This window comes from Martes martes (genome assembly GCF_963455335.1).
Source record: "Martes martes genome assembly, chromosome: 10".
Classification (NCBI taxonomy): Eukaryota; Metazoa; Chordata; class Mammalia; order Carnivora; family Mustelidae; genus Martes; species Martes martes.
The window spans coordinates 100,276,985-100,347,152 of NC_137898.1; the positions used below are offsets into that span (position 1 = coordinate 100,276,985).

General features: G+C 53.9%; 1 protein-coding gene across 2 annotated transcripts; it reads left to right on the forward strand.

Annotated features, from left to right (window-relative positions):
* The first annotated feature begins 20,174 nt into the window (after positions 1-20,174).
* TRIM29 (tripartite motif containing 29) lies at positions 20,175-45,699 on the forward strand. Of its 2 annotated transcripts, XM_080817613.1 has the most exons (10): positions 20,349-21,237; positions 29,232-29,327; positions 30,125-30,358; positions 31,467-31,665; positions 34,299-34,400; positions 36,747-36,839; positions 38,600-38,695; positions 40,056-40,154; positions 41,530-41,606; positions 44,531-45,693. In XM_080817613.1, the coding sequence occupies exons 1-10, from the start codon at positions 20,434-20,436 to the stop codon at positions 44,591-44,593; spliced, it is 1,863 nt and encodes a 620-aa protein (XP_080673739.1). In that variant the 5' UTR covers positions 20,349-20,433; the 3' UTR covers positions 44,594-45,693. The 2 variants fall into 2 exon arrangements, with proteins under 2 accessions (XP_080673740.1, XP_080673739.1); XM_080817614.1 differs by lacking the exon at positions 40,056-40,154 and having other exon boundaries at positions 20,175-21,237; positions 44,531-45,699.
* The last annotated feature ends 24,469 nt before the right edge of the window (positions 45,700-70,168 follow it).

Sequence of the window (70,168 nt, forward strand, 5' to 3'; positions counted from 1 at the left end):
TGAAGCGAAACTTACAGACATCTCAGTTTATTTCCTGGATGCAGCCTCCAGATTACAGAACAGGGAGTGAGAGGCCGAATAGAGCCTTGTGTCCTCACTGAATTGAGGAGAAAGCGACTGGTGTTTAGGGGAGTCAAGGTGGTGGACTTGGAGGCGGGGTGCTGAGGGGGAGGAAGCTACAGAGAGAGAGCTCTGGAGATCAGCGGAAGGGTCCCTTCAGTGTTTGGCTACTGATCTACAATATGTGAAAGGAAATGGCCTCAAACTAGGGAAAGAGTCATCAGAAAGGAGTGAGCAGAACAATTTCTGGAGCCCACACAGAACTTGGAACTCATGCTCCCTCTGGTCAGAGTGGAGAGACATTATAATGGGACATTGGCTAGAATGCTCAGGGTATTGCCTTAGGAGTGGGGCTAAATTAGCCCTGGTCTAAAGGCTGCTGTGGGTCCACTTTAATGAAGCTTAAACACAAGGCTTAAAAGGCTCCAACTGCTTACAAGTCACTTAACTGTGCACCAGGATAAAGTGCAACACTACTTAAAAGCGAGCAACAAAAACCACCACCCAACACATAAAATTAACAATGCCTAGCACTTAATAAAAATCTCTAAGCATAAAATGAATTAGGAAAATACAACCCATAATCAGGAGATAAATCAACTAACAGAAAAACATATACAATAAAATTAGCAAATAAGAATGTTCAAAGAGGTATTATAAAGATGCTGCCCAGGTTCCAGAAGGTAGAGGAAGACATAAACATGATGTGAGAGAAAGAGATAATATAAAAAGACCCGAATGGAACTTCCAGAGATGAAAATGTAAAATCTGAAATAAAAAAATACACTGGAAGGGATCACTAGCAGGTTAGGTACTGCAGAAAAAAGGATCAATGAACTTGAAGACCCAGCAGTATCAATTATTCAAAATGAAGCCCAGCAAGAAAAACACTGGGAAAGGGGCGCCTGGGTGGCTCAGAGTGTTAAAGCCGCTGCCTTCAGCTCAGGTCATGATCCCAGCGTCCTGGGATCGAGCCCCGCATCGGGCTCTCTGCTCAGCGGGGAGCCTGCTTCCTCCCTTCTCTCTCTGCTTACCTCTCTGCCTACTTGTGATCTGTCAAATAAATAAATAAAATCTTTAAAAAAAAAAAAACACTGGGAAAATACGAATAGCGCATCAGCGATCTATGCAACAATGGCGAGCAATCTAATGAGCATGTAATTTGAGTCTCATAAGGGGACAGGAAAAAGGTGTTTGAAAAATTCATGACTGAAATATTTCCAGATTTGATGAAAAGCATGAGACCACAGATAAAAAACACCCCAATGAATCCAAATAGAATAAAAATAAGAAAAATGACACCAAGGTATATTAGCAAACTACAAATAGAAGACAATTTACACAATCTGAGTAAAGGAAGTCCACAAAAAACCTACAGCTAACATCATACTTGGTGAGAGATTGTTTTCCCTCTCAGATCAGGAAGAGGCAAGGATATCTGTTGTAACTATTCCTCCCACTCCCATTTTATTGAGCTACAAGTGACATATAACATTGTATTAGTTTAAGGTATACAAAATAATGATTTAATATAAATATTGCAAAATGATTACCACAATAAGTCTAGTTGACATCCATCACTTCACATAGTTATAATTTTTTTTTCCTGGGATGAGAGCTTTTAAGATCTACTCTCTTAGCAATTTTCAAATATGTAATATGGTATTATTAACTATGGTCACCATGCTGTGCATTACTTTTCCAGAACTTATTCATACTATAACTGGAAGTTTGTACATTTAGACCACTTTCACCCATCCCCACTGCCCCCTACCATTATAACTTTTCCATTCAACAGTGTACTAGAAGTCCTAGCTAACGTAATCACTTAAGAAAAAGAAATAAAGGATATGTTGTTTTGAAGGGAAGATCCCAAATGGTCTTTATTTATAGCCAACAGGATTTTTTGTTGTTGTTGTTTAGAAAATCTTAAGGAGTCCATAAAAAAGCTAGGTACCAGAACTAATAAGTGAGTTCAGAAAGGTTGCAGTACCCAAATTCAATTTAGAAAAATTAGTTGTATTTCTTTATATTAGAAATTAACAACTGGAAAACTTAAATTGAAAATAACATTTAAAATAGCATAAAAATGTGAAGTACTTAGGGACAAATTAGCAAAATGTATACAGCCTGCTGAAAACTACAGACTACTGGTTGCAGAAATTAAAGAAGATCTAAATAGAGAGATATGCCATGTATGTGGATGGAATACTTGATATTGGTAAGATGTCCATTCTCCCAAACTGACCTACAGATTTAATGTACTCCTAGCCAAACTCCCAGCAGGTGTTTTGAGAAACTAACAAGCCGATTCTAAAATTCATATGGAAATGCAAAGGATTATAATAGTTAAAAATATTTATAAAAAGCAAAGAACAAGTTTGGAGGAATTACTACCTGGTTTCAAAACTTACAGTGAAATTATAGTAATTAAGATAGTGTAGTATGGTAGAGAGGAGACATTTAGATCAGTGGAACAGAATAGAGAGTTCAGAAACAGACTTACACATAAATGGTTAATTGATTTTTCACAAAGGTAATTCAGTGGGGGAAATGACCATCTTTTCAACAAATAGTGCTGCAGGAATAGCTAAATGTCCAAAAAAACAACAACAACAACAACAAAAACAACAACCCCAAACAAACAAAGAAACAAAAAAACCCCACCTTGTCTTATACCATAAACAACAATTAACTTGAAATGGAGGGTCAAAGACCTAAAATCTTTGTGATTTAGATAGGACACAGAAAGCCCAAACCTTACAAGAAGAAACCCCCCAATATATTGGATTTGTCAAAATGAAAACCTTTTGCTTTTTAAAAGACACATTTAAAAAATCGTAAGGAGTCGGGGAGAAGCAAGATGGCGGGGGAGAAGCAGGATGGCAGAGGAGCAGGAGACGTAAATATCAGGTCCCAGGAGTTCAGCTAGATAGTTATCAAACCATTCTAAACACCGACAAACTCAACAGGAGATCGAAGAGAAGAGCAGCAATTCTAGGAACAGAAAAGCGACCACTTTCTGGAAGGTAGAACATGTGGAGTAATGAATCCAAGGTGATATATGGGAAGATAGAACATGGGGGGAGGGGCCAGCTCCCGGCAAGCAGTAGAGCCATGGAGCACAAAATCGGAACTTTTAGAACTCTGCTCCTATGAGGGACATCGCTCCAGAGGCTAAGCGGGGGTGGAGTCGTTGCAGGGACAGTGTGGTCTCAGGACCTGCGGGGTCACAGAAAGATTGGGGGTGTCTGAGTGCAGCTGAGCTGCCAGGTATCAGAGCGGGGAAGCCGACTACAGAGATGGAGCTGAGGAGGGGCTCTCAGCTCAGGGTTACCTTAAACTATGATCCGAGTCACAGTCAGACCACTGTTCTTCAAGCAGGGACACCACAAGTGGCAGATCCGGGAAAACCCCCTCCTTCCCCCTCTGGGAAGAGTGGCGTGGGAGTGCGTGGTGGGAATCTTCTGGGTTTCCAGACTCCAAACAGGACCGTATACCAGAGATAGAAACGCTTGGTCACCGGCCGGGTGAGCTCGGAGTGCGTAGGGAGACCAGGGAGATGGGAAGGATTGACTGTTTTTCTCTGAGGGCACACTGAGGAGTGGGGCCTGAGCTCTTGGCACCTCTGGGGCAGAAGACTGGGAGGCCACCATCTTCATTCCCATCCCTGGAACTCTACAGAAAGCGTTCAGGGAATAAAAGCTCCTGAGAGCGAACCCCAGCAGATTACTTAGCCCGGCCCCTGGCAAGGGCGGTGCAATTCTGCCTCCCGCAAAGACATTTGAGAATCACTGCAACAGGCCCCTCTCCCAGAAGATCAGCAAGAACATCCAGCCAAGAGCAAGTTCAATGAGATCAATGAGAACTGCCAAACTCCTGAGATAGGGGAAAGCAACACATAGAATTCATGGTTTTTTCCCCCCATGATTCATTAGTCTTTCAAAGTTAGATTTTATAAATTTTATTTTTTTTCTTATTCTATTTTTAAAAATTTTTCCTCTTTCCTATTTTAACCTTTTTAAACTATTTTATCTTATCAATACCTTTTTAAAACATCTTTTTAAATTTTCATTGTTACAGTCATACTGTATCCCTTCATTGTATTTAACTTTATTTCTTGTGTACACATAGGTTTTTCTTTCTTTAAAATTTTGGGATACAGTTTCTTCTAACAGATCAAAATATACCCTAAATCTGGTGCATGGCTTTGTTCTAGTCTCCAGCCTGATCACATTCTTTCCTCTTTTTTCCCCTTTTTTTTTCAACCAACTTCTTACCAATTCCCTTTTTAGAATCTTTTAAAATTTTCATCTTTACAGTCATATTCCATCCCTTCATCGTGTTTACCCTTATTTTTGTATATATATGTTTTTCTTTCATTAACATTTTGGGAGGCAGTTTCTTCTAACGACCAAAATACACCCCATATCAAGTGTGGCTCTGTTCTACTCACCAGTCTAATATACATATATGTTTTTATTTCTCCTTTTTTCTCTCTCCAGTTTCAGGTTTGGGTCTCTTCCAATTTGGTTAGTGTATATTTTTCTGGGCTCATTGCTACCCTTTTAGTATTTCTCTCATTCATCTCATTTAGTATTTCTATCATTCATCTATGTTCTGTTTTATAGAACATACTAAATATTCATTTAGTATGTTCTCTCATTCATCTATTCTTATCTGGATAAAATGACGAGGCACAAAAACTCACCTCAAAAAAAGAAAAAGAGGCAATACTGACAGCTAGGAACCTAATCAATATGGACATTAATAAGATGTCAGAACTAGAATTCAGAATGACAGTTATCAAGGTGCTAGCTGGGCTTGAAAAAAGCATAGAAGATATTAGAGAATCCCTTTCTGGAAAAACAAAATCTCTTTCTGGAGAAATAACTAAAATCTAACCAAGTTGAAATAAAAAAAGCTATTAATGAGGTGCAATTAAAAAAAAACGGAGGCTCTTACTGCTAGGATAAATGAGGCAGAAGAGAGAATTAGTGATATAGAAGACCAAAGGATGGAGAATAAGGAAGCTGAGAAAAAGAGAGATAAACAACTACTGGACCATGAAGGGAGAATTTGAGAGATAAGTGATACCATAAGATGAAACAATATTAGAATAATTGGGATCCCAGAAGAAGAAGAAAGAGAGGGGCAGAAGGTATATTGGAGCAAATTATAGCACAGAATTTCCCTAATTTGGTGAAGGGAACAAAAACCAAAATCCGGGAGGCACAGAGAACCCTCTCAAAATCAATAAAAATAGGTCAACACCCCATCATCTAATAGTAGAACTTACAAGTCTCCGTGACAAAGAGAAAATCCTGAAGGTAGCTCAGGATAAGAGGTGTGTAACATACAACAGTAGAAATATTAGAGTGGCAGCAGACCTATCCACAGAGACCTGGCAGGCCAGAAAGGACTGGCATGTTATATTCAGAGCACTAAATGAGAAAAATATGTAGCCTATGAAAATGACAGAAAAAAATGACAGCCTAGCTGGATGTAGAATGTTACATCCAGCTAGGCTGTCATTGAAAATAGAAAGAAAGATAAACAGCTTCCAGGACAAACAAAAACTAAAAGAATTTGCAAACACCAAACCAGCCCTACAGGAAATATTGAAAGGGATCCTCTAAGTAAAGAGAGAGCCTAAAAGTAACAGACCAGAAAGGAACAGAGACAATATACAGTAATGGCCACCTTACAGGCAATACAATGACACTAAATTTATATCTTTTAACAGTTACTCTGAATGTAAATGGGCTAAATGCCCTAATCAAAAGACACAGGGTATCGAAATGGATGAAAAAAACAAGACCCATCGATAGACTGCCTGCAAGAAGCTCGTTTTAGACCCAAAGATGCCTCCAGATTTAAAGTGAGGGGGTGGAAAACAATTTACCATGCTAATGGACATCAAAAGAAAGCTGGGGTGGCAATCCTTATATCAGATAAATTAGATTTTAAGCCAAAACTATAATAAGAGATGAGGAAGGACACTATGTCATACTTAAAGGGTCTGTCCAGCAATAAGATCTAGAAGTCCTAACCTCAGCAATCAGACAACAAAAAGAAATAAAAGGCATCCAAGTTGGCAAAGAAGTCAAACTCTCACCCTTTGCAGATGATATGATACTTTATGTGGAAAACCCAAAAGCCTCCATTCCAAAACATACAGGAATTCAGTAAAGTGTTGGGATATAAAATCAATGCACAGAAATCAGTTGTATTTCTATACACCAACAGCAAGACAGAAGAAAGAGAAATTAAGGAGTCAATTATATTTACAATTGCACCCAAAACCATAAGATACCTAGGAATAAACCAAACCAAAGAGGCAAAGAATCTGTACTCAGAAAACTATAAAGTACTCATGAAAGAAATTAAGGAAGACACAAAGAAAGGGAAAAATGTTCCATGCTCATGAATTGGAAGAGAAAATATTGTGAAAATGTCTGTGCTACCTAAAGCAATCTACCTACACATTTAGTGCAATCCCTATCAAAAAACGATCAATTTTTTTTCAAAGAAATGGAACAAATAATCCTAAAATTTATATAGAACCAGAAAATACCCATATAGTCAGAGGAATGTTGAAAATGTTGAAAAAGAAAACCAAAGTTGGCGGCATCACAATTCCAGACTTCAGGCTCTATTACCAAGCTGTAATGATCAAGACAGTAAGGTACCAGCACAAAAACAGACACATAGATCAATGGAAGAGAATAGAGAACCCAGAAATGGACCCTCAACCCTATGGTCAACTAATCTTCGACAAAGCAGGTAAGAATGTTCAACGGAAAAAAGACAGTATGTTCAGTAAATGGTGTTGGGAAAATTGGACAGCCACACGCAGAAGAATGAAAGTGGGCCATTTCCTTACACCACACACAAAAACAGACTCAAAACGGATGAAAGACCTCAATGTGAGACAGGAATCCATCAAAATCCTTGAGGAGAACACAGGCAGCAACCTCTTCGACCTCAGCCACAGCAATTTCTTCCTAGAAATATTGCCAAAGGCAAGGGAAGCAAGGGCAAAAAGGAACTATTGGGACTTCATCAAGATCAAAAGCTTTTGCACAGCCAAGGAAACAGTCAGCCAAATCAAAAGACAACTGACAGAATGGGAGAAGATATTCGCAAATGACATACCAGATAAAGGGCTAGTATCCAAAATCTAGAAAGAACGTATCAAACTCAACACCCAAAGAAGAAATAATCCAATACAGAAATGGGCAGAAGACATGAACAGACATTTCTACAAAGAAGACATGCAAATGGCTAACAGACACAGGAAAAAGTGCTCAACATCACTCAGCATCAGGGAAATACAAATCAAAACCACAGTGAGATACCACCTCACACCAGTCAAAATGGCTAAAATTAACAAGTCAGGAAACAACAGATGCTGGTGAAGTTGCAGAGAAAGGGGAACCCTTTTACACTGTTGGTGGGAATGCAAGCTGGTGCAGCCACTCTGGAAAACAGGATGGAGCTTCCTCAAAAAGTTGAAAATAGAGCTACCCTACGACCCAGCAATCACGCTACTGGGTTTTTACCCTAAAGATACAAATGCAGTGATCCGAAGGGACACATGTACCCCAATGTTTATAGCAGCAATGTCCACAATAGCCAAACTATTGTGGAAAGAACTTAGATGTCCATCAACAGATGAATGGATAAAGATGTGGTGTATATCTACAATGGAATACTATGCAGCCATCTAAACCCCCCAAATCTTGCCATTTGCAACGTCATGGATGGAACTAGAGGGTATTATGCTAAGCAAAATAAATCGATCAGAGAAGACAATTATCATATGATCTCTCTGATATGAGGAATTTGAGAGGCAGGATGGGGGTTCATGGGGAGTAGGGAGGGAAAAAATGAAACAAGATGGGACTGGGGAGAGAGAGAAACTGTAAGAGACTCTTAATCTCAGGAGACAAACTGTGGGTTGCTGGAGGTGGTGGGGGAAGGATAGGGTGGCTGGGTTATGGACATTGGGGAGGGTATGTCCTATGGTGAGTGCTGTGAATTATGTAAGGCTGATGGTTCATAGACCTGTACCCCTGAAGCAAATAATACATTATGTGTTAATAAAATTTTTAAAAAGGGTAAGGCAAGGGGCAGTGGGGTAATAACTATTTGCAACATGTACCTGATAAAGGACGTGGCTCCAGAGTATTTAAAAAAAAATTCTCTCCACTTAATAAGAAGATAAATCACCTGATTAAAAACCGGGCAAAAGATTTAGAAAAACATTTCATCGATAGATATAAACAAATGACAAATCAGCACATGAAAAGACATTCAATGTCACTCATCCCCGGATAGACATATATCAAAATTAAACTGAGATATCACTACACCACCACTAGAATAGCTAAGATTTAAAAAGACTGATTCTACCATGTGTTGGCAGGATGAGGAGCAACTGGAAGTTGTATGAGTTTATGGGGATGCAAAATGGCATAGTCACTTTGGAAACCAGTTTGCTAGTAACTTATAAAGTTAAATAGACTCTTCTCTCTCACAACCCTGAGATTAAGACCTGAGCTGAGATCAAGAGTCAGGGGCTTAACCAACTAAGCCACCCAGGGGCTCCTGAAGTTAAACATATTCTTATTATATGACCCAAAGAACCCACTCCTAGGTATTTCCCCAGGGGAAATAAAAATAAACATGCAAAGGAATTTGTGTAAATATTCACAGAAGCTTTATCTATATTAGCTGCAAATGCAAATATCTAGATGTCCATCAGGTGGTGAGGGATAAATAAATTGTGGGTTATCCATGCAATGGCATACTATTCATGAATAAAAAGGACCTTCTTATATAGGCAACATGAATGAATCTCAAAAACATTATACTGAATGAAAGAATCACACCTAAATGCTTATATACTGCAAGGTTCTGTTTATTCGACATTCTAGAAAAGTTAAGACTATAGTGTCGCAAAGCAGATTGATGTATCGCAGGGGCTGGGTTGTGGGATTCACTGCAAAGGAATACAAGGGAGATTTTTGGAGTTCTACATCTTGCTTTTTATGGTGGTTCCAGAACTTCACACTTTTGTTAAAAACTCATTGAATTAAAAAAAAAAACTCATTGAATTGTTCCCTTAAAATCAGTGAATCTTATGTGAACTATGCCTTAATAAATCTGATAAGAGGATGCCATTGAGAAAATTAATAGGCAAGCCGCAGATTTGGAGAAAATAGCCAGAAAACACACATCTGATAAAGGACTTATTGCCAGAATATATGAAGAACTTCTATAATTCAATAATAAAAAGGCAAGCAACTCTATTAAAAATAGACAACAAACTTGAACAGATCCTTCGGAAAAGAAGATGTGTGAATGCCAATAAGCACACGAACCATGGCTTGACATCCTTTATCATCAGAGGGACGCACATTACGACCTCTGCACGTGTTCCTCCAACTGAGCCAGTTGTGTGCCCCTAGAACGGCTTAATTTTAAAAGCCTGACAATACCAAATGTTGACAAAGCTGTAGAGCCACTAGAATGCACACATATTGCTGGTGGGAGTGCAAAACAGTGCAACGACTCTGGAAAAAAGTTTGACAGCTCCTTATGAAGTTCAACTACTCTTTGGGTAATTCTACTCTTAAAAATTCATCTGCTTGTCTGATCCCTCCTGAGGCTGAACAGGGCAGGCTGAGTCAATGCTGGCCTCTGGTTGATACCATCATTAGGTTCATCAAATAAGAGGAAATGAACATCAACTTCCAGCAGTAAGAAATGTACGAGGTTGGACCTGAAGACCTCAAGTTGCGTACTATTTCCCCATTGTCTGGATAACTGGAACTATCTGGGATGTCTGTGCAGCTTGGGGTTTTTATTATGTTTATCTAAAGATGTCTCTTTTTAGTAATTAACAAGTGTGTGTGTATGTGCGTGTTTAAAGTCTGTTTTTTCTCAATACATCTTTAAAGGTTTTTAAAAAAATCATTTTCTATCTGGTCAAGTTGAGATTTTTTTTAAAGAACCTCATTTCTAATTTGTAATAAAAGTTACAGTTGATTAAAAAAAAGTCAAGCACCTGTTAATAAAGGTCTTAAGTAATAATAATAATGATTAAAATAAGAGATTCTTTTGGGCTGGAGGTGGGTAGTGGGATTGACCGGGAAGGAACACGAGAGAATTTTCCAGTGAGTTGGTAATGTACATATTATGACAGGGATGTGGGTTACTTGGATGAAAGATTTATCAACATTTTGCAGCTAATATTTGTACATTTTAATGTATGCAAGTTTTTCTAAAAAATAGCAATGTCAATAATAAAAACCGAGTGGGTGAAAACGTAGTGGAAATGCAGAGAATGGCACAGCTTGATCATTGTTGAAGTAGGGTGATGGGTACCTAGGGATCTCAATTAGACTATTATGTTTACATTGTGCATTTTTGAAGTTTTCCATAATAAAAAGTGAAATAAAAGGAAAGGAAAGGATAATTGTGCCTTTTGGGGCTGTTGCGCGTTCACGGGAGACAATGCTGGGGGAAGGGTTTTGTAGGCTGCGAAGTGAGTTTTCACGTGAGTTTTCGTGAGCTTTCTCCCATTGATCTGCCCCCCCTCTCCCTCTCATTTCCGCCCTGGGGTTCTTGCTCTCTGCTGCGTTCCTGTTCTGCTTCATCCTTCCGGCTACCCTCCGTCCCTCCTCCCTCTATTTCCCTTTCCCACCTGCCTGGCTAACCCCCCTCACCCCCACTGCCCTTTCTCCGCCCCTGGCTCCCGTTGGCTGCGGTCTGGGTCAGGGCGTTGTCCTGATGTGGGCAAGCGCCCAGCTTTGGGGATATTCTGGAATGCGTTGCTGCTTTCTCCTCTCTTGCCTCCATGGCCCTGTCACCTCCCGCCCACCCTGGGAAGAGGCAGGCCGCCCTTGCTGCACGCTGCCCTCTGTGAGCTGGCACTCTGTAACAGGGCAGACAGGCTGCCTTTGCCCAGACATGTCTCCTCACCTGGCCTCCCTGAAAACTGTCAGATTTGAGGGGAATTCGAGCCAGGTTCCCAGCCCTGCGCCCCAGTCCACCTCCTTCCCCGAGCCACCCCGCCCCACCCCGCCTCCCATCGGGGTAACTGCCTTATGCTTGTGGTCAGCGTTGTTCCCCGACTGTTCCTGCCCCCGACCAGCTGAGTGCCTGGCATGGCTCTGGAACCCCTGCGCTTTAGGGCAGGACATAAGATGCCTGCAGTCGGCTCTCTCTTTTCTTCTGTTCTAAACATCCATGAACTCGACAGGACTTAATGAGCACCCACTGTGTACCGAGCCCTGCCTTAGACACTGGTGGCCATAGACGTGGTCCGGAGTGGGTGGAGTGGCAAAGCAGCAGTAGGTGAAACAGCCCCAGGGTGAGTCCTCAGTGGCAGGGCCTTCTGGAAACTTCCGTCTGGTTAGACTTTGAGAGTGAAGGGTGGGCCCGGCAAGGAGAGGAGGACTGTTCCCCCGAAGGAGCAGCCGTAGCCAGCCTGCCCTGCGTCCCCCCTTCCCCTGGGCACTGGCGCTGCTGCCCGGATTGGGAGGACTCCCGGGCGGTCCGGCTCCCCTGGAGCAGCACAACACTGAGGTGGGATGGTGCTGAGCTGGTGCCTGGGTGCTCCCCAGTTTGTTCCCCATCCTCCTCCCACCGGTCCTCCCTCCAGACAGCCCTCGGGCTGGGCTGTGACTCAGGTGGACCTGACCTCAACTTCTTCCCTATGACTTACGCCTCTGCCTCTAGGGGGTCGGGCGGCCTCCTCTGCCCCCCTTGCCTTTCAGGGGGTGCTCTGGCTTTGGCTCCAGGTCTGGTCCTGTTTGGGGCTCTGTGTCTGGTTCCAGTCCCAGTTCTGACCCCGGATGTGGCTCTGGTTCTGGTTCTGGGTCTAGTTCTGGTGGTGGCTCTAGCTACGGGTCTGACTGTGCTGTGGGAGGGGGTCTGGCTCTGGTTCCAGTTGTGGGCTCAGTCATGCCCACGGGGGAGGCCATCCCCAGGAAGCCAGACCTTGCCAGGGCCGGGAGGGCCCATCTGAGCTCACAGCCTCCTCCTGGGGAGGGGTCTCCCCCACCCCTGAGCCAGGAGGGCGGCAGGGGTAGCCAGGGAGTGGAATCGGGACTGAAAAAACATGAAGACACGGAAGGGATTTTTGGACTCCACAGAGGGAGCTGTGCGACTCTGAAATCAGTATTCTGCAGAGTTCAAAACCCACTTCTGTTACTTATTAACCTTGTGACCTTTGGCAAGTGACTTAACCTCTCTGTGTCTCAGTTTCCTCCTCTGCAACCCGGGGAGAATGAAGTCCCCGCGTCGTGAGATTATGGGAGTACTGAGTGAGCTGATCCACGTTCAGGGCTGAACACAGTGCCTGCTACATAGTAAATGTTTAATAAACAATGATAGGAATACTATTTATTTATACTACTCTGTCCAATGGACAGGTGTGTGACCTTTGTCTGCCATACACTGGGGAGTTTTTACAGGGATCGATTGCCTCCCTCTGTGGGGAGGAGAGACCCTGCAGACGGGGGAGGGGGAGGTGCCCTCCATCATCCTCAGGTTTTTTGGGGGGAAATATTCAGGTTTGGCAGCTGGGGTGTCTTCATGACCAGTTCTCAGTCTTAATTTCCTTGTTGGTAAGATTGGGATAATGCTATCTCGCTGGTTAGTAGGCAAGTTTGGTGTGGCATGGATGGATGGCACAGGACTGAGTCCCAGCTCTGCTGTGTGACTGTAGGCAAATTGCTTCACCTCTCTGGGCCTCTGTTTCTTGTGTCCTCAGCGGCACCATGTACCATGTACCACGGAGAGTTGTGAAATTAGGGATAATTGTGTGATGTGCGGGACAGAGAGTCTGCCCTCAGTTAGAAATAGTAGCTGGTAGCATCACTGATATTGGAGATCGGGAAGAAGCTCAGGGGTCTGGGAGGGGACTGGGCATTTCTGCATGCTCCTTGGAAGAGAGAGCTACCTCCTGCAACCTCAGGATGAAAAGTGCATTTTATTTTCCTTGATGTCTTTCTGAGATGTTAGCACTGCCGGGACCTGGGCAGGTTTGGGTTGAATGTGCGTGGGAGGGGGATGGGGAAGGCAGGTGCCTTCTGAGGTCTTGGGAGCAGCTCAGGACACAGACTTCTTTTGATCACCGTCCCTGCTCCGTGGGGTTTGAATTGATTGACCCCCTCCTAACCTCTGGGCCAGCCTCACCACACCTGTTCAGTCTGCTCTCAGGTTTTTCTTTTCCTTCTAGCTTTCACAATTCTGGGGAAATTAGTTTCCAGAAATCAAACCACAGGGAGGAAACCCAGAGGTCACCCAATCCATGGCCAACCACAAGGTGGGTCTGCAAATCACCCTCCCAGCCACCCCCTCCCCCAACTTCTAAAGGAGTAGATGTTAGCATAGGGGAGACAGACACCCCACTGTCCGACTGCAGTCCCTTTAGCTGTCCTGTGCATCTGGTCCCTCTTGTTTGCCCTCTGGAGAAGGGGAGAGAAGCTGGCCAGCCAGCGCCCACATCCAAATAACCCTCCCTGGTTAAGAAGGGTGTTATTAAGCCACCCATCTCCAGGCTAAATAATCCCAGCGCCTTCACCCTTTCCTCTCCGGTTGTGTTTTCCAAGTCTTTAATTATTTTCACTGCCCTTCTCTGTGGGGTGCAACCCTATAATCATAGAATTTCAGAGCTGGAAGGTACCTGGGAGATGCACGGGGCAGAGCCAGGCACAGAGGCTTAAAGACCTCACCCCACCCAAGCCGGGGGAAGAGGGGAAGGAAGCCCAGGGTCCCCTAGACAGCTACCCGCCCTCCATTCCTCCTCCAGAAGAGGAAAGCCCTCCCTGCTTACATTTCCTTAAACAGAAACTTGTCGAGCCATTCTTGTGAGCTGTGCATCATCTGGGCATTTTCATAACTCTTAACCTCCTTAATCGCTCAGCAGTCCTGCCAAGGAGCTGTGATTGGCCTCATTTTGTAGGCCAGGAAATTAAGAGATTAAGTAACTTGTCCAAATTCACACACCGAGAGAGTCCCAGGGCTCCTCCACCCAAACCCTGCCCCCCCATCCCACATGCTACTTTCACCCCAACCCGGCTGCACCCCAGACAGCCGACACCCTCAGGCCCTGATGGAGGGGTTCTTCTCATGAGAAGCCTCTCAAAGCCCCCAAGAGACCAGAGCCGGGCTGTGGCAGGACTCAGCCGGGATTTCATAGAGAAACAGAACCTACAGGATAATATATTTATATAAAGAGATTCATTCAAGGAATTGGCTCATTTAATTGTGGAAGCTGGTTAAATCCCAAATCCAGAGGGCTGGCAGGCAGGTTGGAGAGGCAGACCGGAGCTGCTGATACGGTTTTGAGGCAGAATTTCTTCTCCTCCAGGAAACCTCAGTTTTGACTCTTAAGGCCTGTCAACTGGTACAATGAGGCCCAACCACTTTATAGAGGATAATCTTCACTTAAAGTCAACTGACTATAGGTATTAACCACGTCGACAAAATCCCTTCACAGCAACACCTGGATTAGTGTTTGATTAAATAACTGGGTATTAGAGCTCTGCCAGGCTGACACATAAAGCTAATGGTCACACCCTCCTTTATGGGTGTCGATGGGGAGCCTCGGGGAGAAGTCGGCCTGAACCAATGGGCCTTTTCCAGAGTCTGGGCGAGTGTTGGGTAGGTGCCAAGCCAGGGGACATGGGGATGGCGGATCCCTCTGTGGACCTCCCTATTCTGAAGGGGTCCTCGGTCAGGGTTATGTCACCAGACCCGGGCCTGACCACCTGCCCCTGGTGAGGCCCCTCCTTGCTTCTGCTAACTTGAGAGCTACAGTTAAGACCCAGTGTCTTTTCAGGGGGCAAAAGGCCTGGAAGGAGCAAAGGAGGGGCCCTTGGAGTGGGAGGAAGGGTAAGACTGTTGCATGCATCCCAAAGACCCATTAGGCCAAGGGCCCTTGAAGGCGGGAACAGTGGCTCATTTCTTCTGGACCCCAGGCTGGCTCCGGTTCCTTCCCCTTCCATTGCCCCCTCCCCCACAGGTGGAGGCCTGGAACCCTGTACGCAGGTAGAAATCAGTCCTGTTCTTAAAGTTCTTCTAAGGAGAGAGGTTGAAAGTGGGAGTAGTACCACCCAATCTAGAGAATTCTTCTTAATGTACAGTCTACCCTTCGATTTCAGGATAAACCCCACACTATGAGGAGAGCAGAAATGAGAAAGTGAGACCTCCGACGTTTTCTTACTGCTGTAAAGTTTTGAACCACCACAGCTTTCTTGCTGCTCCTTGCAACTAGAAGTCCTCTAGGAGGGAGAGGCCAGGAAGTCAAAAGAACCAGAGACGCATCAGACTGGACTAGGTCCGTCCCCTCCTGGATACAGTTGCCTCTTATCTTGTCCTTTGCTGTGCCGGAGGGTCTGGTCTGTTCCTCATCGCTAACAGCCTTCCTTATAGAATATTTAAGTTAGACTCCGAGAAGAACTTCCAGCTGCGAACAGTCCCCCAGCGTGCCGTGGGTGGCCGAAGGGGGGTGGGGAAGTCTCCTCCCTGGCGAGTCCTTCAGAGGACGTTTCTAGATACAGTCTTGTTCAGAGACAGTGGCTCCCGCCCAACCCTGGGATCTCAAGGAAGCCAGAGGAGTTTCCTCCTTGTCAGGGTTTCCTTCTTTCATCTGAAGGTGATTGGTGATGGAGTGAGGTACCACCTGGCCGCAGCTGTGGGTGGGTGAGGCCGCGGCACCTGCTGAATCAGGGGAGGCTTCTAGGAGGGGAACAGCTTTGAGATGCCTCATGAAAGAAGCCTGGGAAGAAGCTTGGGGTTGGCTGGTAGGTGGGCGTGGGAGAAAGGGACTCCATGGGGGGTGGCTGGGCCTGCCTCGTCTGAGGAGGCCGACTTGACCCCAGCTCCAGCAGGACGCGTCTCTGGAGGCCACACCTTCCGGCTCTTCTCACCTCCCACACCTGCAAGGGCCGGGGTAGGGGCCACAGACGAATTCCAGCTGCGCCTTGTACAGGGAGGAGCATCTCAGCTGGAGGGCTTTAGGCGAGGCTGGAGGGTGAACAGGATAAGATGGGAGATGAGGGACGGAGGGGCTCATGGGATCCCTTCCTTTCAAGGCCTTTAGAGATGAAAACGGTCCTTTGCTCCCAGCCCCCTCTCCCAAGACACGGTGGTGGATCGTCGGCCTCTGGGGGGCTTTTTGCCAGTTTGCACATGACACAGAGGCTTGGCAGGGTACTGGGAAATGTGTTTTTTGGGTTTGGAGTTGCAGAGGGGTGGGCCCCGGGCCTGTAGGGTTGAGTGTACTTAGGTCCGTGGATGGGCACAAAGGACAGAGCTGGAGTCTGGAGGAGCCCGGCATTGGGGGTGGGGGCGATCACTTCCCGTGGATGGTCCTCCGTGTCCATCCCAGACCTGGCTACTCCGGCGGGTGGAAGTCCTTGCCTCTCAGGTTCAGCCCCCTGGGCTGATGGTTTAGTGCGAGGGCTCCAGGGAGTCTGGGAAGGACGTTGTTTCTTTGGTTGCTTCCCCTGAGGTCTTTTCAGCCCCTGCATTCTGGGGACCCCCAGAAGACTATACCATCCAGCAGACATATACAGGGAGCAGTCACCCAAGGAAGGGAAGGGTCTGGGCTTCCCCCCCCTCCCCACCCCCAGGCTCAGCAGGATCCAAAAGCCAGTCCACCAGCCTTGACTACAAATTGAGCCAAGTAAGTATCTGCTGAGTCAAGTCAAATACTGCCTCCGACTGGTGGGCAGGGTGTCCCCGGGCACGGGAAGGGAGCCCTGCTCAGCCTACTGGGAGGCACTGGCCTCTGTCAGCCTGTCCTGGACTTCTCTCCTCCGGGCAGCCCGAACCACTCACACACAGAGGTCTCTTGTTCTCTGTTCACGCCAAATTCAAATGACTGACTCATTGGTCTGTTTTCTCACCGCACAGACTGTAAGCTTCCCAATGGCGAGGCCTGGGACTCATCCATGTCTGTGGGACTGGTCCCTGTTTAGCGCCTGGCACGTGGAAGGAGGCTCAGGAAATCTGTGTGATGAGTGAATCACGGACGGCGTTGTGTGGTCTGAGCTAAATGCCTCTAGCAGGACGGAGCTCAGAGCCGGCAGCCATTGCTGGGGACCCGTGACAGAGGGAAAGCCTCGTGGAAGAGATAAATCAGCTTTGGCTTCCGTCTCCTTGAAATCCCTTGAACCTGTCTTCCTCCCTCAGGACAATCGAGAGCGGCGTTGTAGGGCATCTGCCTTTCCGCCTTCCCTCCTGCCCTCGGTGTATCTCCCTCCATCAGCCACCAGCGCTCCTTGATGGGCGGGAGCCCGCTCACCCTGGCTTGGGAGCCCATAGTGTGGCTCTGTTTCCAGAACTCCTCGTGTTGGTAGCTTGGAAATGGCCAGGGTGGGAGAAATGGGCAAATGCTACAAACCGGTGCTTTTTCACCCTGGATGAGCCAGGGCTAAAATTTGTCTGTACCCTCACCTACCTACTACCTACCCACCTCCTTCCTTTCTCTTCCCTTCTCTTCTCTTCCCTCTCTCCTTCCCACCCATCTTCCTTCTTCCCCTTTCTTCTCAATGATTGTACCCAGTATGGCAACTGTCTCCTCCTCCCTCCCCCCCATCCATCCTCCATCCATCCATCCACAAATGTTTTCTGAGCATCTACTCTGTGTTGGCCTGTTCCCAAGGCTCAAAGTCTTGGCCCAGACTTCTGGAAGACAGGTGCACGAATTCTAAGCAATAGCAGAGACGCCCCTAGAGCAGGATCAGCCAGGGTCGCTGTGGATGCAGAACCAGAACCCTCCCGAGTTTCTCTTCTGCTCTTTCATGCCCTCCCGGCTCTTCTCTTTTTTTCTTTTCTTTTCTCTTTTCTTTTTTCTTTCTTGAGATTCCTTTTATTTATTTGAGAGAGATAATGAGAGTGAACACAAGCAAAGTGCAGGGAGAGGGAGAAGCGGGCTCCCCACGGAGCAGGGAACCTGATTCGGGGCTCGATCCCAGGACCCTGAAATCATGACCTGAGCGGAAAGCAGACTCTTAACAGACTGAGCCACCCAAGTACCCCACCCTCCCTTCCTTTCCATAGGCTGTTCTCATAGGACAGAGGTGGGAGGGGGTAGGGGAGACATTATCAGGGGGAAGAGGGAGGGGCATCTCCCTGCCCAAGAGACCAGTATCTCTCTTGCTCTCCCTCTCCCTCCACACCTCAAGGAAGAGCCTACAGGAATTGGGCCTGTGTTTTAGAGAAAGGGTTCTCCACCCCAGAAGGCCCCACGAGTTCCTAGCCAACTTGCCAGTGTGTACAAACAAGGTGGGGGGGGTGCTTCATGGGGGTCTGGGGACACCACCACGGTGAAGCCAGCTCGCTCTGCCTCCAGCAACCCCCGACACCTCTTCTTAAAACTGGCTGCTCTGTGAAAAGCTTGTCTCTGCTCCTGCTCCCAAGGGCTGTTATCACCAAGGATTAGCGAGTTCAGCCTAGTGAGCCACAGGGGCAGGGATCCCAGAACTTGACCCGGATGGTAGGGGAGGAAGGGAAACTTCCCTCCACACAGCCCAGAGCCTGCCATCCCAGCTGGGCCCCATCTAGCCCTTTCCTCGATGGGGGCATTGGCTCCCCAGGACCATGGCAATGGGTTGAAGCCAGAGGCGATGAGGCGGCCTGTCTTGGCAAGAGCTGAGGGTTCGGTGTTCCTGCGGGGTCAGAGGGCGAAAGTGGTAGGAGCGGTTTTTCCCACTTTGCTCCCTGAGGTCTGTATGTATATGATTGTCAAAGTCCAACAGCTGGCCTCTGAGGTGATCAGAGTGCTACGGACGCTTCACCGGTGGCTTGTCGGAGGGTGTCGCCTGTGGCCTGGCCCAGAGAGGGCAGGCGGATTTTCTCCTGAGTCACACAGCAAAACTGCTGTGGAGACAGAAGAGAGGGAAGTGTTTGGGCCCTGGGGCCTCAGCCGCCTGGCCTGCCGCTGCCTGCATTCCCCTCCTTACTGTTGCTCTGTCCTTTCGGTCCAAACAGGTTCTGACCTGCTCAGAAGGCAGTAACAGAAGGGCCGACAGATACCATATGATTTCACTCCCGTGTGGAATTTAGGAAACAAAACAGACCAGCGAAGGATAAACTAAAAAAAAAAAAAAAAAGAGAGAGAGAGAGAGAGAGACAAACCAAAAAACAGACTCTTAACTACAGAGAACTGCCGCTTCCCCAAAAACGGACGTTTGGGGAGGGAAGGGGGGAAGGAGGGGGTGGGGGAAGGAGGGTACTTGTTGTGAGGAGCACAGGGTGTTAGACGGAGGTGTAGAATCACTAGATTCGACACCTGAAACGGATATCACACTGGACGTTAACTAACTGGAATTAAAATAAAAAATGTAGGAAAAAAAAAACTACTAAACAATATGAAAAACATTTCAATTAAAAAAAAAAAAAAGAAATGACCTAAGGGCCACATGCATCTCGTCAGGGCCGCTGGGCCAGACACGGCTTCTAGAAGTCCTTGTCATTCGGGAGACTCCATGACACCCTAGCTAAAGAAGGGACTTTGGCAGCTCAAAGGTCTCGGGTTCAAATCTCTACCCGACCGCTTGACTGAGGCCCGTGAGGGAGCTGCATAGAGCTTCAGTTTTCTCGTTTATGAAATAGGATAATTGAACAGGTTGTGGAGGGGGCGGTGAAAGGAGCCCCTGTAGGTGACAGACCTAGGACAATGCCTGGAAGTTGGGCACTGCCCATCCTCCAATCCAAAGCCAACCAGACCCTCCTTTCTCGTTTCGGGCCCAGGGTGCGAAATCTCTTCTCTGAAATCCCGGCCTGCCAATTATAAGGCTTGTGTGACCCAATTAATAGCCCTCTGTCCCGTGGGCCTCGGCTGACACCTCACCCTTCGCCCCAGGGGTCCTTTGGCTCAGCAAAGTCTGACCCCCCGTGAGGTCAGAGGTCCCTCACTTCCTCAGGAGAAGGTGCGTCGGAAAGAAGGAGGCCGACTGGCTGCCGAGCTGTGGAAAATAATTAAACCAGGGGAGGAAAAAAACCCACGTCCTTTAGAAATCAGGTTAGGTATGAATGTGCAGGGCGTGGCCTCCTGTATAATTCGCCCTCCGCTGGCTCTGGGAGCCGCCGCGGGCTCTACCCGGCCCGTTGCGTCAGGCTCGGGCCTGCTGCCCCTCCTCTCTGCTCCTCCTCCTCCTCCTCTCCCACCTCCTCCCCCGCCTCCTCCACCTCCTTCTTCTCCTCCTCCACCTCCTCCCCCTGCTCCCTATAGGTGTGTCCCTGGGCTCTGGCTACCCGGCCCACTCCCCGCGGAGACGCCAGTCCGAGAGGTCGCCCACCTGCGGCCCCAGCGAGTCCTAACACACGCCCGCCGAGTGACCGGCCATGGAAGCCTCAGATGCCTCCAGAAGCAATGGGGCCAGCCCGGAAGCCCGGGACGCCCGCAGCCCCCCGGGCCCCAACGGCACCCTGGAGAACGGGGCCAAGGCCGAAGGCCAAGATGCCAAGACCACCAATGGGCACGGCGGGGAGGCGGCCGAGGGCAAGAGCCTGGGCGGCGCCCCGAAGCCAGGGGAGGGCAAGAGCTCCCTGTTCTCGGGGAACGAGTGGCGGCGGCCCATCATCCAGTTCGTGGAGTCCGTGGACGACAAGAGCTCCAGCTACTTCAGCATGGACTCTGGGGACGGCAAGAGGTCCCCCTACGCCGGGCTCCAGCTGGGGGCTGGCCGGAAGCCGCCCCTCTCCTTTGCCGAGAAGGGGGAGCTGCGCAAGTCCATCTTCTCGGAGCCCCGAAAGCCCACGGTGTCCATCGTGGAGCCCGGGGAGGCCCGGCGGAACAGCTACCCGCGGGCCGACGGCGGCCTCCTCCTGCGCTCCAAGTCAGGCTCCGAGGAGGTCCTGTGTGACTCCTGCATCGGCAACAAGCAGAAAGCCGTCAAGTCCTGCCTGGTGTGCCAGGCCTCCTTCTGCGAGCTGCACCTCAAGCCCCACCTGGAGGGCGCCGCCTTCCGCGACCACCAGCTGCTCGAGCCCATCCGGGACTTCGAGGCTCGCAAGTGCCCTGTGCATGGCAAGACCATGGAGCTCTTCTGCCAGACGGACCAGACTTGCATCTGTTACCTTTGCATGTTCCAGGAGCACAAGAATCACAGCACCGTGACCGTGGAAGAGGCCAAGGCGGAGAAGGAGGTAACGCGTGGGGGCATCTGCTCTCCGGGGGGGCTTTGGCCTCGAGTCTCCGCTGTCCCTGGCTCCTTCTGAATCCATCTGTCGGCCCTCTGTGCCCACAGGCTGGGGGTCAGAGGCAGTTTCCCTAAACCTCAGGAGACAGGGGCATTGCCTACAGGAGCAAACAGAAGCTCGGGAATGACTGGGGGCTTGACCAAGGTCACAGGATAAGTTCAAGTCAGATCAGAGAATCCACCGGGGCTCAACCCTGGGCTCTGGGCCTGGCAGCAGTGTTTCTTCTTGTTTATTTTTTATTTTAGGGAGAGAGAATTTGTGCCACCTGAGCAGGACTGACTGCTGGGGCAGGGGTCATGGGTGAGGACGAGGGAATTTGGGGGCCACTTAAATACTCTTGTTCCCCAGGCTTTAGAGTCTGCATTTGTAGGGCAAGGGCTCCTTGCTGCTTACCTGTTCCCACTCTCCCCCCACCTGCCCCGCCAGCCTCTCAACTTCCCCCAAAGGCCTCCTCCGTCCCCTTCACTGGCTCTGTGTGCTTCGTGTGTGTGTGTGGTCGCAGGGGCACGAGCCTATCGGTGGACCCTGCTTGGGGAGGGCTGCAGTTTGCATGTGGGTGGGATGGACGTGTATGTGTGCGTGTTGCATGTTTGGGTGGCTGTTTGGTGCACATGTTTGTATATGGGATACGTAGTGCATTTGCATGACAGCTGTCTGTGTGATCGTGCCTGCACCTCCTTGGGGAGGAGCAGAGGCGTGTGGAGCTTGTGAAAGGGCTGTACAGGGAGAGAGGGTGTTCTGGTCCAGAGGCTCAGCTGGGGTTGCTACCCTTTGTCCCACAGATGCTGAGCCTGCTGTCCCGCAGCAGCCACACAGCTGGCAGTCGTGGGCGGCCCCCCACTGGGGTGAACCTTCTGGTGCTCGGTGCAGGGGACCTGGCCTTCCTCGTCAGCTTCTCTCTACCCCTCTGAATAGGGCAGCCCAGGACCCCTCCCCGTCCAGCCTTCCCGCCCAAGAGCTGGCTGTTGACTGTCTTCCTGTACTTCTCGCCCACACCCCTGGGCAGAGAGATGGGTTACAAATGGAAAAAGACTCAAAGATCCTTGTCAGGGGTCTTGTTTGGCCCTGGAAGGTGTTCCCGATTCCCGGGTGCCCTGACCCCAGCCTGGCTTCAAGCGTCAGGCTAGAGACAGTGACGGGGCCGGGCCGTGGAACCTATCCTTCGGGAGCTTTCTTGGGAAACCGGAACAGAACCAAGGGGGGCAGTCATCTTCATCAGGTGTAACCCAAAAAGCTGCAGAGCCTCTGACTGGGTTCTGGGAGAGCCCACCGAGTTCCACGCCTGGTTTTTGCCTCTAGTTAGCCACCCAACCACGGACAAGTCCCTTCCCTTCTCTCAGTCCCGGTTTCCCTGCGTGTGAACCCAACGTGTTGGACTACATTGGTGGTCCTCAAATTCCCCCGTGGAGTCCCAGGATTCTTGGGAATGTCAGGGATGAGGAGGGGGGCAGATTGGTGCCAAGTGGCTTCAGGTGCCCACTTCTACTGCAAGCAATATACATGCTTATTTGTCTGTTTGTGTCTGGAACCAGGGTATCACCTAACCAAAGCCCAAGTGCCTCCGGAGGAGGAAAGAGTCTTGGGCAACCCTCCGTGGAGGCACCGGGAACTTGGAGTTCACCTTCTGGTGCTTGGTGCTGCGGTAGGACTCTGAGACAGAGCCCTCGTCCTTGAGGGCTCACGATATAGGTCAGGAGGCAGAGCTCAGAGGGACAAACAAGCCTGGGGAGCATCCGCCCAGTTACACAGAAGCAGCTGTCGATCAACATCAAATTGTAGCGGTGGCAAGGCAGGCTGGGTGGAGTCCTAGCAGTCTCCTGGGTCTCCTCCTTCACCTTGCAGACAGGGACAGAGGTCCCGGGAGAGGGAGGGACCTGTCCAAGCTTGTGGAGGTTGAGGAAGGAGTCCCCTAATTCTCTTCCAATATTTGAAAGCAACTGAGGGTGGGGGCACCAAGAAGATGGGATTCAGGATACGTGTGCTCTATCGGGGATTTCAGGGGAAAATGTCTGATCCACCGGAGTGATTTTAACAGTGGGAGCCAGACAGCGTGTGCGTGTGCGCCCCAGTGGTGTAAGGGTAGATGGGGAGAGGTGCAGGGCGGCCAGGAGACGGAGTTGGAGCACAGCTGTTTGTCCACGCTTGGCTCTGCTGGAATGTCGGCCATGGGGAATATTGGCACCGAGCAGGGTTAGTGGGTTGACTGATGGAAGGGAATAAGCGTGTCAATCCTGGCATCCTTTGGAGGCATCCCCTACAGACCCAAACATCAGCCCACGCACAGGTTTTTGCAAGGAGCCCTGTCCGAAACCTGTTCAGCAGGTCAGATGGTGAAGGCCCCAGTGAGGTCATCTGGGACCAGTCTTGAATGGTTGCACGAGGCTGCAGATGACAGTCAGGGCTTTGGGTGCTCACCTCCTGGGTTTCAGCTCTGCCTGTAGCCTCTGAGTGGGGGCCGTATTGGAGCAAAGGCCACTTGACTGTGGAAGCATGACTATCCTTCCTCTGGTGGATCCAGGGTCAGAATGTTCTGGTTCCACTCCAGGTGTTAGAAGGGGTCCCACCGATGTCTACTCCCCTGCCTCTGGACATTCCCCAGGCTGGATGTCTGTATCCATCTCCATCCTTTTCTGTCTCTTGGATCATCCTTCTGTCTATCCCAAGTCTTTCCTGCTGCATCGGGTCAGGATGGATCCTGTCGGGGGCTGGGGAGGGGGGGCTCTTGCTCTGGGACAGGGTGGGCGAGAGAAGAGAGGGGTGACCTCCATGGAGGCTGAAGGGGAAGCAGTTTATCTGGTAAGTTGTTCAGAGACAGGAGACAGGCAGCAGGAGACACTCCAGTTTTTACAGAGCACCAACTGTTTACCTGTTACTCCTGACAATAGCGCCATAGCTGCGGGCTACCGTACCTATTTATTTTAGAGACGAGGACATAAGCCCTGAGACGCCAAGAGACTTCTCCAGGATCCCAGCACGGAGTGGCCAAGCTGGGATTCTGATGCTTCTTTTTTTTTTTTTTTAATTTTATTTATTTATTTGACAGATAGAGATCACAAGTAGGCAGAGAGGCAGGCTGAGACAGAGAGGGGAAGCAGGCTCCCCACCAAGCAGAGAGCCCGATGCGGGGCTCGATCCTGGGACCCTGAGATCATGACCTGAGCGGAAGGCAGAAGCTTTAACGCACTGAGCCACCCAGGTGCTCTGGCTCTTCTGATGGCTGTTTCCTCTGCACCATTTTACACTTTGTTTTCATAGGATGGCAGGCTCCGCTGGGGGGGCGTGCGGTGGGCAGGGGAGGGGGGGCATCCTCAGATTGGAATCACCTAGAGAATCAAGACACAGCTGCCTAGGCCTTTCCCTGGGAGGTTCTCATTCAGGGGCTTGGGGCCTCAGATCTGTATTTTTAAGTCTCTGTGGCCGATGGTGATGAGTAGCCAGGTTGGGAATCAGGCATCTTGTCCAACGTCGCCAGGAGGAAATCGAGGCTTGGGAAAGGTGGGGTGACTTTCTCAAGGGCCCACCACCAGTCTGAGGACAGCCTGGGTGCTAGTCTGTCTACCCCGTCTTGTCCGGTCCCTGTCCCGGCACCTGAGGAAGCAGAAGGGACTGTGAGCCCCCGTCACGCAGACTAGTACTGGGCTATCTGACATCTGGGTGGAAATGGGGAAATCTCTCCAGCATTTCAGATTCTTATCCAGATAATTACCATTTGTCTGAGAGTACAAATTTGGCAATTAACTGCCTCATTTGGCAAATATCAGAGCCAACAGCCCATGCGGTTAAATCAAGCCCGAGGAGGATCAAGGCCTCATCCCCCCTTCCCTGCAGGCCGTGCAGGTGACCCCTGTCCGGGTAAGTGTTCAGGTGCATCTGCGGCCGAAGGCCCACCGGACTGGGTGCGACCCACCACTGTGCCCTCGGTCTGCTCTCAGGGAATCCTCCACTCCCCCAAGGCCGGAAGGATTTGCAGACAGGATGGCCTTCCCAGTGCCCATCCCCGGCAGCAGAGCGAGAGGCAACCAGACGAGTGTGGGAGAAGGGAACAAAGGAAGCATTTAGGGACAGGCCTGGGCAGGGTGGAGGGAAGGAACCCGTAGTGGGAGGAAGAGAGGAGGGAGGTATGCACAGCAATGGAGGGGTGGGGAGCTGAGGCCCCATCAGATATCAGGGGCTTTCCTCAGATTCCAAGGGAGGAGGGAGGGAGAAAGAGAGAGAGCTAGGACCTCAGGGGGCGAGAAAGAGGGTGTGTGTGGGGAGAGGGAAGAGGGGTGACGAGGAAAGAGACAGGATGGCCAAACTATACCATCTGTGGGGTGGGAGCCTAGGCAGGCTTAAGTTAGCAGAAGTGAAGGGGATGGACAACGTCCTGGAAGGTTCAGAGACGAGTCTAGAGGTTACGAGGCCACATGAGATCTGTGTCCTGTTGTGACATCTTGGCCTTAATGGCTTTCCAGCTGTGAAAGCTCAGGCAAAGTTCCTAATCTTTTTTAGGCCTTAGTTTCTGCATCTGTAAAATGGGGTGGCGCCACTTGCAGATGAAAGAGGAAAATGGCTGGCACATAGTAGGTGCTCAGTCATACAGTTAGTGTCCCCCTTCTCCTGGTTTTGGGGGAGAACCCAGTATCTTGGAGGCTTCCTATGGTACGTTCTTTCCCACATCCCGCCTTTTCCAGCTTCACACAGCCCTGTTAGCAGGGAAGAGCGTTGGGAGCCACACAGATGCTAGATATACCCCCAGGGGTCTCCCCCCAAACCCTCCTCCAAAGAGGGGAGCCCTCATCCCAGAGGGGACAAGGGACTGTTGTAGCCACGCGGAGCTCCCACTCCAAGGCCCTTCCCCAGGGCCCGCCTTCCTGCAAGTCTGGTCTTGTGAGGCCCCCTCCCAGCCCGTGTCCGAATTCCCCAGTGCCCGACTCTCTCCTCCACCCCGAGTCTTCCGCCCACTGCTGCAGACAGTGCGTCTCCGCTTTTGACCCTGCCCTCACAGGCTTCCAGATCAGCGGCCTCCCCTCCTCCCTCCTGGGTCACTGGCCAACACCCTGGCCCTCCTCACCACACCTCAGCCAGCCCTGCTGCCCGCTTCCCTCCTTTTCTTCTCCAGCATAGACCCCCCTGCCCCCCGCCACAACACCCACCCCAGGGTCTGACTTCCTGGGCCCTTGCCCTGGGCTCTTCCTTGTTCTAATCCCCTTCCTTTGTACTCCCTCTTGGCCGGCAAATCCGTGCTTGTGGGGGGAGACTTCTCTCCTGCGGGCCGGACCCAGCCTTGTGTTCCCATGGCTCCCGGCAGTTGCCCCCAGCGTCTCTGCTCACTCCACATGACTCCGCTGGCCTTAACCTTCTCTGGTCATACCTTTTCCCACTGGCAAGGTCAGCCGACCCTCATCCCCTCCCCTCCCTCTGCTCTGTTCTCCCCAGTGTCCTCCAGGCCTCAGTTCCCCACGATACAGGCCTCTGGGCCCACACTTCTCCCTGCATCCTGGCAGCATACACACTGTCCCCAGACGCCAGTACATCGGCACCTGCCGTCCTCACTGCTGAGCACCTCCGAGGCTTCCCCTGATCCCGCCTGCCCACCCCCCTTGCTCCCTTGGGCCCCACGGCCGTGCTCGCCACACAGCACCCTCTCTTCCAAGCCTGTTGGGAGGGAGGGCATCCCACACAGCTCCTAGCCCGTGGAAGGTCCCCCACACTATGAGATGCTAGACCGCTGGCCGGGGCTCGCTCTATGCAGGGTACTTTCTGAGAGCTATAGTTCCTGGTTCCCAGCTCATCCCATGGCCTTGTGGGTTGGTGGGGGGGGAGGGGGTCAGTCCTCTTACTATGTCCACGAAAGATAGAGCCCCGAGGCCCAGGGAAGTCAAGTCACTTGCAGAGACCACCTGCTTGGAAATGGTGGTAACCGCATTCAGATGTTTGGACTCCCAGTCCCAAGCTCTGAGTGGGCTCCCTCCAGGATCCCCCGTGCTCATTCATGGGAGGGCTGCCCTTCCCCCCTGGGCAGGCCCTGGGAGGGTGGGAGTGAATGTACTTTTGTTCTCTGCTTTCCTCTCCATCAGGCCTTGTTCTGGGGCTGCCGAGGTAGGGGCGAGAAACCCAGGGGCCAATGCCCCTACTCCAGCCAGGTCAGGAGGGGTCAGCTGCAGTGGGATGGCTTCCGACTGTCCCCTCGACCTGGGGCTTCCCTTAGGAGCGCTCCTGGGATGGGCAAGGTGCCTGGCATAGACCCATTGTCCAGCTGTTTGTTTCTTCCTTATGGCTCAGATCCTTCCAGGCCACAGGATCTGCCACCCGCTGTGTCTTGGGTTCTCTGTCCTCGGCTCTCCACCCTCCCAGCACTGTGTCTATCGGTACCTGACTTCTCCCCAGCTTTTTTCCAGAAACCAGGCCAGATCCCGTCCTTACTTCCTTTCACTGCTTTCCTCCTGACAGTCATTTTCCATCTCTGGTGATGGCATTTTTCCATGTTGCCGGATCTGCAGCCCGTTGCTGGTGGGCCAGATGCTTCCTGAGAACCTGGAGTCTTCTTGCCAGGAGAGCCCAGGACTGTGGGCAGAGAGGGGGTGCGGGGTGGCATCAGGGGCTTTCTGTCCGGGACCGCTACAGTTCTTGGCCTGGGCCTTCCCTATTTCTCCACCAGCTCCCTGATCCTCTGGGCACCCTTTCCAAGAAAGCCAGGGAAGCTCTCTCCACTCCCAATCCACTTCCCTGGTGTCTGGGGAGGGACCCCAGTCAGCACCCCGTCAGCCTGGTGGAGCCCTCCAGAGGTGCGACCCGTCTGTACCCTGCGCAGGACTCCTTGCCAACAGAGCTCCCATTCCTGGTGGTCTGTGGCCTTCTCATCTTGACTTTTCTTGTGGGTTCCTCAAAGAGACAGCTGGGGAAAGGTGTGGAACTCTGCTCAAAACCCAGAGTACTGGGGAGACTGTGAGCGCCCTACGGCCTTGAGGGGTAGAGATCACCCACCAGTCTTTCCAAGCCGGAAGGGGCTTTGAGATCCCTGGCAGGGGCCCCCGCAGAGCACAAAGGTGCCTCTTGGCTCGCCTGAATCAGCTTGGCCCTAGCTTCATGCCTCCCCTTTGTCTCTGTGGCAGCTGCTTTCCAGAGAAGGCATTTCCCCAACGGAAGGAAAATATTATCCATACTTTCCGTATCCGTCAGAGCTCACTTCCCCATGCACCCCTCCTCGGTCCTTTTTGCACTCCCACCCCCAGACCCCAGCAGCCTGCGGCGTCCTCCCCTGAGCAGAGATCCCTGGAATCTGTCTTCTCTCTTCCTCCTTTCACTGCCTCACTCACCGCCAGCCCCCCTCCCCCAGGGACCCTGAACAGAAGTCCCCATCTTGCCCAAACTGCGTACTGCACTCCCTTTCCCATAAACAGGTTTATAGCTGTGCCTGTCCAGACGGAGTCCCTGCTGGTTGCAGCCTGGGCTCTGGCTTGCAACACAGGCCCCACGTCATGGCATAGAAACGCTGCACACTGTCACTGCCACGGGACACTCCCTGGGCTGGGCTGGGCTGTGCTGAGCTGGGCTGGGTCCCCCTGAAGCTTGAAGGAGGTAGGAGCTTCCTTCCCTCTCCCTAGTGGCCTCAAGTCCATTGAGAGGAGTGGGAACCCCATAAATGAACTAACCGTCCGGCTCACTTTAGGTGGAGGGACCCGGCAGAAGGTTTAGTCCTTATAAAGACCTGGCTGGGATGGCCTAGCCCCAGAGGCCTGAGTTTACAATGACATAGTGTTTGATCTGTTGCCAGATCCCTGGTGACAGGCGTGGGGTCCAGCCTATCTGAGGTCCCTGGGATGGTTTGCTGAAGACAGGCTGAAGGGCTGAGGAGTGAGCCCTCCCCAGGCTGGCCCCCTGCATGGGCCCACTCCCTGAATCTCTGTCGCTCTCCCACCTCTCCCCGGACTTCTCCAACCCTGCCTCCTTCCCTGCAGACAGAGCTGTCACTACAAAAGGAACAGCTACAGCTCAAGATCATCGAGATTGAAGATGAAGCTGAGAAGTGGCAGAAGGAGAAGGACCGCATCAAGGTGAGCTTGATGACCAGGCCTTGGCCTTGCTGTGTGTTCACCCCGCCTGTCCTACCTGGGAGGAGACAGGTGTTCTCTCCTGCTCCAGGCCCCCCATTTATGCCCCACACTTACTTCTTCTGGGTCCTCCCACCCCTCTGGCGTCCCCACCAATTCCCCTTCTAAGTCCAGGCCAGGCATTCATGTGTGATCTCACCATCTGCTAAGGCTCTCTCCCAGCAAATAAAGACCCTAGATCGACCTATCTTCCGGTGTGTCCTCCAGTGTGCTCCGTTGTCTACTCTGCCCAGCAGACCACCCAGCCACCAAGGGCATGACGTTGTCCTTTCACTGGGGCCAGGATGGCTGCCTGTGTGTCTGCCACAGTTTGAGTAATTGCAGACCACAATCTGAGATCGCTGACTCTTGACCCTGGCTCCATCAACAGCCTGTCCGTTCACTTTCTGAATGCTCTTTGGTGCTAGTCGAGGTTTACTGAGCACCACCTGACTCATGGGGGGTCTTCTGGGTCCATGGAGTCGCCCAAGGTTGGAATGATGGCCAAGTCAACTCACCCCTGGGAGGAGTCACAGATAAAGAAGAGTGGGCTGTGAATGAACCTGGCCATCTCTGTCCATAGATGGCATCCCTCAAAGATGCCTTTGAATGAGATCCTTAGTCAAACGGACTTGCTGGGTTGGGGCAATGGAAATGCCCCGTCTCTGACTCTGGGCTAGGAATCTAAAGATACAACCCACTCGGGAGGTTCTTAAAATTCCCGAAACCCTTCTATCTCTCTCCTCTCACTCTGGATGCAGAGCTTCACCACCAGTGAGAAGGCTATCCTGGAGCAAAACTTCCAGGACCTGGTGCGGGACCTAGAGAAGCAAAAGGAGGAAGTGAGGGCCGCACTGGAGCAGCGGGAGCAGGACGCCGTGGGCCAGGTGAAGGTGATCGTGGATGCTCTGGACGAGAGGGCCAAGGTGCTGCATGAGGACAAGCAGACCAGGGAGCAGATGCAAACCATCAGTGACTCGGTGCTGTTTCTGCAGGTACAAAGCAACTCCTCCACCATTTGATCCCTCAGTCCTTACATTCACTGTCCCAGAACCTCCATCAATCCATCCATCCATCCATCCATCCATCTTTCCAAGCTCCATTCCATCTGCCCATTTAATTTTTCCATCTAAGCCATTTCCATCCCTCCTCTAAAGAAGGCACACAAGTATGACCTTGTACTTGCTTCAGTTGATATGTACTAACAGTGCTCCAGGCTCAGTAGGAAAGAGCTGTGGGATTGATTAATAAGGTCTGCTTTGGGTATGAGGCATGGCGTGGAAGGGCTGCCTAGGCATGATCCTTGACCTTACCTGTCTGTCTATTCATCCAGCTGCTAGAGTGTTTTGGGCACCGCTGCATGCCCCAGGACTCTGGTAGGTGCTGTGGAGAATAGAGAAGTAGAAGACATGGTTTTTGCCCCCGAGGAGCTGCAATCCGGCTGGGAAGATAAGACATGTACAATTAGAGAGCAATATAGAAGAGTATGTAATTAAATGATAAAGCATGTGGTTCAGGAGATAAGTGCCCATGGAAGCTCTGGGAAGGGCAAGCAAGCATGCTGGAGTAATCGAACACAGCTGTGTGGAAGAGGTGGAATTTGAACTGGGTCTTGAAGGTCCATAAAGGTTTCAGAAAGAGGAGGGACTCTCCTGGTGAGGGGGTGGGAAGGGGAGAGGCAGGCTTTGAGTGTGGTATGTAAAGGTGGAGGTAGCACCGTGACTGACCCAGAACGTTCTAGAAATACCTTGCATCTCCTTAGTGCTTTCACTCCCAAAGAAGTCCCAGCTTGTGTCGCTCTCAGAAACCCCTGTGAGATAGAACGACGTGTCCAGTTGAAGAGGTAGGAATCATGGAGTCACATATATGACTACTAACACCATCAGGGATGGTAGCATCTAGTAGAGTTGGGCCAAACCCTATCATTTTACAGAAGGAGAAACATAAGAGGACAAGTGGGGCTAGTTCATAGCCGAGCTGTGTCTAGAACCACAAGGCTCCCAGCGTTGACCCTTCCAGCTGGACGGAGAACTCCCTGCAGAGAAGTGTCCCCTCGGCTACTAAAGACCTAGGAAGTTAATGGCTTCTTTCCTTCCTTGGTAGGAATTTGGTGCATTGATGAGTAATTACTCCCTCCCCCCACCTCTGCCCACCTACCATGTTCTGCTGGAGGGGGAGGGCCTGGGACAGTCACTTGGCAACTTCAAGGATGACCTGCTCAACGTGTGCATGCGCCATGTTGAGAAGATGTGCAAGGCAGACCTGAGCCGTAACTTCATCGAGAGGAACCACATGGAGAACGGTAGGTCTCTTCTGTGGGCCCGTCCCACGGCCATGTGCACTTGGTGCTTTCCAAGTGCCGATCCCTGATGCCTGGGCTGGCATGTAGCCAGGCGACCCCTCATTGTTCCAAACCACCCTTCCTACCCAAGGTGTTGGGACTAGGATTCAGGGATTATAACCCTCCACTGAACTGGATGCCAAGGTTATGCTGTGTTACATGGGCTCCCAAGGGCAGTGAGCATCTGGGCACTGGATGCACAAAGGCCTCCTCTCTGTGGGTCATCCATCAAACTCAGGATTAATTTCATTCAGAGCTACATCTGATTATGGGCCCAACCCAGCAGCTGTGGGGAGGCTGCCACTTGTAAGGGCCAGATGCTAACCTGGTGATTTTGCGGACTCCCACAGACATGACCTAGAACTGCATCGTGCTGGGAGGGAGACCTTGCCTGTCACCATGGCCTCACTGAGTGGTGTTGAGCCCAGAGGCCGGGCTGGGGACAATGGGACCCATGTGTCTCAGTGACTCACCGGCTTCCCTGATGTCAGCTTCTGAGTCACGCTGGCCCCCACTGAGGCCAACTGAATCACCTCACCGAAAGCCTCCTCATCTGAGAAACTAATCCATTAAGTCTCTTCTCACCAGCCCAGCCCAGTCCCTTTAGGGCCCTAAGCCGGATCACTTTCCCCCATGGCCCCACTCAGTGATCCAGGCCCAATATGGGGCTCTAAGGACACTTCCGGCCCCAAACATCCTAAGGAGGCAGACCCTGTCTTTTGTCTCCAAGCGGAGAAGGTGATTCTCTGGGATTGAGAAGAGGGTAATAGTGTGCCGATTTGCTGGGCTTTAGGGGGGACCTCTATATATCTCGGTGATGGTGACATCACCCAATGTTCCTGTGAAAGGTGAGGGACATTCAGTGACACCTGAGGATCCATGAGCTACTGCAGCAAGACAGTCATTTGCTTCCAGCGGCCTTCGGGTCCTGAAATCTCCCTTCAGATGACAATGGTGATGACATTAGTGGTGGTGGCTGACAGTGACTGAGGACTCCCAGTGTGCTGGCTTTGTGCGAGCTCTTTGCTGGCCGAGGCTTACTTTCCCCGCAGGATGCACTGTGTTTCATAGATGAGAAGGCCGAGGCTCAGAGAAGTAGCTTTTCAAAGGGCACACAGCTGAGCGGAGGATGTGGTTAGGATTCACACTCTGATACTCAGCCTCCCAGGTCTTCCCGGCCGAGAAGTTGCTGAGGCTGGCAGCCGGGCAGAGCGGTTGGGAGTGTGATGATCACGGTCCCTGGGGTACAAACCCAGGGGTGGGGCCCCTCTGCTGAGGTCGGGGCAGACAGATGAGGATGGCTGTGATTGGGCCAGGCTGGCCCATGAGCCTCACAGGACTGCCTGCCACCTGTCCACCGGGTCATTTCTAGGTAACGATTGTGTTGACCATGACCTCTGAGCAAGTGTGGCCCCGTGCCCTGTGCCAGGTGTGCAGGGAGGCGCTGCCAGGAGCAGGATGGGTGCTGTGATGTCAGCAGCCTTGCACCTGTGCCTGGGGCCCTGGGCCTCCGTGTTGGTTTGCTGGTTGCTGCTGTGTTATTGTTGGGAGTGTGTCTGGCTATAGGGCAGGGTTGGGGGGAATGGGAGGCCAGTGAGTCAGACCTCCTCTCCTCCTGGATGACAGCCTACCCATTAGACCAGGGACTTAGTCCTACCCCCAAAGGCCCAGGGACTGACCACCATCATCCTGAGCTTGCGGAGCAGTCGGTCGGAGCAGGGAACACTGGGTGGGGAGCGGGGGCAGCACCCGGGAGAACACGTGTTTGTGGTGGGGTGCACTACTGTAGGCCAGGCCCCTGCTGGGTACAGGTGTTAAAGATGAAGGATAAGGACCTGAGCCACTCATTCCTTCTCTTGCCCAGGGGAGACAGAGGGGGAAGGGCAGCGGGAACGTAGAAGATGGAGAAGTCGCAAGAGAAAGGAATGGGGTGGGGGTGGGGGGGCAGCTGGGGGAAGGCAAGCGTAGCATCACCGATTTGTCTGGGTTTGGGGGTATACTGGTGGCTGGGGGTGCGGTGGGGAATCAGTGCCCGTCCCACGCAGCTCACTCCCCTCTGCATGCCTCTGATCAGCCGGCTGGGTCCCTGGCCCTGGAGGCCGACGCTAGGACTTCGTTCCACCCTCTTGGGCTGCCAACATGGCTGGGACAAAGTGAGGAAATAGGAATGAGGGCTCACACCCCAGTTCTGCCCTCACTGGCCATGGGGCAAGAGGCTTCACTTACCTCCCGAGCCTCAGTTTCCTGGTCTGTCCCGTGGGGATCTCCCTTCCAGCCCAGGGGTTGCGTACACAACAAAAAGGAAAGGGATGTCAGTAGCACCTTGTCAACGGCAAAGTGCTGTGCCTCTGGTTTTACTCACAAGGGTCGGTCCAGGGAAGGAGCTGGCTCCCTGCCGACCGTCTCTCACCTCCCAGCGGCTCAGGAGCAGAGGGAATGCTGGGCAGGGCATGGCCTTCCCTAGGCTCGGAGAACCTCACTTCTGCCTGGGACAGAGGGGCTGTGGGCTGACTCAGCAGAGCCCAGGGCTGCCCCCAGGGGCCCGCTTCTCCTCTCCACCTGCCCCTCTGATGGCCGGCCTCTGTCCCTCCCAGGAGCTGACCATCGCTACATGAGCAGCTACACTAACAGCTACGGCAACGAGTGGAGCGCGCCCGACACCATGAAGAGATACTCCATGTACCTCACGCCCAAGAGTAAGAGAGAGTGCCCCATCCCTCGGGGCCCCCGACTTCGGGACTCGGCTGGGTTCCGCCTTGCCAGAGTGACCGTCACTGTGTTTGCCCGGGGAAGTCCAGGCGTACACCTGCTGTCCCTCTGGACCCAAGAACAGTGCCCCCTTCCTCCCTCAGAAGCATCTGGGTTGGAGATAAACTACAGGCACCTGCCCCTCCTGACTCCTCCTCCCCAGTCCCTGCCTCCAGTCCCAATATGTCCTGTCCTTCCCTTTCCTTTCAGCGGGTCTCTGGGCTGCTGTTTTCACCAGCAACCATCCTCGGGGCCTGAGCCCGAGCCGTGTTCTGCTTCCACGTGCCTTGTTGTGGTCCTGGGGGAGGACAGCCCCTCCAGGGCCATTCTGCCCCTTGAGGGCGGGGAAACGGACGGCTGGTCTACCTTTCCTCCCCGCCCCCTCCTGGCACGCCCGCCGCCTGGCCCTTGGCCTTCTCTGGGCCCTGGACGGTCCCAGCTTGTGTCAGCCTGGGTGGAGGTAGAGACCAGAGCCCGCCTGTTTTCACCCGGGGTCGGGGGGGGGGGGGGGGGGGGAAGCCTGTTGCATTCTTTCGCACCAGCAACAAACCGCAACAACGCCCGTTACATAAGGGTGGGCGTGCCAGGCGTGTCAGCCCTTGGAGAGAGGGGGTGCGTTCCTGGGGGCGTGCCCACACGTGGGGGTGGTCTTCAGAAGAGAGGGGCTGTGGGGAAAAGGGAGAAAGGAGACAGAGAGATGTGGGGAAGGAGCTGGGGACCGGGGAGCCCCCAGGCCTGAGAGCTGATTCACACACCTTGGACACACACACACACACACACACACACACACACACCATGGGAAGGGCGTAGGGGCTTTAGAGATGAGCTCAGCAGGAGGAATCTCTGAGCTCCACCCAATCTGAAAACAACACCTGGGCCCTGACAGAGGCCTGGCGAAGCATCTGGGCGCCCGAGTCCCCCCTGCCCCACATTCCTGGTGTGGGCCAGGCCACCAGTCTGGCCCCTTCCCCTCCCAGGGCGCTGTCCTTGGGGCCCCGTCCTTGAGCGGGTGAGCAGCACTAACCAGCCTCTCTAGTGAGGACCCCGATGTGCATTGGTCCCCTCAGCTGGGCCCTGCTCGGCTCCCCCAGCTCCCTCGGGGAGTGAGAGGGGCGTGGGTTCCCCCGCAGGTCGTGGGGAGGGGAGCGGAGCAGCAGTGGGGTTAGAGGGAAGAGCACAGACCTGCCAGGATGTTGCCCTCCAGCCAGGACCTCGGGACTTTGGGCAGGTCACTGCCCCCTGAGTACCCCTGTCTGGGAGGAGAGAAATTCAGCTCAGATGCTAGGAAGGCTTTCAGCTTATCACGGAGTCAGTCGGTGACATTTGTAGGTGGAAGAAACAGGTTCATCCGGTGTCCCTGCCCTTGCACTGAGGACAGGAGGAAGGAGGAAATCTGCCCTCTGGGAGCTCCCAGGCTCAGGGTAGAGGCAAGGGAAGGGCCAGGAAGAGTCAGAACGGGGATCAGGAGACAAGGCCATCCGAGGGTTACTGGCATGAGTCTGGGGTCTCTGGGGCAGTGGGCTCATGCAGGGACACTTCCCAGCGGAGGCTGGTTTCCAGGCCCCTGAAGGAGGGGCAGTGTGCTCAGTAAAAAAGCGGACCAGAGCTGAGAGTGGGGCGCCCGTTAGGTGGGAGGGAAGGAGCTGACGGAAGGACCCGGACGCATGTGGAAAGCCTGTCTTCTTCATCTGTAAAGTGGGGGTATGGAGCCCACGCCACCAGCCTCTCAAGATTGTTCTGCGAATCTGAATGTGGAGGCTCCTGAGCAATGTGAGGTCTTATCCCTGGAGGCAGAAGCACCCGGGAGATATTTGTGGCCCCTCGCTCCTCATCATAGGCGAGCCCTCACCTGTACCCCCCAACAGCTGCCACCATCCTCCTTCGTCCCAGGGACACCACCTTGCAGCCTCTGGGGTCTCCATCATGCAGGGCCTGGCTCAGGAGGGAGGTGTTGGCTTCTCAGGCCTTGGTGATCCTTAGGGCCGCCCACGTAGGGAAACCATGCACCCCGAGTCTCTGCAGAAGCTTCCAGATTTACACCTAATGCTCCTGTGTACTTACTAACCGTCTTCCTTTCACCGTTAAGTGTCCTGATTTGGAGCGCAAATTAAGTGGCTGCCTGATGTAGACCCAGACGAGCCGTCTTAGTGGTGGGACCCGGGTCCTGGGACAGGCAGTGGGTGCCGTCTGGGGACAAGGAGTCCCGCGTAAGCCCCTCAAGTCAGAAGCTATGGGCCTGCCTTGAAGCAGACCCAGCTCTCCACAGTGGGGACCCCTCCTCATCTCCTTCCTAGGTGGAGCCAGGACGTCGTACCAGCCGGGGTCCCCCAGCCGCCTCTCCAAGGAGACCAACCAGAAGAATTTCAACAATCTGTATGGCACCAAAGGTGAACGAGTGACTCAGCACGGGGCTGGGTGGTAGGCTGGGGGTGGGGGGGCAGGCTCCCCCATGGGAGGGGGATGTGGGGAGCTGGGGTGTGTGTGTGTGTGTGTGTGTGTGCACACGCGCATGCGTGCGTCTGTGTTAGAGTGTGTGATGTCGTTAGTTAGGCTGCGGAGAAGCAGCCTGGAAATCCCTGAGTCCATAGGCTCTTTTTTTCCCTGAGGGTGAGTCCAGGAAACCGGGAATGGGGCTTAGGTGTGGAAGCTTCCCTTAGCACGCGTTGCAACACAAGGACCCACAGACGACTGGGGCCCTTTACTGAAGGGTGCATGTCTGCGTTGAGAAATCACTTTTAAAACAGACTAGTGTAGCTGTCAATGGGACGGACGGCAAGACAGGAAGTGGGGGGCTGTCCCTGGAGATCTGGGATGGGATGTAGTGATGCCGGGTGAAGGACATGCCCGTAAGGCCCAGAAAAGGTGAAAGGTGGGGGACACCTGGCTTCCTCGGGGAGAGAGGCCGAGCGAGCACAGACACCCCTCTGCCCCACGCACCGAGGGCACCCTTGTGCCAAGTGTAGGGCCATGCACTCAAAGACCCAGGTTTTTGGAGGCTCCGGGGTGCCAGCCAGCCGTGGGCAGGGAGGGCAGGCCTGGGGCAGTTCCACCAGACATGGCCCTGGGAGGTCTGAGGAGGGGTTGGGGGCCTCTTCAGTGAGGGCATGGGCTCTGAGAGATCTGGGTGGATGGGCTCCCTGGGGGCCGTGCTGGAGACCCCTCCCGAGGTCCCTGTGGCAGGGGTTCACAGTGGGGCGGGCAGAGCGCCCCAGCCCCCTCTGACCATTGAGCCCCAGTGTCGGGCCCCCGCCCTCCTGCAGGCAGCCGTGGGAGAGGACCATCAACCAGGTCTGGGCCCTCGGCCATGGAGTGAGCTGACTGGGGAGAGCCCCAGGGCTTGGGGCTGCTGAGAGGGCGGCCCAGGGCAGGGGTGTCGTCCGTTGGGGGCTCTGAAGCCCCCGGACTCGAGTGTCCTCTTGGGGCTCCTGCTGTTCCTCCCGCACCCGCCCCGCTGCCTCTCTCCTCTAGACTGCAGGGACGTCCTCCCAAACCGACCCTCGTCAGCCTCTTCCAATCGGCAAGCAGAGTTTCAGGACTTGAACCAGCTGCCTCTGTGCCCAAGTTTTCGCGTGTGTTTCTATTTATTTGTTTACTTGTTCTTGCGCTCACCCCGCAACTGTGCAATGGAATCTTCTAGGGACCAGGCTCCGCGCTGGGCGCTGGATATGTGATGCTGGGCCAGACAGCCGTGTCCCCTGCCCCCAATTAAACTTGCCCTTATAACCCAGGGGGACTACAGGAGAGCAGAGTGACGTGAGGCCTGGGGCTGAGGCGCACACATCATCTGAGGGGCAGATGACAGGGAAGCTGACACCGGAGGGCCCAACACGCTTGTCAAGGATGGGAGCGGGTGGGGGGAGCTGCGCGTGCCAAGGGCGAGAGAGGGCCTGGTGTGCTGCAAGCTCAGAGGGTACAGGGTGGGCTGCCGCAGCGGAGCTGGGGGAGTTGAGGCCAGAAAGTGGAGGTGGGGGGGGGGGCGTGTGCCGATTAGGGACTCGGAACCTGAGTCTGAGGACAGTGGGCCTTGAGGTACGGCAGGGACGAGCGGACACTTTGTGGTTTCGGACAACTTTGATGGCAGGAAGGATCGACCGGAAGTGTGCTGGGGGTGCTGGGGGGACTCACGTCTCCTGCTGTGCCCTGCCAGGTAACTACACCTCCCGGGTCTGGGAATACTCCTCCACCATCCAGAACTCAGATGATGGGCCCGCAGTCCAAGGCAGCTCCTCCTTCTCTCTGAAAGGTGAGCTCTCCCCACCTTGCCCTGTCTTTCCTGTGTCTCTCCAAGCTCTGCGCTGGCCCCCGCTCCCTCCCTCACCAGCTGCCTAACCTGGAAGGGACAGACCCTGACCCGAGAGGTCTCAGCTGTCCGGGAAGGCTGGGCTTAGGGCTGGTTTCAGCGAACACTGGGCTCTAACCGTGATCCGCATGGTCAGGGAGGTGGGGACGCCACACTCTTGAGACCCCTGCCCCTGACACCCCCATCCTGTTTCCATCAGGCCTAACTTCTGAGTCCCTCTCCTGCAGAAAGCTTAACTGCTCAGCCTGTGCCGGCCGGCCTCTGTAGGCTCTAGAAGGCTGTGACCGCGTACCAGCGGCCAACATCCTGAGTCCTGTCAGGCCCTTTCTCAGAGAGGCAGGACTAGACCATGTCTAAAGTGTCCTGAGTCCGACTCCGCTCCCCAGACCAGACGGAGTGGGCCAGGCCCCTCCTGTCTCTTCTGAAGGGCCCCAGGGACAGCTCTGTGGGCTGTGGTGTAAACCATTCTGTCTTCTGACGCCCAAACCATCTGGGCTTGAAGCAAGGGTACAGGGGCTGGCTGGGGTCAGGGAGAGGGAGGAGAGAGGGCGGGGCAGGCAGGCCCCCAAGCAGTGGCCTTGGAAGGCAAAAGACTTATCATTCAGCCGTCCCTTCCAGGCTAGAATCCCACCCTATCCCCAGGGCAGGGATGCTTGGAAGGACCAGCTCACCTTGCTCACCTTAGAAGGTGAATATGACCGGAGGGTCCCAGCCTGCAAGACCCCCGGGGATGTCCTCTCCCCAAGCTAGGCCCTGGGGATGTCCTCTCCCCAAGCTAGGCCTGGCAAGCTCTGGCTACCAGCGGTCCCTCCCCGCAGTCTGGTGAAGCCTAGATCAGAGGCTACGGGTCAGGGAAGACGGTCATCCCCCAGTGTGATTTGGAGCTTCCACATTCCCCTGTATCTCCCCACAGGCTTGTACCAACCCACCACCCACCCCCCTGCCCTGGTGAAGGCCTTGACCTAGGAGAGCCCCTCCTCAAATACTCCGAGCCCCTGAGGACTAGCCCAGGGACAATGTGGTCACCTTCACACAGATCAACTCATCAGTCAGCTGGGACTGGCCTTGGATGGGGGGGGGGGGGCGGTGCTCTGGGCAGGGGCCTGCCTGTGTGTAAGCAGAAGCCCCGCCCATGAGGATGGCCCCCACCGGCTCCTACCCAGCAACCCTAGAGGGAGGCAGGGCGCATGCTCAGGGCGGCCTGGCTGGGCTCCCAGCATAGCAGGCCCCAGGGCCAGGTGTGACTCCCGCTGGCCCCTCCCGGACCAGGGTGTGCTGCTAATGCCTCTCTCTTTCCCAGCAGGCTCTGGGAAAGCCCCCTATCAGTTCACCACCTTGGGACAGGCCACCACAGAATTTTCCAAACCACTGGACGGCAGTGGGCGATTTAAAAACAATCCTGGTACCGGCCTGTCTTCCCTCCCCTTCTTTCTCCCACAGCAGGGCAGATGGGAGACTCTGGGGCTCTCTGCCACTTCTAGGGCGTCCTGGCGCTCCTCCCCAGAGTTGCTGGAAGAGGGATGCCTCCCCCCTCCCCCGGCACCATCCCTAGCTCCTCCTGCCCTTGGATTTCTGTCTGCTGCACAAAGCTGGTCTTCTGGACCACAACCCCGTCCCCATCCCCTCCCCACCTCTCTCGGGGCTGGCAGGGGTTTTTCTTTCTGGGAACTGAGAATTGAGATCTGAATTCCCCCCTCTCTCCATCTCCCACTCAGGACCTGTGGGACCCTCTCTTGCCAAGGCACCCCCATCCCCAGATGCAGGGAGAGACCTGAGTCTCTGCTCTGTCCCCATCTTCTTGCTAAATGCAGATGGAGGGAAGGGCCAGCCAGGCCGGTTCATCCTCCCTCAGAGCAGCCAGAATGGGGCTCCGGGCTGCCCCAGCGGAGGGCAGACCCTATTTATTTCTGAGCTTCTCCTATGGGGGTCATAATCTGCTCCTTCCCAGGCCCCAAGGCCTGTCCCTGCAGGCTGATGGCTGAGACAGAGGGTGCTTTCCACAGTTCTGTGGGCCAGAGCTCCTAACAGATCCCGCTGGGCTGAAGGGGAGCACGGTGGGCAGGAGGACCAGGCCCGGCAGGACCCACGTGCTCCGGGCCCCATGGGCTTGCTGTCTTAACTGTGGACCTTACCCACATGGCAAATGACGGCCTGGCCCTGGCCCCAGCCTCCTGCTCCTGGAACAGGCGAGAGGCCCTGGACCTGGGCAGGACCATGAGGGTGGGTTTCGGTACCTCGTCAAACCTGGGTTCACATCCTGACTGTTGCTTTCTGGTGGTGCGGCTCAGAGCAAACTGCTTACAGGGTGAGGGTTAATGAGGAGACCTGTGGGAAGTGGGGGACACTGGCCATGCAGCACAGTGCCTCGGAAAGGGCGCCTCCTGGTGGATACCTTAGCTGGTTGTGCTCATGGGAAAAGGTCAGTGGTGTGAACCTTCAGGGCGGGTGGGGGGAAATCCTTGTGGAGTAGTGTGATTCTGACCTAGATTTGGGGGCCACAGTCTAGGAGCACCTGGCCCAGCCCACCTGGCCTCTTCCTCCTCCCTCTGTTTGCCTGGGTGCCTCCCCTCTTTGGCCGGCCTCCCCAGGATTTTCCGTGGTACCTGCCCCCCCCCACCCTCCCAGCTGCTGCAGGCCTCTTCAGGGGTTGCTGCACTTGGTAGTGGGCTGGCTGGAGCTTGGTGGTCACGTTGGAGATGGTACCCCTGCTGTTGTGGCCCCGGAGGCCCTGATGGCCAACCTCGGCTCCCTCCAACCAGTGCCTCCTGTCTCTGCAGGCTATCCTTCCCTCATCAGGAGCCAGAGCCCCAAGGCCCAGCCCCAGACTTGGAAATCTGGCAAGCAGACTTTGCTGGTGAGTGACGGGCTGCCAGGACAGCCTGTCTGGCGATAGGCATCTCCAGAATGGGCATGGAATGGGGCTCCCCAGGGGCAACTGGTCATCAGTCACCCAGGGGAGGTGATGGGAGGATGTGACCTCTCTGGGCCATGGGACGGAGGGAGGGGGCAGCAGTGGCCTGAATTCCCGCATCCTGCATTCAGCAAAGGGTAGCAGAGACCCAGGGCTAACAGTCAGTGGATCTGGGTAAGCATGCATTTTCTGGGCCTCAGTTTTCTAATCTGTAAAGTGGGCATCCCTGATTCTTTCATTTGGCAAATTGTTGCCAGGTGTCTATACTTGCTGAATGAGGACTGTGTCCCCATCAGCTCTGGGTGTGTGAAGTTCTCTGTCCTGGGGACAGACGTCCTAGTGATGGGTCCCACCTTCCTGGGGCCATTCCCTAGCTCTGACAACACAGAGGCCACTGGGGCGATAACATGGTGAGGCAGAGGTGGTAAAGTCAGGAACAGCGGCTAAACGCACCTGAACCAGGAATTGAAGAACCACACTAGAGGAGAGCATGGCCTTGGGGTCTGGCCAGCTCAGAGCCTCTCTGAGGCTCTGTTTCTGCAGTCTTGTAATGCAGTGCTGAGATACGGGGATCCCTGATGCCCCCCCGCCACTTTTTAAAGATTCTATTTATTTATTTGACAGGCAGATATCACAAGTAGGTAGAGAGGCAGGCAGAGAGAGATGGTGGAGGGGGGAAGCCGGCTCCCTGCTGAGCAGAGAGCCCAATGCGGGGCTCGATCCCAGGACCCTGAGATCATGACCCGAGCCGAAGGAAGAGGCTTAACCCACTGAGCCACCCAGGCGCCCCCCTAATGCCCTTTTGGCCTGACCCCCACCCAGGACCTCCGTGAGCAAGGCCTTCCTTCACAGGCTGGGCCTCCACCTCCCTGAATGCTTCTCTCTTGGAGCTGAGGGAGTCAGACAGCTGCCCTGGGATATGGGTGACAGCAGGGGCTTGGCTGGGGACAAGGGCAGGAGTCCCCATCTCCCTCCTGTCTTTGCATTTGGAGGTCAGATCGTGGGGAGGTGATTTGCTCCAGGCCCCGGCGACTGGGGCTGGATTAATTGGAGAAAATCTTTAATTTGCTGGTGATGGGAGCTAAGTGATCGTGTGTGTAATTTGTACCTGGGCCCAGAGGCATCACAACAGCAGGACTGCAGAAAGCAGATATGGGGAGAAAAAAAAGGGTTTTGTTTCTGGACTCAGGCCTTGCCCTCCCTACCACACACTCTTCTACCTCCCAGGGCCTGGGTCCCAGCAGAGAAAGCTCATTACCATCTTGAGACACTTGCTTGGCAGAGCGGGGTTCCAGCTAGAACGGAGGCAGGTGCTAGCACGTGAGGGAGGCTGTCCTGGGAGTCAGAATGCCTGGGATGTGGCCCTCGCCTTCACACCCACTTGCTGTGTGAACTCCCATGAGCCGTTCTTCCTCTGTTGCCGTTCTCGCAACTGTAACAGGAGTTGGGGGCCTCTGACGTGCTGTGACCCTGAGCCAGGGAGGGGACAAGGGCAGGCTGGGGAGACAGGGAGAGCACCCTTCCCAGATGCCCCGGAATTCTGTTTCTGCCTACCTGTCACTTCTGGGCTCTTCGTGGGACAGCACCATTCACTGACCTGTGATCTGGTTCATTGACCTAGCCTTCCAGAAAGAAAGGCGTGAGCCATCTCTAGGGCTCTTATTGACTACTCTGGGGTCCAGACCCGCTCTGCCACTGAGTAACTCTGCGGCTTTGGCTGTGGCCCTCTCCTGCCTGGGTGCCGCTGTATCTTGCAGTCACTTTTTAAGGGGGCCAAGCAAGGTCCGAGTTAAGGACTCAGCCGCTGCATCCCGCAGCCCCCCAGGCCCTGGTCTGGGCCAGATACTGCTAAGGAGCTGCTAGGTGACCACATCTCCGGGCAGACAAGATTGAAGGCAGGGCGACCTCCCCAGTGTCTCCTACAGTGGCATCAGTGGACCCAGCTCAGGCACAAAGCCACTTCCAGAGCCCCTCGGAGGGCTGAGCGCTCTCACATGGACTAAGCAGCAGCTAATCCGGCCTTCTTGTTGCCGGAGGCTGATCTCTTAGGCTTGGGGAGCTGACGGGAGCAGAGCAGAGCTGGCGGGAAGGTGCTTCTGGCTCTGTGCGGAGGCCGCTCCCTGAAGGAGGGGCCAGGATGAGAGAGGCGAAGGGGCTGGAGTTGGGGAGCCCACCTCTGTGTTGGGCTGGGCAGTTTTTTGCCTTCTGTGAACGCTCTCTGTCAGGGGAATCACGCAGAGAGACCAGAAGCAAATGCTTGCGGCCCTTGGGACTCAAGGAGTGATTTGGAGATGTGGGTAGGGTTGTTGAAGGAGAGGGGGTGCTGGGGAGGCTCGGGAGCCAGACAACGGGGGCTTGAATCCCAGCTCCACTACTCAATAGCTGGGTGGCCTTAGGGAAGTGGCTTAGCCTCTCTGTGCCTCGATTTGTCCGTCTATGAAATGGGTATGATGATAGTAACCCACTTAATTGGATGGCTGTAAAAACTCCATGAGTCCTTCCATACAAAGCATTTGTAACACAGGGCGCAGCTCTGGAGAGGAGAAAATGCTATGAGACCAGGATCTAGGGTGGTGCTGGGGTGGGGGCGGCTCCTAGGCCACAGAGAGAAAGTTTGATGAGGGGCTGAGGTTCATGCTCACCAGCCGAATGGTGGCAATGAACTCTGAATAAGCTATGAACCTGGAGACTGATAATGTTGAGTAGATAGAGCCTGCGGTTTGGGCCACGGGCCCCTAGAACCTGCTAGGGGGTTCAGAGGACTGCTGCTTCCCCGGGGGGAGGTGAGGCTCGGGTAGGTCTGGCTGGTCGGCTCCGCTGCCATCTGCCCTCCCTAACCACTCTTGTTTCCCTCCCACAACCGACAGTCTCACTACCGGCCGTTCTATGTCAACAAAGGCAACGGGATGGGGTCCAACGAGGCCCCGTGAGTTCCAGACAGGCAGCACCGAGGCCCTGGCACCCCTGCCCTCCCCGGCTGATCCTGCTGCTCTCGCTACTGTGCTCATCAGGGTGGAAGGGAGCCGCCCCGCTCTGCTCCCTGCCTTCAACCGGGCCCCATCCAGGCTCCTCTCCAGCTTTGGGACTTCTAATGGCCACCATCTTTCCTGTGCTCAGAGGCCAGCCATCGCAGGGGTGGGAGATAGGTGGGCTTCTCTCCCCTAACCCACCGCCCTCTCTTGGGTGGGGTTGTCGGGGCCCACATGGGGGCAGTCTGCCTTTCCCACCCATCCCCTGCCATCTTGAGGCCTCTTGGCCATTTCTCTCCAAGCCTCCTTCCCCAGGATGTGGTCTGTAGATGCCTGCCCACCTCCCACCCACGTGGGCCCACCTTCTTCCCAGCAGCCCGGCCCCAGCAGACCACTGGCCCTAAGTACCCAGCCTGGTGAGCCCGCAGCCCGGGGCCACCGTGGAGGGGAACCTCTCAGCGTCTCGGCATCATCCTGACTGTGTCAGGTGTCACTGTAACTATATGGAGTCTGAGGTCCCTGGGGATGGGCTCTCCTAGCTGCAAGGATGGTCTTAGCCAAGATAGGTCCCTCTTCTACCTGCTGGGATAAGCAATTCCCTCAATGTGATAGGATCCATCTATGAAAATAGTTCCTGGCCCAGCTGCCCAAGAGACCTGTCATTTCCCCATGGAGTCCTGGGCATCCCATTGTTCTGTGTCCTCTCTGGCGATGGCAAGTGAGCAGGCCGGGGACACTGGGTCTCAGCTGGTCACTTGCAATTTCCAGGTAACTGCTGCTGTTACTTCTAAGGGTGGCTTACCCACCGCCAGCCCCCCTCAGCCACTGCCCCCAACCATCTCCCTCCTCCCTCTGACTACCTTCCATGTGGCACACCGTCATGGGGCTCAGGGCCTATAGTGGGACCAAAGCAGGAGCAACGTGGGGCCCTTCCTCTTCTCACCATCCCTCCCAAGGGCCCTGGGGACAAGGGGGTGGGACCAGCTGGCCAGGGGTGGGGAGGGGGACACTTAGCTTGGGCTTTCCCCTCCTGAATAAACCATTGATCACCGACTTCTTTTGTATTGAACAAACATGTCCCCAGCAGGACTGCCTGTAGCCCTTCTGAACACTTTCCCAACACTGATTAGTGTGGGGTCACCTTTCCTCTTTCCTCCAGAAGATGTGGCTTCTTCAAGTCTCCCTGTTACCCTGTCAGAGCCCCTGGGGTGAAGTACAGGAGACTGGACCTTTGTTAGGTGGACCACGGCTGACAGTGAACAGACGGGAGGATGGGGGCACCCTGGGGTGCGTTGACTACCCTGAGGGCTGTGTGTGCTTAGACCGCCCCACCCCCCATCCCCCATCCCTAGCAGGGAGTAGGACCCCAGGAGTGGCTGTACACAGGCTGGAGTGGAGACTGACCAGAGGCTTCTCTGTGGTGGGGAGAGCTTCCTGGGCAGGGGGTACCCCACACCCAAGGCCTGGCAGGAGAACCAACAGGCTCCTGAGGGCAGCACCCTCCTGGGCTTGGGGCATGCAAGAAGGTTCCTCTCTGGGAACCCAGAGAGGCCTGGAAGGGTAGTGTGGGAAGGCTTCCTGGAGGAGGCAAGCAAGACAGGAAGAAGCATGACCTGGAAGAGAGGGAAAGAGGATGCAGCTAAAACACACCCTTTCCCTGGTGTGGCCGGGCACCTCCCCTCCAAGGCTCCTTCATTCTCACTGTCCTCCTTTGCTCTGCTCCTCACCTGAGGTCAAACCACACCGGGGGAGCAGCCCTCTCCCCTGCCCCTAGTAAATGAGCTAGCTGCTGGTGGATCATGTAGGGGCACCCCCCTTCCTCCTCCCTCTCCCCACCCTGCTGGGCCAGTGGCCAGGCTTCTCAGCTGGAGAGGGGGTCCTTGGAATCAAAAAAGGGAAGGGAGAAAGGAGCCAAAAGAAGAGGGCAGAGGGGAGGGGGGAGGAGAGGAGAGGATGGTGAGGAGGCACTGTCAGGAAGGAGGCTGCCTCCCATGGAAACAGCATGCTCCCCCACCTCCGTGCCTTCCCTTGGGAGCCGTGAGAACAGTGTCCCCTGGGTTGGCTACTGTTCCCCGCAGCCCCTGACCCGGGTCTGGTTCCATGAGCGGTGCTCTCTGGAGCACCTCCCCCAGGCCAGCACTCAGTGCCCTGCGCCCTCCTGGACCTGTTTTAGGACCTGCAATCCCCATGGCTGTGATGGGGAGGAGGCTCATGCTCCTAGACTCCAGGGATGCCCAGTTCTCTGGGAAAGACCTTGGCCCCCCACATTTGGGACCCTTCCCAAAGCCGTTGGCTCCAGAAGAGGGAAGAAGGAGAGGGACACAGTCCGGCTGAATTCCCTGGACCCCGGCCTGTCCTAGCCCAGGGCCTCACCAGGAGCTGCCACGGGCAGTGTGGCAGCTGGCCTGGTGGGAGGACAGGAGGATAGCCGTGTCCAGGGGACCTGGGCCCGTGGCTGGGGCCTGGGCGGGGATGTCCCCTGAGCGACATGATCCCCCCATCCTTCCCCACCAGCTCCATTACCGTTGGAGCTGTGATTAGAAAGCAACTGGGAGAATCCTTTCTTTTATTTCTTGAGAATGCCTCCCTCCTCAGCATGGGTGAAAACATCGGACCATTGTATGCCCTGAGTGGCTCAGGGACCGGAGTGGAGGGGAAGGGAGATGTCTCTCCCCAGAACGGGAGAGAAAGGAGAGAAGCAAGATTGTTTCCATTCTTGTTCCTTCAGCCCCAGCCAAGTCCTGGTCCATGCTCCTGTGTCTGGTCCCCAGCAGCTCTGGGCTTTAGGCAAATTCAAGCATGCTGGGGGTAGCCTGCTGGCAGATGGGGGAGGCCCCTCAGGGGGCTGGGCTGGGGGAGAAGGGAGGCAGAACAGGACTAAGCAGGGACCCTACCAGGGACTTGGGGGTTCTCATCCTGGCTCAGTCACTTGGGCTGTGTGATCTGGGCCAGCTGCTTGCCTTTTCTGGGCCTGACCTTCCCGATCGACAAAAGGAGGTGGTGTTCGCACTGGGTCATTCCTGAGGTCCTCTCCCAGCTCCGGTAGTTTGTGGGGTGAGGATCACAAGGATGGTTGGGAGGGACTGAACAACTAAGCTCCCTCCCAGCTGAGTCCGTGACCAGGACTGATCTCAACCAGGGTTGAGAGGCAGGTGGAACGGATTCTCAAATCCCGGAGGCGCCCCTTACCCAACCCAGCTGCCCCTCCTCAGCACCGCACTTTGTGGGTCAAGCTTGGGACCCTCCCCAAGAAGAAGACTTCCCTGTTCACAAGGGCGGGCGGGGGGGTGGGGGTGTTGGGTGGGGGTTGCTGGGGAGCCTCAGAAGCATCTGAGTCCTGCTCTGGGCCTGGATCTCCAGGACCCATGGCAATATGGACTCCATGTCGTCAGGGGTATTCCTTTTTGTTCTAGAAGGGTGTGGGCCTATGGGCAGGCCTTGGAGGCTAAGAAGCAGTTATGGGGGAGGGGCGCGAGTGAGGGGGTATCGGGCCGTTCCTGTGGGGAGCTGACACTTGGAATTCAGACTTTGGGAGACAGTTAGGAGCCAGACTGCCTGAGTCAGAATCCTGCTTGTGGCACTCACCAGCTGTGTGACCTCCGCAAGCCACCCAGCCTGTCGGAAGCAAACAGCATCTTAGAGGATTGCTGGGGACAAAAACAACGAGAACAATGTGGGAAGCCCCTGGCCCCAGCAAGTGCTCCGTAATTGAGAGAGTAATACTACGGCTGTCGCATTAACAAGAGCAGCAATGACAGCATCCCGACCTGGGACCAAGCTCCTTTCTCCATTTCTCCAGCCTCTTTATCTCTCGCCCTTGGACGCCGGCCGATAGGTGGCAGGGAGTGGGGGGGCTCTCGATTCCTCGTTTCCAGCCCGGAACCAGCCCCACAGCTCCCTGCAGTTCTGAGACATAGCCAGGAGGTGGCAGCATTTCACTGCAGTTTATGGGCCCTCAGCATCCCTCCCCAAGCCGCTGTCAGGACGCAGGCCCCACGGCCTTTCCACAAGGGAAGCCCCGTTCTCCACTCCTCGTGCATTAGCTAAGTAGACCTTGCCCTAGACTGTGGAATGTGTGATTACAGGCCGGCAGTCCCCCCGCCAAGAAGGAACGAGAGGCTTGCTGCTCACCTGCCCGACAACCTGCCCAGCCTGGCACGGGGGCTGCAGGTGGGGCACGGGAAGGATCTCCTCCAAGTGGCGGGCTGCTGCCCTTGGGCTCTCCCTGCAGGAGGGCACGCCGAGGGAGGGGGCCTGGTGGCCATGTCAGGTTGAGTTCTGCAGCCCCTGAACATCGAGGGTAATCTGTACAGGGCAGGCCACCAACATGTACATGGGAAGTCAGAGTCCTCAAAATCCAAGACGAGAGAAAACTGAGAGGCAGAGTCCCTTGACTTCCTTCGGCCTCAGATTTCCTGACTGCACAGTGGGGAGATCTGTATCTTGTCCTGGTTGACTCTGAGAGGAGATCAGAAGGGGAAAAGCTGGGGCCAGGAACGCATGTCCGGAGGGGGCAGGGTCTTGGAGGAAGGGGTGTGGGTCTTGCCACCAAATCCTCAAATTGCTTCCCAGGAGGGACCCAGGCAGTTTTATCTTTCTGAGTATTGACTATTAAGTTTGAAAACGAGCTGTTGTTCAGCCACATAAATGAGGGAGATAAACACTAATTGCTGGGTGCCTGTGCCAGCTCCTGGTTCCTAATCCATCACCCTGCCAAGGCGAAGGCTGAGAAGGGCAAATGCAAGAAGGAGGGGGTGGGGATGAGGGTCGTGGGAACCACTAACCCCTCTTGCAGGAGGGAGAGTGGTGGGGAGGCAGGAGCCCTCCCCAGGGGCTGAGAACGATGCCCCAGTCCCTGGGGCTCTCCAGGGAGGACAGAAGCCAGGCTGGGAAGGACGGGGAGGTCTTTGGCTCGTACGTGGTAAAGAAATTGTCCTAAGTGACCTGATAAATTGTTTCTCCACTGCTTTCATGGTTGGCCTTGAGGGCAAACTGCATTTCTCTGAGGTTGGTTCCATCCTCATGTTAAGACCCTCGATGGGCGGCAAACCCTGGTCCTTACTGGCCCCTTGGCGAGGGCGGAGCTGTCAGTGGAAAGGCGTGGCCTTTAGAGTCTGTCCCTGAGAAGGACTCATGCTTATTCCTTGGGAGGTGAGGCTGTGGGTCTTTGATGGCTCAGGTGGGGACCTGCCAAGAGGGCGATGGGGACTGGATGACGGGAAGGCCAAGACTGGGTCCACTGTGCAAGGCCAGGTGAGAGAAGGGCTGGGATGAGGGTTCAGGATGGTGGGACAGAGGGGGCTTCCTCATGGAGTCCCAGATCTTCATGGTGTGCCAGGACCTCAGCACGGGGAGACAGGAGGCGCTGCTCTCTATGGACCTTACAGCCCATCCGGGAAGCCAAGGATAATAAATGAACATGGGCTGATTTGGATGCGATAAGTACCCTGCAGAGGGCCATGGGGAGCAGGGCGGAGGGAGGAGGGCTCTCCTGGTGGGTGGGGGCGGTGGGCCTGGGGGTGAAGATCGTCCAGCAGGGGACCTGCGTTGGAGACTGTGTTCTGCAAGTGTGGGGAGGGCAGGAGCCAGCCAGCTGGGGGTGCTGAGGAGGGGACATTGGGCAGCGGTGAGGCAGGCAGGGTCCCATCACACAGCACCCCATGAAGAGTTGGGGTTTCCTGTAAAGGCGGCATTGCCACTACAGGCCGGTAAGGATCAGTGCCCTCAGAAGAGGGCTCTGGGGTGGATGGGGGCGATGCTAGAGTGGAGAGTGACGGTCAAGGTGGACAATGATGGCAGCCAGAGACGTGGACGATCGGGCCGACTGTGGCAGGTGGAGTTGCCAGTGACATTCCGGGCGGAGGAACAGGTGGAGACATGGGGGCAAGGGAGTATAGGAGGGCGGGGCAGTTTGGGGAACTGGCTGAGGGCAGAGGGCCCCCGGGGGGCAGGGAGCTGGGTGGGCGAACACGTCCCAGCTGCAGGGGGAGGGGAGCCACGGCTCATCTGTGCAGGTTATGGTGTGGGGAAGGACTCCTGCCACGGGGTGTAGAAGCAGAGAAGGCGCGTTTGGGTGACATGACCTCAGAGATGTCTTCTTGCCTGTCTGTCTTCCTGGGAGGCCGTGTGCTGTCCTTAATCTGAATCCCGACACTGCCAGTTAGCGGGTGGGTCAATAGAACTAGTTCCTGATTCTTCCCGTTTCTTGGTTTCCTCACCTGTATGATGGGGCTCATAATAGAGCCCATTCGGGGTTTTTGTGAAGATCAAATGTGAGGAAGCTAGTAAAGGGTCACCAGAGTGACTGGCACTTTGTGTCACCTGATAAATAAGAGCTCAGGTGCCGAGAATAGGACAAAGGGCGGGCCCTTTACCCCCACCTTTGCCCATTCTCCGCTGACCCCTACTTTTGCTACTGGTGGAGGCAGAATTCAAGTTCAACATCCCAGGGAAGGACCGGCAAGACTCATCCGGCAAGACCACCCGGCTCTGTTTCGGGGCCTGCTGAGCTGGGGTCCTGCCTCCCCCCGGGTGGGTGGGCAGCCAGGGGCCCTCCCAGTGGCAGCTGGCGGGGTTACCAGCCCGCAGGAACGATGCTAATGCTTGTCTTCCCTGCGTGCAGGGCCGGCTGCTACATGCACGGGTGGCCGGGGTAATTAATTTACACATTTCATCCTGCTTAAACTAATAAGCTGCTATATCCTCCTTCTTCGCTGAGCCCCAGACTTCATGCTGGGCCTGCCAGGGATGTCATCCAACCGTGATGGCCACCATTGCTGCCATTGCACGGGCTCGGCCCAAGGCTCTGAGGCCCTGTGTCCATGCTCCCAAGCCCGCTGCTCCAGGTCAGCCTCAGAGGCCATCTCGAGGTGCCTCGATCATCATCATGCCCATCTGGGGGGAAGAGGGGTATGGAGGGGTCCATCCCCACAGCCCTCTGTCCCAGTGGCTCCCCATCCTGGAACTTCAGAGCCCACCTGGTTCAAAGATGATGGGAATCTGTAGATATCCCCAGCAGGGAGGAGAACAGTGGCCAAGAAGGGCGGTGAGGGGGAATAACGTGGGAATGTGTCCTGCTGTTGTGAAGAAAGGGGGGCATGTACGCCCCCAACTGTTTGCAGAATGGAGTCTGGAGGGATACGCCAGAGACTGGCTACCCTGGGGAGAAGCCAGGGCCCTGCAGAGCGGGGTAGAGGGAGGCTTCTGCCCCAGATCCTTCTCGACTCTTTGAGTCCCAAATTCTGTGAATGTATCACATATTCAAAATGCATCAGCTGTCCAAAAATCAATACGACTGTAACGTAAGTAAGCACCCGATTTGCGCATCCTGTGTTTGTGGGATCTCCCTGTGCACCCGGGAGGGAAGGTGTGGGAGAGTTGATCATGTCACTCCCTTCGAAGAGTGAGAGGGGGGGCATGAGGTTGTCCTTGAAGAAGATAACCATCAGTGAAGACAACACCCCGAAGTCTAGGCTCCTTGGGCTTAGGAGGAATCCGAGTGGAGTTCAGGGCTTCCAGGAGGCGGAAGGCTTGAGCCCCTTTGAAGGTGGTGTAGGAGTTGACCAGGTGGAGAGGAGAGGAAGGGCTGGATGGAGAGGAGGTGTGAGTTCAGATTCTGATGGTTAAAACGTGGGGTGCACTGGGGCCCTGGCGTCCGCGCCTGTAACGTGAGAAGAATTTGCTCAGGGAGCCTCCAGAATGATCCCCAGCCCCCATCACCATCCTGGAGCCCCTGGTAGGAGCTTTAGGACCCACATCTGTGCTGGCTGCGCCTTCCCAGAGAGAAAGCCTCTCTGAGGACAGAATGCCAGCTCCTTCCGGCTGCCTCCCCCTACTTACGGATTCCATTTGTACGCTCCGATTCCAAATCCTGCAGGATTTAATATCCACTCTGTAATCTACTGGCACCAATAGGTATTATCTAACTAAACCTTAAATTGAAAATGCTAGGCTTCCATTTTCCCCACGCCCTCAGGAGAAGTCGGGGCGCTCTACGTCTGATGTAATTGACTCTCGCGCTAATTAAAGTGTATGGCCCTGCTGTCCTCAGAGGCCCGCAGCCTGCTCCTCCTCCCCCGACATGCCCCACGGTCCCGCGGCCAGGCGGGGACTCAGATGGGCCAGTCTGGTGGCCCCAAGGTCCACCCTGTGTCTATCCTAAGTATCTCTTGCTTTAAGTCCATTTCATTTCCTCCCCTGAGAGGTTTCTGGTTGACTTGCATTTATTAGGCACTCAAGGCGGGCAGGGAAATAAAGAGATGCTAAACACCTAGTCAGGCTCTTCTAACCCCCCCACCCCCGTTTGCTATGATAGTTTTATAGGATGCCAGTTCCCAGGCCACATCAGTTCAGAGAGGCACCGGAGGGGTTGGGGAGCATGGAGAGCAATGTTACAGATGCTCACTCTTTGCTGGACACAAAATAACTCTTTTCAAAAAATGGAGCTTTTGGAGACAGTTGAAGATTCACATCTGCAGCTGTAACAAATAACACAATGAGATCCCGGGTTGCTCCCCAGTACTGCCATCTTGCAAAACCTCAGTACACTATCCCGGCAGGCTGCGGACAGTGATGTGGTCCAGGGGCAGAGCAGTTCCTTGGTTTCCTTTCTTTTTTTATTTAATTAGTTTAATTTATTTATTTGAGAGCGAGGAGAAGCAGACTCCCCCACTGAGCAGGGAAGGGAGCCCGACCCCAGGACCCTGGGATCATGACCTGAGCTGAAGGCAGACGCTTAATAGACTGAGCCACCCAGGTGCCCGCTTGATTTCCACTCTTTCCACGAGGGTCTCTTCTGTTGTCCTTCCGTGGGGGTCCTTGCCTCTCCTTCCCCCCTCTTCCCTGACCCCTGGCAACCACTGACCTGTGCTCTGTTTCTTTCATTTTGCTATTTCAAGAACACCAAATAAATAGAACCACAGGGTGTGCTGCCTTTTGGGATTGGCTTGAAGGACTCCTGGGATGTGACGAGGTCAGCATCACTCATCCACATTTCACAGAAACGCAAGTTGAGGCCAGGGCCGTGAAGTGACCTGCAGGGGCGGGATTCGAACTCCGCTCTCCCTGGCCACCCCTGCCCCCGCCCTGGGCTCACGACTGTCATGCTGACTGGCGGGTGTTGTTAGAATGGATGGCTCTCGGTGCTCCCGGTGTCTAGGGGAGATCCCTTGGCACCCAGCACGTGGGTGGAGGTCCTGGCCCTGGATTGTGGAGGGTCTCAGGCCCAGAGAGAGGAGGGAGCAGTCTCAGCCTGTCCCGCCCAGCCTGACGCCTCAAGGGCAGACAGAAGGGGCCCTCAGTGCCGAGACCCCTGCTGGGGTGAGGTGGCTGGGGCAACAGGATTCCTGTAGGCAGGTGGGCTTCCCACCTTGTCTGGAGGGGCCGGACTCAGGGGCGCTCCCCTGCTTGGCTTCATGACAGGCTGGTGACCCTCCTTGGTGGGGGGTGGGGAGGCTCAGGCCCTGGAGTCCTCCCCTACTCCCCGGCCCACCTGCCCCCCAAATACTGCAGAGGCCTCGCAGCCTGAGACTGGGTCTCATGGCCCTCTAGTCAGGTCAGCCCCTGGGCCCCAACTGGTCAGCTCTGAAACAATGTCACTGGCACAGCTAACCAAGCGTGGGATTGCTCGGAATGAGCGTCTCCCCCCTGGGCACCTCCTCCCGTCCGCCAGCTCTCACCTGGGTCCTGCTCCTGCTATAACCTGGCCCGGTGGCTGAGGGGGGTTACAAAGCTAGTACCCGTGGCTCCCACATCAGTGTGACAAGAGCTTCATCTCCCCGCAGAGGCCTTCCCCTCTGCTCCCGAGGGAGGGGAATCTGGCTCTCTCTGCACCCAGGGGGAGAGGGTCACTCCCGGGAATCGGCCCCGTGGTCCCTGGGCAGGCCTGGGCTTGTGCCTGAGGCTGTGAGTGGGGGAGGAAGGGGCCCCGCTGGATCCCAGGAGTGGAGTTCCCCATGGTGAGCTAAGCCCCTCGGCATCAGGAAACTTCGATGGGGCAGAACAGGGGCCAGGGGGAAGACCATGTTTACTCAATGAAAGAATTTTGCAGGAAGTCTAAGTATCCAGCAGGAGCAGACTGCTTCGTGACATGGTGAGGTGTCCCTGTCAGTGCAGCCACTCGTTCATCCAACACACCCTGACTGTCGACCTTGGGAAGGCATGACTCCACTGTGGCTCTCCGCTCCAGAATCCCACAGATCTGGGGTCACGCATCTTTAGCAAGTGCCCTGGACTTCAGTTGCCTCATCTGCAAAATGGGAATAATACCAGTTCCTTACCTGTCACAGCAGGGCCCGACCCTGCTTCCGATGATGCCCACTGCACCCTGTCCTGCCTGTGCCTGACAACACCCCCGGGTGCTGACTCCTGTCAAAGTGCCACAAACACTCCCATTTCACCCTCAGGGCAAGCATCTGCTTAGGTGGGAACCAGTATCATTCACCCCATCTTACAGGTGAGAAAACTGAGAGTCAGCATGAGTCCCCAAACATTCGGAGCACCTGCCTCCTGCTGGCTTTGGAAAGCAGCCATTCCCACATTCTTGGAACCTTCTAGACTCCGAGATGCCGCAGACCCAAGGCTGTTTGATGAAAGTGGGACCCTGGGTAGGTGCTGAGGAAGGAAGAGGCCGTTCGGGCTGCAGGGTAGGTCTGGGGGAGATGAATGCGGGTGGCCCTGGCGGCCTCTTCAGTGGATGCCCACACCTTTCCCTGGGCCCGTGGGCAGAAGAAAACTGGAGGCTTCTCTGCCCGGGGAAGGTGGCTGCATATGAGAAGGGAGTCACACAAGCACTCTTGATAAGCAGCAGGTAGCCCCGCGCCCGCTAGCTAACAGGATTAATCTAACCGCACAGACGCAGCCGGGCAAAACCAAAACACAGAACCCAGGCTAAAGTACACCACTTAACAGGGAAGCCCTCAGAGTCTCACAACATGTCACCTGACTGGCCGGCCTGCCACAGGGGTGAGGACGGCAGGAGAAGGCTACGTGCAATGCCCAAGTGTGGCATGGAGGCCATGGGGACCCTGGAGGAGGGCCAGGGACCAGGGCACTCAGGCAGCCATGGAGGAGGACAGGGCAGCATCTGAGGGTCATAATGTCCAGTGGGTGGGGACATCCTGAAAGGCAGAGGCAGCTGCCATGCCCTGAAGAAGTGGGAGAGGCCCCTGCGTGGTCCCCTAACCAGCACACCCATCTGTCAACCCCACCTGACGAGAGGGTCCCAGCCCTGGGAACCCTACCCAGTGACATTCACAGAAAGATAGCCGGGTCTTTAGCTAGCTCTGCCTGCTGGTCTGGCCTCCTGAGCCTCAATCTGGCCTCCACAGTGAAGGAAAGGAGGGGACCTCTTTACTAGACAACCACATTCAACCCTCACTATGGTACTATAACCCCACTTTACAGTTAAAGAAACTGAGGCACAGTTAGCTTTCAGATTACCCGGGACCCAGAGCCCGTGCTCCTGGCACTGCCCCAAGCTTCCTCTTTCCATAGCGTTGGTGAGAAGCAGATCTTTCCTGGGCCTGCCATGGGCTCAGATCAGCTCCAAACCCAGGGTGAGAGCAGAAGCTTTTTAACTCCCCAGGGTCTAGATCCCTGCTTCCCTCTGCTTTGGCTCAGGACGCCCACCCTGTGGTGATGTCCTCTGGCTCTCTGGTGATGCCAGCTTTTGTGGGCCTGGAAGCCCCCGGGATGGGGACTCCAGGGGAAAGTGAGAAAGACCGTGGAAATGACTTTCTGGGCCCCTCAAATGGGGAGAGAACTGGGGGGGGGCAGTCACCGCATCCATCCCTCGGTCTCTAGTTGGCAAGCAAACCAAGGGCATACCCCCCTTTCTTTAAGGCTGAAGAATGAGAAAGTCGATTGCTGGTGTTCACTGAGCATTTACTCTGTGCTGGGAGTTTGCTGAGCCCCTGATCCATTATTTCTCCTAACCCATCCAAGGACCAGGAGGCGGGGACTGCTTGTGTGACCTCCATCATAATGGGGAGTAGCTAAGGCCACTCCACTGGTAAGCAGGACATGTGGGAGCCACACCTGGACCCCAAAGTCCCGGGACACCCCCCTTCCCAGGATTCGGCTTGTTCCCTGTTTCCCAGTGTCTTGCGTTGAGGCAGTAGAAAGGGAAAATATGGGCTCTCATTCCTGCTCCCCCAAATGACCTGGTTCAGTGGCCTGGGGCAGCCCCTTTACCTCCAGAAACTGAAAATTCCCCATTTATAAAACCAGGGGCAAGATCTCCACCTTACCTGCATTGCTGCCTTGTTGTGGGAATCAAATGAGAAAAGTACACCTGACTGGGGTTTCATGCTGTGAGGCGTTACATAAACATGAGTTATGATTCCACACCCTAGAGCAAGCATGTTCCTGAGCTCAGTGTGGCTTTTTTTTTTTTTTTCCCCGCTAATGCTGTCAGGAACGATAATCACTAGTAACAACCCCATTGCTTCTGTACACACCTCCGTGTGGGGACCTCGGCGCTCCTGGGGACATCGTCTCTGCACAGAGCCTAATAGGAGGGGGCTAGCGCTCCCCATTTTGCAGTGGGTCAGCTGAGGCCCGCAGCAAGAACAAAGAGCTGACCAAGATTCCCAGCCCTCCCCAAGAATGTTCTAGGTTTAGAATCTGGGACTTCTAGACTCTCCTCCCTCCAGCTATGAGGGCTCACAGGCCGTTCCCGCAAGTGATTTATGGCAGAAATTCGTGCTGCGTCAGCTCTGCCTTCCCCTCCTACCTTCCCACTCTGGTGTGGGCCTCCCTTTATCTGCCGCTCACCTCCCACTGCTTCTCCCCTCCAGGAGTTACCCAAGGCTGAGCTGGGCCTGATTTCAGCTCCTTTCTGGAGATGGGCTGTCTCTCGTGGCTGGGAAACTTGAGGGGGTGGGACGGGCAGGAAGGGGAGAGCAGGACGGAGACCCACCCCCCGGTCCCAAGGCAGGCAGGCAGTCCTCTCTGGGGTCCGAGGTGATCTTCCATAAGGCCCCTCATGAAAAAGGCAGGAGGGAGACTTGGGGGCAGAAAAGCCACGTCGCTTGCTCGTGTTTAGTCACCATTCAGCATCAGAACTGGCTCCGAGACCCACAGGCTGACGGACCCCCAGGCCCTCGTGTTCCCTCATCCCCAAGGCTAGGAAAACATGGACCTCAGGAGGGTGGGCAGAGCTGGCCCTTCAGGGCCACGCAGACCCCGGTGTGGAGCTCCTGCTGCTTTACCATCAATGGTAAGGCGTGAGCTACAGGCACCCAGATTCCAAGCCCCACTGGGGGAATGAGCTTCTGGACCGAGGAGTGGGGGGCAGGAGGCGAGGAGATATTGGGTGCTTCTTCCCAAGCCTTCATCAGGACTGGTGAAGCAGGAGACCAGGGACTTCTGGGAAGGCAAACAGGCCCAGTGAGTGGGAGTTTCCCAGGCAAACAGGCCGATAGTTAGAAACAACAACAAACAAAGGCCATATGTTGAATTTATGAAATCCACGGATATATTGTATTATTAACTCATTTTTTAACATGAAGAAACTGGAAACTCAGAGAAGTTTTTTAACCTGCCCACGGTCACACAGCTAATGGATTCAGAAGAGATATCTTGGGCTGGGTGGTTGGAAGCTGGGGTGTGGGACACTCTCTGGCCAGGCCCTGGTTCCGCTCGCCCCACAGCCCTTACCTCTTACAGGAGCCAGAACCTGAGGATACCCGCCGTGCCCTCGGCATCTGAGCTGAGCCAGACTCAGCATGAGTGTGCTCAGGGCCACCGCTCATCCTTTCCGGTTGTTTGGGACAACACACTGCTCTCCCTTCATGTTCAAGTCCTGGGTGGACGTGGGGGAGCTCGGGAGGGCCTAGCATGGCTACCACAACTCTCACTTCGGGGACCCGGAAGGTCAAGTTTGGGGGCACTGCGGAGTAGAGAAGGGACGTGGGGAGCTGAAACAGGACTCTGAGGGCTTGAGGGGGACGAGGTGGGGGCTGCCATGATGGAGAGCAGGTCCTACCAGGCCGGTGCAGCTCCTGCCTCTCGACCCCTCTCTTGGCCCTACAACACTAGTGCCTTGAGCCCACAAGGCGGGACACTCCACCTGACTCCCCGGGGCTGGATCCTCACAGGCTGGCGCGGTGAGCAGGCTGGCACGGCCAGATCTTCCATCACAGGGGAGAACTTGTTATGTATGTTGATTGGCGAGTGATTTGCAGCTAATTTGTTAATCAACCATAGCCTCCAACGTGGGTGTGGCTGCCTCTCCATGAAGATTCACTGAGAAGATCCCATTTGGAGAGGCTGGCCTAGGCAGCTTGTTGGGGGCGGCTGGTGGTGGCGATGTGAACACAGGCTGGAGCTCCTTCGCACCCACAGCCTCCGGGGACCTCACCGCCCTCGTCTGAACCTGCCTGTGGTTCTCTAGGATTCCCCACACCCTTCCCCACCCTGGATCTGCCACTCTTCCCTGGGGCCTCCCCGGCTCTAGGACTTGAGCAGCATCTCACCTCAACCCCTCTGCCTCAGTTCCCCTGTCTGTTTGACAGGTAGCTACTGGATCTCTCTGGGGGGAAGATGTGTTACATCTGAAAAAGCAACCTACAGTCGAGGGGGCGCTGGGGCGGCCTTGAATTGGCTCCCGAGGGCCGATTGTTAAACTTCCGGTGATTTTGCAAGCTGGTTGAGAAACACGGCCATTATTAAAAATTAAATTATGTGAACTTACAGTTGAGTAAGTTATATTAAACACAAAGGTAAAAAATACTCAAAACTCATTACTAAGTCCTAATTATTATTTTTTATAATTTTTTAAAAGATTTTATTCATTTATTTGACAGGCAGAAATCACAAGTAGGCAGAGACACAGGCGGAGAAAAAGAGGGGGAAGCAGGCTCCCTGCTGAGCAGAGAGCCCGATGTAGGGCTTGATCCCAGGACCCTGGGATCATGACCTGAGCCAAAGGTAGAGGCTTTAACCCACTGAGCCACCCAGGTGCCCCACTCCATTTTACTATTATCTGTGCTCCTGAGGTTATTTACATCAACTGCATCTGTATGTTGGAATCGCTATATAATGGCCCATGGCTAAGCATCTCTTTCCAAACCCGCATTCAATAATGTCACATTGGTGGATTGAAATCAGCCGGGGCGGGAGTCTTCACAACATGGAAATTAGCACACGCTTTGAGTCAGGTCTCCATTCATTGTTTTGTTATTTGTTTAGACTTAAACAGTGATGGGGAAAATCTTAATAATGCAGACTGAACTTAAAAGTGTTTTGTGTGTGTAGCTATTACATTCTAAATGGCACCCAAAATCGAGGAAATATTCTTGCAGTAATTGAAGACTATTATGAGTTCAAGGGAAGAAGCCACTCACATCGGTGACAAACAGAAAAAAGTTCCCAATGAACAGCTTTGTGGTTTCTCTCTCTTTTTACCCATTAATGTAAATGCAAATATCAACCAACACCCAGGTGGGAGCTACTTTCATTTGTTGTCAATTGCAACCATAGGTTGGCTACAGATGCGAGTTTTGCAAAAACACGTATTGGCACACCACTGACTGCTATCCCATCTGCCCCACCACCACCTGGCTCTAGGGCTTGAATGGTACCATCCAGCTTTAATGGCTGCTCCAGATGTTTGGGAAGAGGATGGAGTGTGACCTTCTCATCCTCCCCAACTCTGTCCATAAAAAACTATTCCTAGCTGTGACTAGGGATATCCTCTGGAGGGAGACCTGGGGACAAAGTTGTCTCGAGGGCATGTTCCTGGGCAGAGAGCAGATGAGAACTTCCCTGCTCTGCTCTGGTGGGGAGCCTCTCCACCTGCTGTCTGACTCCCTCTGGACACTGACAACTGACACCACCTTGGGTGGGGCCACCATCATCTCTGGTCTGGATTTTGGCAAGAGCCTCCTGATTCAACTTCCTGTGTCTATCCTTGACCCCCCTGCACAAGGGGTCCGTAGACAGCCAAAGAGATCCCTTTAAAACCTAAAGCAGATCATCTCCTCCTCTGTTGGAAGCCCTGTCGAGGCTCCCCTTTCCAGGCTTTCTGGTGACGCTGCGCCATACCGCCTCTGCGACCTCATCCCCATCGCCTGCCCTTCTGTCCTCACTGTGCCAACCACACTGGCCTCTTTGCAGTTCCTTGTGCCCGCCAGTCATCTCTCCTCTTGGGGCCTGCCTGGACTGGTCTTCCTCCAAGTCTCTGCTGGGCTGGCTCCTTGGTCTCCTTCAGTTCTGCTCAAACCTCACTCCCCCTGAGGCCTTCCTTGATCAACCAGCCAACACAACACTCGTCCCCCACCTCGCCATACCCAGTCCCCCTCACCCTGGGCAATTTTTAATTTTTTCAGACTATTTCTTGCCTTGTAATATATTCTCTAATTTCCTTATTACATTTGCCATGGAAGCTCAGTGCCGTGAGGTCAGGGACCTTTGTCTGTTTCATTCATGGACATACCCGTCCTTCAAAAACAGTGCCTGCCCCAAGGCACGTGTCAATAAATATTTTTGAAGAAATGCTTTGTGGGAGAAAGGGCAGTTTCTCAGGAGGAGTCCTTGCAGCAGAGCAGAAAACACTTCCTCTCTTGATCAGTGCCAGGATGGGAGGCCGGCCTGCCTCCGCTCAGCCGGGCTCCACAGCTCATCTCCCCACTCAGAGCCGTCTAGGACCCTCTAAGTGTCAGGATTCTCCGGAGAAACCACCAATAGGCGTCGATGCAGATACATCCAAACAGAGAGTTACTTACAGTAAGGAATTGGCCCACGTAATCACGGAGGCTGATGAGTCCCAGATCTGCAGGGGGCAAGCTGGACCTGCAGGGGAGCCCGTGCCCTCGGTCCAGCCCTGCCAGGCTTAAGACCTGGTGGGGAGCCAATGTTTCCATCCAGTCCAGAGCAGGAGAGAAAGGAAGTGCCGGCTCCAGGGCGCACAAGGGGGCTTTCCTCTTCCTCCTCCTTGTTGTTCTATTTCCATCTTGGATTGATTGGCTGAGGCCCACCCACGCTGGGGAGGGCGGTCTGCTTGATTCCCTCTAGGGGTTCAGACAGTAATCCCTTCCCGTACCGTCCTCACAGACACACCCAGAATAATGTTCCACTACCTGTCTGAGCTCCCTGTGGCATGCAGAATTAGCAGGGCAGGCCCTTTATGTGCCCCAGCCCTCACAGAGTAGACGGCGAGCAGGACACAGCAGCCTTAGCCACACGCAACCTTCTCCCAAATGCACGATGCGCTGGTGATGTGGCCTGTGAGCACAGCTGTCTCCTGCTCTCCAGGGGCCGAGAACCTAGGTAAGGAGGAGAGGAAAGACAGCTTGGAACACCTTTGTGGCCTTGGCCTAGCCTCTGTGTTCTTTTGTTTTTTTTCCCCCAAAGATTTTATTTATTAATTTGAGAGAGAGAGAACAAGTGGGACAGGGAGGGGCAGGGGAGAGGGAGAAGCAGGACCCTCCCACCCCCCACTGAGCAGGGAGCCCAACGTGGGTCTCCATCCCAGGACCCCATGATCTTGACCTGACACTTAGACGACTGCCCCACCCAGGCGCCCCCACAGCTTCTGTGTTCTCGTCTGTAATATGGACTTCCGATCTCACAGCTGCAGGGCTCGAGTGAGAAAATGCTTTGTCAAATATAAAGCATTTTGCAAGCCCAGGGTATTTGTCTTGCAAACTTTCTGCTCCTACCCAACTCTGGCAAATTCCTATCCCTGCCAAGGGAGAGGTTAAGCCTGCCCTCTTCTTTATTCAGTATCTTTTGTCCTAGGAGAAGGAGCAAGGAGGAACGGATGTATATATAGTCAGGGTCTTTGAAGACAGCCCCAGTAACAACACACACTTTGAGAAGCTAGGCTGAGAGTTGATGCTGGCTCTACCCTGAGCCCTGGAGGGAATCGTCAGATTGTTGGATTTCCCCACTCTTGTGGCCTTGCCCAGAAGGAGGGACCGCAGTTCTGAATGTGGCAGATAGACATGATATCAGAGAGTTTCCTGTCTGGGGGCTTTGGAAGAACAGAGGTCTGTCCCAGGTAAGCTGTGTGCAGGCACACCTGGAAGCAAGGGGATGAATGGGAGACCCATCCGTCCTATTGGTCCAAGACAGGTATATGCCCACTGCTGTTTCCCCACTGCCATTAGTGCATCCCTTTTTCCCTGGCCCTTTGTGGTTGGGAATGAGAAACCCGAAGGCACCTTCCTTTCTAGATCTCCCTTCTGGCTCCTCCATCCAGTCACTGGCTGAGCCAAAGTTCAGGTAGAAACTTGTCTGGCTCGATTGCCAAGATCGCCAAAGCCATCTGCTGTCCGGGCCTCACAGCCGTTTTGTGAAGACGGAGCGTGGCTGCCTAGGCCACGATAATGGGCGTCCAGCACGAGAGCCTAGCAGGGAGACGTGTGGCTGACGGGAAACTTGCACCACAGTGCGGTGAGAGCAATATCCAGGAGACAAGGTGGCAGGCAGTCTCCGCCCTCCTATACCCTGCAGAGAGCAGAGGGCATGGGCACACCTCCCTCCTGCCCCGCCAGGAGCATCACACCTTAATGCCCATCCTGAGCTACCCTGTGCTGGGGGCTTCGGGTCAGTGGGCCGGTATGAAGCTCTTTGGTTTCATGACATAGTGATGATGGGGCTCATTCATTTATACACTCAATCTTTTACTGACTTAGGAGATAGTCACTGAAAGCCTATTCTGGGCCCATATGCTAGCGCTGGTTTAGATGCGGGAATCCAGACCCCTTGGCCTCGGAGCTTGCCATCTAGTTGGGAGACAACTGCATCCATGTAAGCAAGTGTGAAGAGGGAAACTGGATGGATATGGGTCTGGGCCTTGAATATGTCACTTACTAGCTGTGTGACCTTAGGCAAATTACTCAACTGCTCTGAACTTCAGTTTTCTCAGCTTTAAAGTCAGGATGAGGGAGAGGGTGGTGGGCTATGGACATTGGTGGGGGGGTGTGCTGTGGTGAGTGCTGTGAAGTGTGTGAACCTGGCGATTCACAGACCTGTACCCCTGGGGCTAAAGATACATTATAAGTTTATAAAAAAAATAAAAAAATTTAATTAAAAAATCTTAATTTAAAAATTTTTAATTTAAAAATTAAAAAAAAGTCAGAATGATAAAAATACCAATTTCCTAGAGTTGTGAAGTTACTGGGAAGAACATACACGGAGTACGCAATAGAGAACTGGCTGGTTGTCGACGCACTGCGTAAGCATTGTTGTTATTTTTAACGTTGCATCTTTAGACATGGAAGCAGGAGTGGCCTCCCATTCAGCAAAGTGACACCCCGAAGGAGGTGGGTCCAAAGCATCATAACCTTTACTTGGTAAAAACATCAAATTCAGCCAACTCCTTGAGCGTTTGGTTAGGAAGAGCTCTAACAACTAACTTTCTTTCCCCCCTTGGTGGGATCAGGTGGGTATTTGAAGTGGATGAACCAATTGGTGGTTCTAATTGAATGAATCAATGCATGGTTCTGGCATCATGGGGACCCAGTCTGAGATTGGTCACAACTGGATCCAAGGCCCTGGGTGCTTTGTTTCACAGTGCATCTTTTGGCTGTGGTTTTGTCTTTTTTTTTTTTTTTTTAGTTTTTATTTTAATTTGGTTAGTTAACATCCAGTGTCACGTTAATTTCAGGAGGCCTGGTTTCCTCTTAACTTTGTAACTGTTAAAGCTACGTGATTAAGCATGAGGACACGTGTGTGCGTACACACACACACACACACACTCACAAACTCACACAAGGAAAAACCATGCCAGCTCATGATTATCCCTGCTAAGTTGGGACCGAGAGAACCCAAACTTCATAGTTTGCCAACAGCCTTTACCTCTTCTTGGCCAGTTCTTTTTCCCACCGCAGAAGCCCGAGAGCCAAACGGCATCATCTGAGTTTGGTCACTTTCCTGCCAGTCACTGGCCAAGGCTCTGGTTGTTGGCACAGTGCTCTGCTGCCCATGGAGAGGGGGCATTGGCTCTGCCTGGCATGGAGAGGGGCGCTGGCACCACCCAGCCTCTAGGTGCCTGCAAGAGGAAGCTGAGGATGCTGGGTACTGGCAGGCAAACCTGTTGACACTGAAACTTGGCACGTCTGGGTGGCTTTAGCAGTCCAGACAGAGAATTAGCACGGAGGGGGAACCTGCACAGCCATGCCAGCCCGGCTCCTTGGGGCCGCCCGTGGACAGATATTTCTTCCTTGGCAGAGAGCTTGGGACATCTCAGAGGCAAAGTTATGTGAAGTGGGATAAAGGCGATTCCAGCGCGGCTATGAGCCTATCCTCTGGGGAGGTTCTACACAGTACTTTTTGCTGCATGGGTGGGAAACCTACATTTTGTGGGTTTTTCTAGAAAGCAGAGTAGTGAATGCCGCTTCTGAGTTCTTGGAAATTGGTAAGCTGGTGCTGTCTTGAGGATGACTCCTGTCTGCTCTGGGAGCAGTGTCTCCCATTGTCAAACCCAGCCCTGGATGGGGTGCACGGGCACTCCACCTTCCGGGGCCAGCTGCTGAGAGATGGTGCCGGGAGACCCGCATTCCGGGACCAGCAGCACCTCTTCCCAGCCGTGGGATGTGGACAAGTTGCTTAACTTCTCCGGGCCTCAGTTTCCATCGGCCCTAGCCACTGTTGTGAGGACTGAGCACAGGAATGCAGGATAAATGGTATACCTCAAACATGTGCGAGGCATTAGGTCACGCACTCCAAACACAGCCTTCCCCCCAGACTTGCCTCCTGTGCTGTTTTCTCATTGCGTCTTCTTAGAAAACTGCTTACTTGGATATAAAATGCTCAGGAGAAGCAAGATGTCCATCCCGAGGGATCTCCACTCCCACCCTGCCCGTCTGTGTTCATGCAAAGATCTCTCTGCACACAGACATCCTCCACCTACTCCAAAGCCCGTCCGCGGGCAGGGCAGGCGCAGGCTTGAGGAGGGGAAGGGCGAGCCGGAACAACTACAGAAACCAAAGATCAGGGATTCTCTTTCTACTCCTTTCTGGGTTTCCTGTTCTGAGATGGGCAAAGCAGCCTGATTTATTTTTGACAAACGTATCTGCATCATGAATTATACTGGGGATGGAATTGTTACATTAAATCAAAGTTAATTTTCGACTTCTGTTCAGGGCGCCATAAATAATCAACTCCAGGGTAAGGTTATGGACTGATGTCACCCAAATTATGCTAATGAGGATGATTAAATTTTTGAATGCTAAGTTTCTGTAAGACTAACAATCAGTTAGCATTTACATTTCTGCCATGCCCTAGGATTTGCAGCTTTTTCTGAAGGCCCTATTAAATATAAATAACAATATCATTTTTTTAAAGCCAAGTTGAGCCCTATGGGGCATATTCAATTCCGTTTCCTGGAGCTCAGCTCCTGCAGATGTGGGTGGGGGCTCAGGCTGGGAGTCCGGGGTGCACAGATCCGGCAGCGAGGGTGGGACCGAGTGCCGCAGGACTGTGCATTTCCATCTGCCTTGGGACCACGGAGGGATTTTCAAGTTCTAACAGAGACAATAATTCAATTTTGCATTGGTCCATCCGGTGAGGGATGCCGGAAAGTCCCGCTGAGCCTCGGAAGTGCCACCATCCCCCACCCCCCCTTGGCCCCGAACCCTGGCCATGAGCGATTTCTAAGGTTTTGAATTTAGGGTGAGGTGCCGGCTCCTCGCCTTCTCTGAGGCCATGCTGTGTGTCTTTGGGCCCCTTGCATTAACTTTCTGTGCTTTGTCGTCCCTCCATAGGCTCCGGGGACCTTTTCCAGGAGGCCGCTGGATTCCCTACAGGAGCCCAAGAAGGAGCAAAAAGGCCCCACTGATTTCCAGCCACATGTTTGGCCACCTGTTACGAAAGCCTGCCCCCGAGATGCTCATCTCCTGATGCCTGCTGGGGGCCCCCCCACCCGGCAGCTGCTGGCGTAATGACAGGTCAGCTCGCAGGTGAGGCTGTGGGCTGAGAGGCTATTGTTTATCCCAGTTTCAATTTCATCGTCATGACAACCCACACATGTCATTGTCCAAGCCGGTGCCTCCTCGCTGAAGGCGTGTGAGGAACTGTGGTCCGGGCTTGCGCCACCCCCCACTGCCCCCCGGAGGGCCGAGGACCCATCTGCACACTCATGGGGCTGCTCCTTTCTCTGCTCCTTGTGTTCAGGGTGACCTTATTTTCTCTACCACTTACCCAGAAATTGTTTTTGAAAAGTGTCTCATTTCCACTGAATTTGGCCCAGGATGATTGGGGCCGTTGCTGGGCCTGGATCTGTTCTCCCTCGTCAGCAGTCTTGCAGACTCTCTGGGTGCCGCGGGGTCCTGCACGGCTGTGACTGCTGGACGAGGCCAGGGGGGCCGGGCGGTGGGTGGGAAATACGCTGCTTCCCTCCCAGAGCCAAGGAGGAAGGCACCCCGAAAGAGCCTGCTCCCAGAACCCAGTGGGGGGCATCTCCGCCTGGAAACCTGCCTTCGCCTGGCTTCCCAGCTACAGGGTGCCCCTCCTAGAAGATTTCAAGAGACAGATGGCTGCTGTTTCTGTTTTGCTCTACTGCTTTGAGGGATCCTTGAGTCTGTACGGGGCTGTTTAGACACCAGCTCTGGATGTTAACGTCGGTGAGCCTTGAAAGAATTGCTCGGGCAGAGTGGGACGTGTGTCTACTGAATTCCTCTTTTGGGTCGTCACATACTTTGTGGTTCTGAAAGCAGACGTTCCTTTGATTTAGGGAGCAGGCTCAGAAAGGGGCTCTTTTTTGTGTTGGCTCACTGATGACTCTGTGGGGAGGAGGCCTTGGCCAGGATTTCCCGTGATGGAGGGTTACGAGGCAGGCCTTTATAGGGAAGGAAGCCTATATGCCCCCCGGAAAGCCTTCTATTGGAGGTGGCTTCCCTTGTGGCTAGAAGATCACCTGCTGTGACCAAATTGATGGCTTATTTGCTTGAGTATCATGGTCCAGGACACACACACACCTATACACACACATACATATATATATGATATTGGGATTGCTTTGCTTGAAAGAGGCCGGCGGGACTGAGCTGCTAATTGAGCCTCCAAATCAAGAAAGGTTATTACAGAGACAGGTGGACCCCCTGCTGTGGGAAATGGGGGGGGAAATGCTGAGGTTAGGCACACATGTCTCGGCCCCTCTGTCATCATGGGGAATGGGACAGGATTGAGCTAGGCGGCCAGAGAGGGCAAAAGGCAGGCAAGGGTTGGGAGTCAGGGGCTGAGCTAAGCCAAGGATAGGCGGAACCTTGTTAGAAGATGGTCAGATGGGGGAGGAACCGTTAGAAGGTAGTCAGATGGGGGCCCAGGCTGTTCCGGCTGGTCAGGCTAGGAGCCTGGAGTGTTCACCTTCGTCACCTTCATTCATTCTATGGCTATTTTGGTGTATTTGCCATGTGCCAGGCACTCTTCTAGGTGTCATGAGTGAGTGGTCAGTGAAACAGGCAAAAATTCCAACCATAAGAGCTTCACTTTCTACTGGGGGGTCCAGCTGACAAGAAGATCATTTCAACACCTAGTGCCTCAGCTGGGAAATGAGGTCCACACTAGGGGAGGGGCATAGGGAGTGCAGGGGTGTTGCAATTTAAAACTGGGGGGCAGGGCGGGGCTTTGTGAAAGGACGGTGCTCCAGCAGACTACAGGAGGTGAGGGCTAGAGCCGTGGGGATATCTGGGCGAAGCAGACCCAGGCAGAGGGAACAGCAAGCTGGAAGCACCCAGGCCTGGCGAGCTGGGAGGGGGGGGAGGCAGGAGGCCCGCTTGGCTGGAATGAGGCCACAAACTGGGGGAACCACAAGGGATGCTATCCAAGAAGTAATGGGGCCAAGAAATGTTGTCCAAGAAATGGAAAGCCACAGGGAGGTTTGACAGAGGAGAGTTCTTCTAGGATCCTCCGGGCCACTGTGTTGAGAATACATCGAATTTCAACTAGGTCCTCACTCTGTCCTTGTCCCAGGACTGGAAAAGGTGCATATGATTACCAGATGATCTAAACTCTGCTAGGATTGGAACATTTATAGGAAAACACTGAACTGAACATGTCACACGTTTGTACCCATGAGCGAAGAGGCTGACTTGGCCCAATCTTGGTACGACCCTCACCCCATCTCCCACCCTCTCCTTAGGGTTGCTAGCCACAGCTCGCGGAAAACCAGGCTCCCGCCCTGGTCAGGTTCTCCCAAGTCCTGCAGGCTGTTTTTGGCCCTGCCGCCATCTCCTGTCCCTGGCCGCTCCGCCACGTGGACACTGTTGCTCTCCCCGGAGGCCTGGATCACGGCTCCCTCTTCTGAACTAGAGGGATACGAGCAGAACTGCTGTGTCTAACTCAGATCTGTTCGAGGTCTGAGGCTTCCAGCTCTCTGAACTTCGACTGACTTCCATGGCCCAACCAAGACTGACTCAGAGCAGCCCAGCCCCAAGGGTTAGCTGTTCCTCTGGTCTCCCTGGCTTCCTTTGGAGTGTTAATCCAAGAGTCCCTGAACTTGCCTATCAGATTGGAGTGCTCATTGCTTCTTCCATGATCCAGAAAACCAGGAATGTCCGGCATCCTGCTCAATGAGAAGAAGAACAGGTCAGCCATGGGGGCGGGAACGTGTCCATCCCCATGGGTGGTCCAGAAAATTGGCCCTATGGGTCTCAGTGCTGTGAGAGGACAGCTGGGCCCATATGACCCAGGGTCCATTCCCCTCCAACATTTAAAGTTTCTTTAAAGTGATGTCACTAGCTCGTGCCCCGTGAGTGGGAACTTACTCTCTTGCCTTACAGGGATGGGTCCGGAGATGTACTTAGGGACGCTCCTAACTGAATTTCTTCCACTCGGCTGATGACAGGCTTTGTGGGTTACTGACTAAAGACAGATCTGAGCTGGCAGAATCAAAGGAAGTGGGTTTAGGAAAAGATCCAAATTCCATTGAGGGAGAGCCCACTGCTGTTCCAAGCAGTCAAATACCCCTTTTTGATTGAAAAGTCTTGTTATTAAAAATGCATTTTAAAAAATGAAATCGAAAGCAAATCCTTTCAAATAAGATTTTAGCCTTATCTCAAATCCAGGTTTTTTTTGTTTTTTTTTTTTTTTTGGAAGTTCTACCTTCTCACACTCCGTACAGAGCTCTGCTGGGAAGACCACAGACCATACCCCCCATCCCCCGTGCATGCTGACTCAGGAAAGCAGGGATCCTTCACGTTCCCTGAGATGGGTGTGCAGTGTGTCTCCCTTGGGCTACTTTCTAGGCTGCTTGTGTGCAGGAGGCGGTCACCTAGACTGTGTTAAATGTTGTCCCACCAAAATTCCCACTTCCCTCGGGGCTGAAGCCTGGACTCATGCGGAACCCGGACTCAGGCAGTGGTAGGCTCCTACTCACCCCCCTTAGACTTCTACTCCTCTGTCCACTCCATGCCTTGAACTTGATGCTTTCTGTTCCCCTCTAGACCACTTTCACTAGGAAGCTCTTCCTTACTATATCTGGGGGAGAAGGGGACCCCATCCTGTGTCCCTACGGCCTGAACTTACCCTTAATCTGTAACCCCCTGCAGGAAAGAGAAAGGAGCCGGTGAGGTAGGCCGGCCAAGATAG

Excerpts from the sequence above, each read along its gene's own strand:
- TRIM29 (XM_080817613.1), top strand. The coding sequence starts at position 20,434 with ATGGAAGCCTCAGATGCCTCCAGAAGCAATGGGGCCAGCCCGGAAGCC. Across the intron at positions 21,238-29,231 it reads AGGCCAAGGCGGAGAAGGAG|ACAGAGCTGTCACTACAAAA; the intron begins GTAACGCGTGGG and ends CCTTCCCTGCAG. Across the intron at positions 36,840-38,599 it reads CAATCTGTATGGCACCAAAG|GTAACTACACCTCCCGGGTC; the intron begins GTGAACGAGTGA and ends GTGCCCTGCCAG.